Genomic DNA, 70662 nt, shown 5'->3' with positions numbered 1-70662 from the left:
TTCCATTAACTCTGGGCTATTACCCTCTGTACTCCCAAGTGGTGACTTAGGCTTGGGGGACAGAGCCCTGCATGCACCCCAAGCCCTGCTTCTGCACAGCAAAAAGCTGTGTGAGTGTGTCTGTGCAAGCCATTGGAGTTATGGTTTTCTGTGCTGCGAAAAGGATCAGAGGAGCCTGTGAAGTGGGCTCAAGATTCCTCTTGCAATCTCTGTGGCATGTTAATTGCTGTTGATTACAAACACAGAGCAATCTTGTTAATTTGCAACACAGGACAACAGTCATTTAAGAGAGCAGTGCTGTATCCAGCTCCTCAAGCACAAAATGCTCACATTATTGAACAGCATGGTAGGAGGCTGTTTAGGAAACAAATACACACAGGTCTGGTGAGGGCCAGGAGGGATTGAGAAGCAGATAATAGCTACTTGATTACTAACAGGAGGTGTTATACTCCATCACCTCTTTTGCAGCAGCAGTTTACTCTCACAAAGACCAGGTCTCTGCTGTGCCAGTCAGGGCAGGCAGAAGAGCTGCTCTACAGTCTTATGCTTCCTTTTTACTCATGTTGGTACCTTTTGAGGAGCCCATGGGGCAGCTGAACCTCTGGGTTATCACCTCACATCTATTATGAGAGCAGTCCTGTCCCTATATGTTGGCAGGGTGGGGAGAAGGAAAGAGGCAACCTGAGAGGCAAAATGGCTTGACCAGGTCACCCAACAGACCAGCAGCAGAGCCCCCTGCCAGGCTCTGTTGAAATGTGTGACCAAGATCTGGACATGGTGCCCCAGGCTCACCATGGGGCAGGGACAGTTCATTTGTAGCTGGAGACAGAAGTTTCCAACCTTTCTGCAAAACAGCCCTTTAGGTGACAACCTTCGAAATTCTGGCAGAACAACAGAAAGAGCTGCAACCCCTTACTCCTCTGACAGCTCTGTAATAAAGAGACAAAAGGGGAATGGGATGAGACCAAGCTCCACCAAAGAAAAAGGCAGGAGACATACACTGTCTGTGTTTTGATCCCCTGGCATATGTTCAGGCAAGATCTCATGCTTTGACCTCACCTTGTGGACAAAGATGTTTCCTATTGAGAAGAACCATCACACCTGTACATGATGCTTGACTTTTTTATACTAACACCGCAGTAAACAGTTGCTTTATATAACACATACTCAAAGGTGGAGTTTGTAGCAAATCTGAGTTTTACGTTATTTTCTTCCATTCAAATGTCATAATGTTGCATATGCAACTCTGCAGCATCTTACATTGCCCCCTCCCAGAAGAATGGGAGCAAGAGCAGCTCTACTGAGCTGCAGATTTCTTTGTGGCTGTCCCTGATGGATGACGGTGACATAAGCAGGCTGTCTTGGGGATTTCACATAAGCTGAAGCTTGGAAGGCTGAGCTACACAGAAGCAGCGTCAAAGCACCCAGGAGCCCAAAATAGGAAGGAGAAGGAGACAAATGGACTGAAGTGGCTCAGAAGCACTAGATCTGGACAGCAGATTAAATATAAATTGCTGTGAATGTAGCATTGGTCTAAGCCAGCCCAGCAAGACAGGAATGAGATCCTGCAGAGTACTGCAAGTGTAGAGAGCAGAGTGCTCATAAGTAAAAGAAGGCCTGTGAATACATCCCCACTTCTCCCTGCAACCAAAACAAGAGTCAAATCAAAGCCTCATTCAGTTAAAAGCTCTTAGTACCAAAAACATTTTTGGGCAATTGTAAAAGGTAAGTTTTGAAGCAGTAAAACACAGGTGACAGTTATCAGAAAGGAAAGAAGCCAAGTGAGTACCGAGGGTCCTCACGTAGTCTGAAAGCACTGGCTGTTAACTTCTACACCATCAGAGAGATCTGGATTGACACTCAGACCCAACCAAGGCTTGCACAGATCATATGGGAATTAAAGTACATTTTCAATCTCAGTTACAGTCATGCTAACGTTACTGAAACTGGGAGCACAGGTGTGCAGCTGCAAAACCCCCTTTAGGGACAGACCATCAACCTGTGCAGGCTGACATTCAGGTGACAGTCAGAGAAAAAGCAGAAATATAAGAACATCTAGGTATGAAAATTGAAGCTTTGACTTGCTCATGTATCCTCACATAGAGTGAAGCTGGGGCAACAGCATGCAGGTGTGTCTTATGGATGTGTGTGAAGAGGGCAGGGATGAAGTCACTGAACTGCTGTTGTGATATTCAGGGATGACTGGCAGAGTTCAGGAAGAGGAAGTGTTCATCACCCTTGGCGAGCTGTATGCGAACAGCAATGAGAAATGCTGTCACTTCATTGCTAAATCCAAAACAACACATTCACCTTTAATCTACTGCATTTTAAAAAGCATTAGTCAGACTAGGCACATGACGCTGGTTACCCCAGAAGGAACGATAAGTAAAGCTTAGAGGCTCCTAAGCAGTTTATAGGCTATGTGTTATGCTCGAGAGCCTCCTCTTAGTAAAAACCCATGAAATCCTTCATCTCCAATACCTTCAGGAGCAGCAGAACTGACAGTCAGCCACGCAAGAAGCTGATGCAGTCACAAGGTCAGCACCCAGCACAGAGGTACCACCTTGCAACACAGCAGATGTCCCTGCAGGACAGTCCCACCATCAGCACAGGCACAGAGGCACTTTAACATCTTCCTTGCTGCCTCTATTTCTGCATCAGCACGTGATACTTCTCAGACCTCCAGGACAGGACGTATAGTCTGTCCCTATTGTACATACCACAGTCACTCTGGACTCTGTGGTTCACTGCCCCTGAGATCAAGGGAATTTATATCTGACTGAGATCCTCTGTAAGTAAGTAGAAATGCATGGTCACGAAAGCATGGTAGAGAAAATAATCCTAGTAGGAACTGGGGGAGAACTCCCAGCAAGGAACTGGTTCCTGCCTGGAGCCTCTGCTGGGGATGGCTGGACACAATTCCCTTTGCAGATCAGCGTTATTTATATGTAAATCAAAAGCTGGTTCAAAGGCTTCTGTTGAATTCTTGATTCCCCCTGACTCTGGCTTTCAGTTTTTCCTCTTTATGCCAAGAGCTTAGTCAGAAGTCTTTTAAATCACTGGAAACATCTCAATTATAACATTAACCAGAATGTGAATATCTGCAAACTGTGACAAGGGGAGTCTTCGGCTGTCCAAATCTGAGGTTATGGAGGAAGCTGGTATGCTATTAATTTTTAGCTAAAGCTGACAGAGAAGTTATAAACAGCTGTGATCCTCTCTGCCAGTTCCTCCAAGGGCACAGCAGCCATGAATGTTGCACTGTGCCCACACAATCACATGCACCCTATGGCTGTGTGGGGAGGTTTGAATCCCCTCTGTTAAGGGAAGGAATTGCACAGGAGGTGGTTTTTGCATCCTAAGAGGCAACTTGGCAAGTCCCAAAAATGCTTTGTTCCCCAGGCAAGGCTTTGCAGGAGTGCCCCATCACCTGATCCGCATGAATAAGCCTTTTCCTATTTAAGCTTCACTCTCAGCTGATGGACCATGAACTGCTGAGCCCTAACTGAAAGGGCAGGGCCGAGGGAGGCAGGAGAGCAAAAGAGTTAAGCTCTCAAGGGCAGGAGAGCAGAGGTTTATCTGCCTGGGAAGCAGAGACAAAGGTGAGGACAGTTACACAGGCAGGGTGAAGGGAGTGCATAGAGGCACAGAGACAGGAGACTCTGGTGCCACAAGATGTCCCTTCAGAGGGACACATGGTGATGGGTGCTCCAGCATATAGTGACAGAGCTTGTGAACAGGGAATGGATAAGAATAAATTATTATCCATTGAACACATACTAAATTACAACAAACCTCTAAGAAACATACATCTGATCCCGAATTTCCAATTCCAAAAGGCAATTTGATCAGCTCTAGGAAATGAGAAATCAGCTGGGCTGGGGAATTCAAGACAAAAAGCGGAAGAAAAGCTCCTAAACTACTCTGGGACTTGTATCTCGTGCAAAAGTGGTCTGGAGCAGTACTGCCAGCCAAAGCCTCCATGTAACCACCCTAAAAGAGTAGTTGGAGCACAGTAGAGTCTTCCAGTGGAATGGATTAGGGAATAAAAGCAAAGGTACCAATACACAAAAGGTCAAAAGCATCTGGTTATCACCTCTGGCAATCCTCAGACCAAATGTCACCTCACAGGAGGTATTAAACAGACAAGTTTAGTCAGCTACGTGAGAAAAAGGAGATCAAAGAAGGAAGAAGGGAGGGTCTTTCTACAGAGAAAACAGGGCAAATGCTAATCTCAGGATGGCCCCAAGCCAAGTTAACTCTTTGCCTTACTTTACAATAGAAAAACAATAATGTTGCATATGATTTAAAAGGCAAGAGGAATAAAATGATAAATAAATATTGTAAATCACCATTTTTTTCAGCCCAGAGATGGAGAAAAAGCATAGTTTTGCACACTGGAGTGGACTGACATATGAAGCTGCAGAAATAGCAGTATTTGAGTACATCTGGCAGATTAGCATATGATTTGGGAAATACAAAACAATATCTGTTCTTAAGAAGGGAGGATTGATGAGGAAAAGTTCAGGCCTGCTAGTTTAACTGCAGTAGAAAGCCAGATCTTAAAACAAATTTTGAAATAGTACAAGATAATGAAGGATACAATAACAATAAACTGTGGAGTTTGCAAAGAGGAATTTTGTCAGACTTTGTTCTTTCTTCTTTTGAAAGTCAAATGAAGACTTAGAGCTCATCCCTTTGGACTTCAGAGAAGCAGCTGCCATCAAAGGGGGACTGAAGATGCTTCAGCTAAAAGACAAGACACTGAAACAAAGTAGAAAGGAACTGGCTATAAAGGAGGCAACAGAAAACCTTGTTGAGAGAGACAGGATGAGCCTGAAGTGGAATCAGTACCACAGGTCCATAAGGGTCTGCCATCAGGTTTCATATTTTGTGTCTCTGGCACAAGAAGAGAAGTTTGTGCTTGCTGCCTACAATTAAGAGCTGGATTAATTTCAAGAGACATGAAAGAGCACAGCACTGGTAAAGCAGCCTGCTTTAGCAAGGGCTGAATGGCTGGGTAGTTCAGGCTGCAAAAACACAACAGAGGAAACCTCATTCCTGTCTAGAACACACCAGAGAACAGGCACAAGAAACAAAACAGTTATTTCAGCCGCCAAGAGCAGCAGTGGCCAGGCTGGTTGGGGTATGCCTCGTGTGTATCAGCAGCCCTTCCACCACTGGGACAGCAGGGCAAGGAGCCAAACTCATTTCCAGATCAAGAGGGATTTATTTGTGAAGAGCAGCAGACAGGGCAGGGTAGCAGGTACAGTTACACAGAGACACCCACACCAGCGAAGTCATCCCATTCCCTAGAAACACACCACTCCTCTCTCCTTGCCTGCTTCTCTCCACCCTCATCTGGGCAGAGTTTCACTTCAGGCTGTACCAAAGTTCTTGTATGGCCACAGGACCTGCAGCACCGCCAGAAAGAGCTGGGAGCTGGCAGAGGTGCTCTGCCAGAGGTGTTGCCAGGACAGACCCCTTGGTGACAGCAGGTGCTCCAGGAACAGCAGCTCATAAGTAATTCAGGAGCATTTCTGGCAGCTTTAGTCATCACCCTTGTCCTGACATATTCTAGGCTGTCTAGCCAAGTTAATGACACAGACATTGCTTCACAGTGGTCAAATCTCTTGGCTCATAAAATAGTAGCTGGAAAGTTGGAGTTTCCTGCCTTTCATAAAAGCCAGGAGCTCTTCACTCCCCAGCTCATTCATGGAAGATAAAAATCTCTTGGCACAAACTCTTGCCTCACTTGTAGGGTAATTACATTGTTCAGGCTCTGCAGAGCACTTAATACATCCCTCCCCTGTTAATCTCCAGCAAAGATTGTGACTGATGCGGCTGAGTATCAGCCAGGCACCTTCAGTTAAGGCGTAGAGGAAGTTCTTCACCAGTATGTTCCTTTTCTCTCCCATCTCCACAACCAGCAACATGGTGTAGGATTGCACAGACCCAGCCTGTCATTCTGCCCCTTCCATCTCTGACCTGTCTCTTCCACCACTGCAGACATGTCCAGAGTCTTGCAGCACTGAACAAGTCAGAAACTTATTCAGCAAGGGTGGGAACAACAACGGGACCCAAAGGTGTCATGGCTGGGTGCAGGAGGTGGAAACAAACACACGTCAGGGAAATGCTCCCAGAACCACCATGTGCCTGCAAGTACTAAAAGTGCCTGCGCCTTCTTGTTTTCCTTAGGGACTACACACAACAATGGTGAGAGCCAGCCAGCATCAGGTGTGTCCTTCTGTTCTGCAAGATAATGGCAACCGCTTCACTGAAGTCAGTAAAGTTCAAAGAAATTAAGAAGCACAATTTTAATTAAAGTTATAGACTAACGAACCAGGTTCCCAAGGGACATGGGAAAATACCCATTGCTGAGCCTTCACAGCTGGGCTAATTGCAGAGCCAGGAAATTAACAATCTCTAGTTTGAAACAAAAGTGGGAACAGTGCAGAGATCTCTGCATCTCCTTCAGAGATCAGACTTCCAACACACTTGCCCATCTAGTCCTCCCCTCATAGCTTGCTGTAGATATTTACCAGCTGTTCCTCATCACTATTTTATTAACATGGTTGTACAGAGTATCCAGTCCTCATCCTAAAGCTGTATCCCCTCTGTAGCCAGGATCTTGTCCTTGTGAGCCTGCAGAGCTCATTTAAAGCTTCTGCTGCCTGCTAGTGGTGCAGTGCTTTGTGCCAGGCCAATAGTTGAAAAGCCTTTTACTATCATAATTTACCCTCACATAGAAGTGTAGTCAGTCATGGCTGTGCCTTTGCAATTCAGAATTACAGAACTGGAGCTAAAAAGCAGCCCTACAAAGGACGTTAATATTCAGAAAGGGGTTTGATCTAAGTGGGACCACTCCGTGTGTCCTCACATGGTCCTGCACCGATCCCAGCAGCACCACAGTGAGAGCAGGAGCACTAATGTCTTGGGTTTTTGCTCCACCAACACTAGTAATTTTAGAGGCTGAACATGATAATGCACTGCCAAATAATAACAATAATGAAAAAATCAGCACCTCTGCTCTATTATGTAGCTACAGGGACACCTGGTACTGCTCAACCAGTTTGTGTTTTTTTCCAGGCAGCAAAGAGCTCTTGCACTGCTCCTACAGCTCACAGCGCCCAGAACTCAGCAACCTCTCAGCAAACCTGGTTAGCAACACTAACCAGGCACCACCATCATGCTCAGGAAGGAGAAATGAGCTTTCTCCAGCCTTTCCTGGTGCTGCCCACACCAGGTCTCTTCAGTTGGTACAGGACATAAATGGAGAGGCTGCATTCTGTTTATGAAGCTGATTTATCTGCAGGGTCTGAACAGCAGAACATTGTGCTGTTGCAGTGGGGCAGCTCACTGGAGGAAGCTCTGGTTACCAGCTGTATGGACCTGTAGGACTTGACCCTCAGTTATTCTATGCCTTCAAGCCCTTTAATTCAAGCATCAGTCCCAAGCTGTGCCCCCTGGAGCCCCCCACATCTGCCAGAGCTGGCTGTGCCTGTGTACCAGACATAGCTTCAGCTCTCCCAGGCAAAAGAATGAAGTCACACTGAAATACATAGATTAAATCTGTTCCTAATCTATAAACCCAGCAATCTGGGACAAGTTTTCTAACTTCTGAGTCCTATCCCTTGGTAATGTTCCAGTTCCTGCTGGTTAACAGTTCCCATTCCTCATGGTCACAATGAAACTGCTAAACAGCTGGAGAAACAAATTCTGGAAAGGATGCAGCAGTGATTAGAAGAACATGAGCTTCCACTGTGACACAACCAGTGCTGATAACGTGCTAGCTGCACAGCCAGAGACATAACAGAGCAGAGACACCCCTGTCCCATCCATTATTGCAGAGCAGCACCCACCCTTCAGGAGGAGTCCTTAGATGCAAAGGCAGACAGAAGTTCAAGAATGCCCAAAGGCTTCCACAGGGAAAAATAAAAAAAAAGCACAAGGCAACACAGCAGATATCACCTTTCTGCACTTCTGTAATATACTTGTTGCAACGTGCCATGAATAGGGAATGGAGGGTCCCACCTACTCCATCTGAGGCTCCCTGGGGACAGGACTGGGGGAAAGGAGGAAGGGAAGATGAGCATTATTGCAGCAACAGTCAGAAATCAAAGCAAGCTGGCCTCCTGCTCCCTAAACAGGCCTGAACCTTTCTCTCAGAATGCTGGGACAGGGGGAAACTGGAAATCACAATTTTGTTTCTAAATCCATGCTGATCTTTCTTTCACTTGGAGCAGCAATTACATAAATGCTTCTTGGAAGAGAAACATGCTGTTCTTTCAGGAGTCAGTAGGCAGATACACGTGCAGCATTTGGGGCAGAGCAAGGGTTTGTCCTGGGTAATCATTTTCCCCTACATGTACCATAACATTTCTCTGTTCTGCTGCCCATTAATTCCTTGCATCACTTGCCTTGCACTCAGCAGGAATGACCTTAACAGAGACCTCTGGAAACGTCTGGGTACCAAACTGATATGTGTTTGTTCTTTTTGGTAAAAGAACAATCTTGAAAAATAATAAACCCCCACTTTAATGGAGAAGTTCAGTTTTATATTCACGTCTCCTCTAGTAACTCTTCACAGAATTGCGTATTTCAAAACATCTTTGTTCTTCTATTTCTCTTCTTGTGCGCCTACTCCAACAGTAGTTATAACTCATTGCAATGCCAGCTGAATTAACATCCAAATATCTGTATGGTGTCAAACTACCACATCTCCTGGAGAACCAGAAAGATATTCAAATAGGTGATTTTGTCAAGTGACATATTTCTTCTGTGAGAAATTCTTGGTGTGGAAAGTTATTAAAAATGGTTTTTCATATGTAAATCCACATTAATAAATTCAAGTCCTAGCCCCAATTCTCCTTTTAATTTTAAGCAGCAATTCCTTGGCATAATCAGTGTGACTTGATTCTGGTCTGTAGTAGGGAATGAGAAGGGAACAGGTAGAGAAACAGATTTCACGTTGAGTCATCAAAAGATTCCTGATTTACTTCCTACCAGAAACACAAAAACGAGGACCTCATGAGTGCATTCAATAGCTTTTCTATTAGCTGACTTTAAAAAACACAACAGGATAATATTGGTTCACAGTGGGACAAATATTAAGAGTAGCACCTAGAAAATACACCTTAAGAAGTATGTGGTAATAATGCTTGAAACATGACTCAGTGTCCCAGACAGTTAGAAAAAAAAAAAAACAAACAAAAAACAACAAAACCCAAAACAACCACACAGCCACTAAAGCCAACAGGAGCTGAGGGTTAATCACCTCTGAAGATGGATGCTTTTAGAGACCACCTAGTGGGTATATGAAGCCAGCTGGGGACCCAGGTCAGGAGACTGTACAGTTTCAAAACAGACAAATTTGAGTCAAGACCTTGCATCACCCCATAGTCAGCCTGGATTAGTCTTTTTTTTCCACACCAAAACATTTCCCCCATCCAGCCATGGCTCTCTGGGGCCCGCAGCAGCAGCACAGATTGTACACTTACATTTCTACAGCACTATCTTTTGTTGCCTGTCTGCTTCCCACTTCAGACCCCTTTTCATCTGATTTTCAGGTTAGAGGGGATTCTTCTAAAGTCACACCATCTGTGAACAACAGTGCCCTTTAGTGCAAATCCATGAGTATCACATCTCTTCTCTAGAAGGAAAGAGTTGGAGACAGCTCTTCCAACAAAATGTCCTTGTACAAGACCATCAGCATTCCTGCTCCTGGCCCTTGGCCTGACCATGTCTTAAAATTGTTTTCCAGATGACACACATTTGCAGGACTGCTGTACTTTGTAGATAAAAAAGGTTTACTCAGCTGTTCTGAGCACAGAAAGTAGCTGCATAATTATCTTTCAGAAATCTTCTGACATGGCTTTCTCATGGAAAATGTCTTTACATAATCAACAGTAAGGGCTTTTTCTGGCTTGCCTAAACTATAGCCTATAGTATACCCCTGTGGCTGAACAATAAGGTCAGCAAGAATTCACATATACAAAAGTATATTCATCTTATTCATATTGAAATGTTTGCTGCTGTACCTGCAGGTACCAAAACAGAGGAACAATGCACTGAGGTGTTTTAAAGAAAGAATGTTCATAAAAATAAGCCTTTCCTGGAGTCAGAAGTGTTGTCCAGGATTAACTTTGAACACAATACGCAAGATAAGGCTTTCTTCTGGACTGCTTGTCAATTAGCTTTATTTCTGCCTGCCTGCAGCCATACAGCTGTGCTACCTGCAGAACACTCAGCAATGCCCTGGGCACAGCAGCAATTGCTGTGCTGGTGGAAGGACAAATCTCACTGGTCATCAATGCCTGTGGCCATACAGCAGGTCAGGACAGCTGCTGGCTTATGGGCTGCTGTGCTTAGGTGCCCAACAGGACAGGTCTGCCCCCATCAGCCATGGCAGCAGGCTGGTGTCAGGGTATTTTGAGCCTGGCACCATGAATGGAGGTAATAACTGGTATCATCACGCAGGAGCCAGAAGTAGGTAGAAAGAGAAGCTTTGTGTGGGTGGTGAGAGAGAAAAGAAGCAGATTAAGGAGACAAGGATCAGAATCTGCAAATCACGCAAAACCAGTTCTGTGTCAAGCAGGGAATAATTAACTTACTCTTTTTTTTTTTTCTAGACAAGCAGCACTGGTGTTGATTTAGAAACTTCTTTTCCAACACTAGGTGAAACTGGGCACTCTTCAGGATGTTTTGCCATGAATTTTCAGTGGGTTTAGTGCATAGTTTTGCCATTCACTATGTTGATATGGTGCTGCAAAGGGATCGTAAATGCTGCCTCTGTTGCATATTCAAACCTGCTGGCAAACATAGAGGGAGGGTCAGTGGGAGGGTCAGTGCCTGGGGACATGGTTCAAGACAGTTCTAGTGACATACCCTAGGCCCACTGACATCCAGGGGAGTTCTGTGAGTTTAAGAATGTAAGGGAGTTATTCTCAAGAAAATTTTTAACACAAAGATTTAGTGGAATTCCTGTTACCCTATTCATTCCTTGGATTTTTTTTTTCCACACAAGGCTTTTGTACTATTATATCTGTACAACTTTGAGGTGGGATCCAGGAACCAGACATGAGGGAAGGAAATATCAAGAGCAAATCCTTACCATAGCAAAGCACAAACTAAAACCAACCTGCTGGCAGACAAGCTCCACTTTCATGGATCAATATAGGCCTGTTATTTCTGCATCACTGCCTAGGGCTCTTTCTTGTTAGGATGAGACATTTTCTGAAGCTGCAGTTACACCCCACAAGAAAGTTGTCAGTACAGGCTGTGTCACAAACCATACCTGCTCTTTATGGGCTTGGCCACCACCAGGCCATGACCAGGCTGCATCAGTCTGTGTTCTGCAGGCTACAGCACCAAGTGTAGTTAGTTCTGTTCATCAAGTTGTAAAGTAAAATCTCAATTAAGAACCAGGAGTCCCAAACTAAACACAGTACACACTGCCAGTATCAGATCTGAACACACACCACTTGGTTGCTGGGAGCAGACCCATCCTGCCCAGGCACTGTGCCTGTTCCCACACCACCACGACAGGAAAGCAGCAGAAGTTTGCTCTTTGTACCTGCAACACAAGAATCCCAGTTTCTGCAGTGCTTATTTTCAGGACATGTGGGAAGTAGATAAAAGTGTCCCAAGCATAATTAGACACAAAAGGGATTAGAGGGCTTAACTACCTGAACCTCTGCAGAAGTAAACTGAAAAAAAAAATGCAGGAGCATTTCCACTTTGCTCTGCATGCTAAGAGTGGAAGTGGAGAGACTCACTGAATGTTCTTACACATCAGAGAGGACGAAATCATCCCGTGTTTAGAAAAGCCAAAGTCACTCAGAGCTGTTTTGAGAAAGAAATTGCTCCAACTCAGGGAAGGGGGGGGGGGAAGGAAAGACACAAGCAGCCATTATTCTGTCTGCACAGGACTTATTTAATAATTCAGTGTCTGCAAACCATAACTTGAATTTTTTCCCCTGTCATACAGCATGCCAGACCACAGCTGCATAAAATAGAGAAAACCTGTTATAAGTGACCAGACTCATTGGAAAACTGTGGAAATATTGCCTCAGGCTGCAAGGCCCTTTCCTGTGGAAAGAATATTTTGCAATTGTCTGTTCCTTGCTGACAACCAGCACTCCTACTTTCTGAGTTTCATCAAAAAGGCTTACGTATAGGCTGTTCAAAACTCTAAATGCAAATAGAGAGAATTTTCTTGCTCATTATTCTGATTTATTCATCTCTCCCCCTTCTCTTCTACCTCACACGTCAGACACTGAAGAGAATGAAAACTCAAAAGCATGGAAATAATGAATGTGCAGAAATAGGATGTGCCATATGTCACAGAGGCACCATCACTGGATTCTCCATGTAACAGGGACATTTTTCACTAGCATATGTAAGATGATGCTAGAGGAATGCTTTAGAACAATTTTGTCATTGTTACATCAATACTTATTATTATTCTTTAAGCAAAGCACCACTCTGTATAAGCCATTATTTTTCTCAATACCTTGTAAGACATCAAGTGAACGAGCAGATATCTGTGACTGAATATCAGAGCTGCAAAATCTTACAAAAACCTGTTAAGTTTAAGCCTCCATGCAGTGCTCCACTGAGCCCTCCCTCCCTCCCCAGGCTGCTCCCTTCAGGGCTGTAACCCAGTACCCCTGTAGTGAAACTGCCCCTCTCCTGCCCTGCAGCCCCATCTGTACTGAACTGCCACCCCACAGGGCACTGCTCTGCTGCTGAGCTGATCTTGGTCAGCACACATCACTTCTGAGTGGGAAGGAGCCAAGACTTTTGAGCTGCCAGCAAGTGTGCTGAGGAGCTCATGGTCGTACACTGCACACAATTGCCTTATGGTGCAGAATTCCCCTGCATCTTGACTGCAGTAAAAATAGACATAGTTTTCCCACTGCATTCCTAAGTCACACAGCATGGAGGATGTAAGCACTGATGGTTTTCATGAGGAGGTTTCTGGCAGCAGATTACAGTTGTCAATATAGGAAAATTTTGGCCTCAGAACTGAAATTTTGGGACATGACCAAAGAGAAGAAAACTACCAAAGATTTTAAAGGGCAACATTATTTCCAGAGCATATCCTAGCCACTGTTTTCAAGTGCTTTGCTTGTCAGATCAGAGCAGGATTAAAGCAGCAGAGTGGGAAAAAGCAGCAGGGGACCGGAGCTAATAAGAGTCTGATTAACTGAGCTGGCAGGTGATGGCTAACCTGGAAGAAACAGAGCACTTTAAAGTGTGAGAGGGGTAGCTAAGCCAAAATAGTGTAGGGAAACATGGGGGTCTTCCCCAGGGCAGGAAAAAGAGCAAAACCAAAAACTGTGCAGAAGGTAATACCCGTGACATTTCGTGGTGGTTGCACAACAATCCACCCACTACAATATATCCTTGAGAAAGTTATTATGCTGCCACTGGGGACAGGCTCTCCCACCTGCAGGACAGCATCTACAGCAATTCAGGGAGGCAAAGGTGAGAACATATTTGATAGCTACTTATGTCAGCAATATCTGAGTAAAGTTTCTGTTTTCACAAGGCTATTGCTATATAGTGTAGATTTGCAGATTTCTTCAATTTGTTGAACCCCATTTATTTTGAACCCCAGTTCTGTCCTCCAGCCTGGCATGCTCCACACTGTCTCCCATGAGCCAGACTTCTGATGGATCCTCAGTGGAGACCCAGACCTGGGCCAGTGCTCCCCATCGCTGGTACAAAGCAGTACTTCACACCTGGGCAAGAGCATTAGAAATATCTCAAAGCTTTCAAACACTTCAGAAAAAACTGCTTTATACCCCTCATCAGAAATTGAAGCACAAGTCCACATAGTGCAGAGAAATTACAGGGAAGACCTAGAGATCTGGATTGAGAAGGTTAAAAAAGGGAACACTCACAGGTGTGGGCTGCTAAAGGAGACAGCTCCTGCCTCCGTTCAGGAGCTGCCAGGACCAGCTTGGCTATTACCCAGCACTAACCATATCACAACCCAGGCCTCTTCCAACAGCTCCTCACTTACTCCCTCCCAGCAAACATCCACCTACAGACCTGCCCATATCCATTCACAGGTCACAGGCAGCTCCAGCACAGAGCTGGGCCCCTGATGTCCTGCTTCCCGGGACAAGAGGGAAACCTCCTGCTTTCTCAGGCAAGGCAGACTCTCAGCAAAGCAATAGGAGCAGGGGAGATTCAGAGTAACACAGATGTGAGAAAACCTCTTACACAGCAGAATTTCAGGCAGTTCCAGACCACAGGGGCAGTTTGCAGCACCACCAGCAGCCAAACAGCCCAGTGCTGCACAGCCCAGGGAAAGCTGAACCCAAATACAGAGAAAAAACAGACTTGCTGGTAGCACAAGAAAATCCTTACAGCCACTTCCAGCTCATGGGGGAGGGAGCCTTGCAAAGCTGCACAGCCCAGGGCCAGATGGAGAGGTGGAGCAGTGGGAAGTGACAGTTAATCAGTAAATAACACTGGGATTTTTGGCTATGCAAATGAATGAGAGCATGGAAAGAAGTGAGGCTGTGCCACACTGATGCTGGGGTAGAAACAGAAGTCATCCAAATCCACAAGAAGGAAGCAGTTTTAATTACTTTTCTCTAAAACAACAGTGATAGGTGTAGGAAAAGGCACAGGCTGCTGGGAATAAACACTTAAGCAAGGAAATAATCACATTGGAGGCAAAAGGAAAACCCAGTAGTTCAATATGTTAGACCAGGGGAGGCCAGATCAGGGGAGGCAGCTGTCCTGGAGAACAAAAAGCCAGTGCATTGAATCACAAGTCTGACAGGAAAGACTTCCAGCAGAGCCACAAACTCACATCACCTCAGAGGCCTGGGAGAACAGCATTCCAGGACAAATGTGTGGATTCAGCTTGAAAGCCGAGGTTATGGTGGATAAGTGTCTTCCAACAAAAAGTTTGCATTATCTTGAAGTTTCAAGGATTTGAGACTATGTGGCTGTGGATTAGGGTCTTGTTTTCCACCTTGTTAACCCCTCTGCTCCCCCAACAGGTGTGGAGGCAGCCCCCAGTGCAAACCATCTCCAGAGTCATGGCTTGGTCCAGGAGACCCTGAGGAAGCAGATAACACCCACAGCACAGAACAGAGTCAAACCCAGCCCCAGAGAGGGAGAAGGGAAGATACTTCCTAAAGAGACATACTTATTTCAGAGCTTCTTATAGCATCTGAGGACAAACCAAAATCTGCTGAAGCAGAAAGCAAGACTAGAATTAAATGCCTTCTACCACCCTCCAGAACACACCAAGAAGAGATTAATCAAATAGCAAGGTCTAAAACTAACCTATTTGTGCAGGAGATCCGTATTTACACTGTCCAAAGGGCAACCTTACTCAGATTACAGCAAAACACTGATTTAGGAGTCAGAAACTTTTTGCCACATTTCCACTACAAAAAGATGGATCAGTTCCACCTCCAGCTGTTGCAGAGCCCTCTTTCTCATAGTACTTACAGCAGTGCATAGTGCTGCTGTCAATGCCACTATGTGGTCACACAAACAACTGTGTTGTCCAGATAAAATCCCACCAGTCTTATACCTTCACATACAGAAAGACAGTTGAGAGCAGAAGTGATTATATACTAATGGAGACCTAAGCAGCTGAGATTGAGAGCAGCTGTCTAGGATGCTGTTGCCACAGGAACAAATTGATATCATCTGGCCACAATCAAAGTTTGGGCTGTGATACTTTTTTGTCTAAAACAAGGTGTCTATCCATCAGAACCATAGGTATCTGCAGCAGCTTCAATGCAGGAAAAGCACAGTCCAAGTCCTGCTGTTTGTGAAGGTGATTATATCACCTGGTTGCTTGAGATAATAAGCGATCAGATTTGAGGATCCATGAATTTCCTCATGACCCATTTTCTGTGATCCAAGGAGAGGGTGTTTTTGCCTTCCCATTCAGAGCTGGCTAATTCAGAGAACACCTGCTAAGAGACTAAAGCAACCTCCACAGCCACAAAGGCACTTATGCAGGCTCCTGGACTGTAACAAGGCTGTCATGCAAAAATGGTGCAGAAAGTCCTGAGCAGCACCTGGCAGGTGCCAAGCACGTAGGAAGGGAGAGCTCCTTCCTTCCTATGGTTTCTGCACATGGAAAGCATAAAACCCCCATGCTCAGCGTGAGTCATTTATTACTAGTGCTGCAAAGCCCTAGACAAAGCAGATGGAATCAGCTGGTAGTGGACAAGGCGACCAAACATCTGCTTGTACCCATGTGGCGTACGAAAACAGTGCTGTAATATCCTAATGGCATGAAATTAGAGCAAAACCACATGGAGAACAGTTAAACGGTGCTTTTATCTTGTGGAGAAGTTAAAACATATCCATGGTTCTTGTTGTGTACATGAGGAATCAGTCACTAGCAATTAAGGGAAAAAAATTATTAATTATAGAGACATTATGGTTTTCATTTTTAGATTGCAGGTTTAATTGAGAGATAAGTTTCGGCCTTCTGTGCCCTCTGCATCTTGCTGTGCCTGTTGGATCTGAGAATGAGCCTGATGCTTTATTTTACACTTACACAAAGTCATGGCCAAGGCAAACTTGGACTTAGGGGTGCTGCTGTCACTAGGCTGAACCAGATGGTCAGGAGGGGAGAAGGTTCCCTGGTGGGATCTCAGCATTGCGCAAACTAGCCCACCTCTCCTCCCTGCCCGGGCAGACCCAGGGACTGCCTTCCTCATGGTTGTTTTGATATGATCAGGCTACAAATAATTTTTATTCTATCAAAATAGAGCTTGTTCCTCAAAGCTGTTACAAGGGTGGCTGTGATTGAAGGTGGCTGAGAATGCTGCTGGTGGAAACAGCCGTCAGCAGTTTGCATGACCCAGGGATGGTGTAGATTGGGGAGAGCATGAAGAAGGTCCCATAGCACCTCCTGTGGTCTATTGTTCAGGACTTCAAAGAGCCCAGGGATCTGTAGCCACTGGTAATGGCTGTTGTCTTTAGGCAACAGTAATTATGAACTGAAGGAGACTCAGAGTCAGTGACTGTAAAAGGCCAATAAAGCTACACCTTTTCTGCTTCATTTACTTGATTGCCCCTGTTTTCATTATATCCACCCCTCTAGGATTTGGCTTTTAATCCTCCAAGCTGATCTATCCCTATGAATATTCACTGTTAATAATACACTTATTGTAGCTGCCTGAATATCCTGAAGCTGCTATCAATCATGCATTAATCTTACATGCAGGTCCTAGGGCTTCATCTAAAATGCGAGTGCAAAATACGCAAAATGTAAAGAACTGGGAGAAGAAAATGCTCAAGTCAGTAAAAGATGATTTACAGTTTGCCGGTTCAGCTTCGTATTAATTTTGCTGTGCTGAATTTCAGAGTAGTAATTCATCAGGCAGCATTTTTTTGAAAGTCCCCATATTACTTATGCAAGAACCTATAAATTTCACATGTATGTTAAGCAAAGGGGTGTGGAAGCAGTGGCAGTGAGTTGGACCAGTGGTGCATCTTCCCAGTGTGTGCCAAGGGGAGGATAAATGTCCAAGGGAGCTTGCAAGGATGATTCCTGCAGGTCCTCCCCACATCTGCTGACATTTTATCCAGGAACTTCCTTGAATAAGGAAGGATTGTATTTGAATTAGTGACCAACAGGTATTTTCTTCCATTAACCCATTGAATCATTTTTTGAATCCTTGTAAAATTTTACTAGTCTCTATGCCATGTAGCAAAGAGTTTCACAGCTTAGCTAAGAATTTTCTAAACAAGTTTTTCCTCATTTGTTGTGGTGAACAGGTTTCTGTTTCACCTGGTGAAATTTCACCTGGTGCCCCATCGCCTCATTTGACAAGAGGCAGAGGATAAGCATTCCCTATTTGTCACAGCACGCAGGATTTAGTAGACTTCTATATTTCTACCAGATCATTTATTTCTGCAGTCTGTAGAACTGTCCATCCCTCGTGGGGGAGTCGTTCAAACCCCAGATCTCATTTGTAGTGTGTGGCTGTGCCAAGCCCCTGACAAACCACTGCACGTAGGGACTGACGGTGAGTATCTCCAGGGCGGCTGGTGACACGCGGCTGCAGGAACTTGCTGATGGCACTCCCAGGCTGCCTCTGCAGAGCGCTCCTCCGTCTGCACGCACCGCCCGAGCCAGCTCCCGTCCCTTCTGTGTGCTGGGCCAGCTCCAGCCCCTGTGTGCCCTGAGCTGCTCCTGGAACTGGCAGTGCAGCAACAGCGTTCCTGGGCAAGACAGGGGCTGGCCGTGGGCACAGCGAGCTGCCCTGCGTTCAGGGCAGGCCGAGAACCAGAGGGTGTTTCCTGGAGCAGGGACATCACTCATCACTATTTTACACATCACTGTGTTCATATTTCTTCTACAATGAAATGTCATAAGAGGGGCAAGAAGGCTTTTGTCATCAGCTGATGGGGAGAAACAATAGCTCTGCTCAAGCTGTCACCACCCCGCAGAGGCTGAATCACCGTCACAAGGCAAATTAGCTTCTCGCCTGTTGCTCAGCTCCTTCATCACGGTGACTCATTCAGGAAGAAGGACGAGAGTGAAAGCTGGATGCTACAACCTCCTCTCCCTCTACCAAACCGTGAACCAAATAGTAATCTGTGGCTAGGATCGTCTCAGGGCAGAGCTGGTGAGGACAATCCGGGAGGTAGCGGCGGGGCTCGGGACCCGGTGGCAGAGCTGGCACAGAGAAGGGGAGCGCAGGCAGCTCAGCCCCGGTTCCAGGCACGCAGCCGATCTGCTGGTTCTGCAGCCTCTCGGGGGTTGGCTTCCTCCTTGCTAAACCCATCGGACCATACAGTGCATTGAAGCTGGTCTTCCCTTGCCCAGCAAAGGTTGCCCATAAGCATTTCCTCTGCATTCCTTTGGTGAAGAAATGGGGATTTTTTGGTTTCCTATACACGAGACCAACAGAGCACCCACAGCTTTGCAGGTAGCCTGGAGGGATGCTCCTCTCCACAGACTGCTTCAAATAGATTTATAGGTGCCCACAAGGAGAAATGACCCCTGTCCTGGTCAAACACAGCTCTCATAGCTCATTCTGGAGGACAGATGGGTCCATGAGTCTCTGACCACAGGCTGAAGGATTTCCTGAAGGGATGTAAGCCCCGTGTGTACCCCCAGATTGTGGGCACCCAGGCTAGACCCCAGGCTCAGTCTTGCACGTCATCCCTGGGGCACATCCACCCACCCACAGAGCCAGAGAGGTAGCATCTCACTTGTCGCGTGATGCCTTGTAAAATGAGTGCCGATGATTTCAAGGAAGCTCAAAACAGCCTGACGGGGGAAACATGTCTCCAGAAAAAGGGTACCATATGTGCCTGCCAAGCAGGGCTGCTCTCGCTGCCGCAGTGAGGCTTCTCTCGTTACTCATCGGCAGTGAAACACGCTGCCAGGCTGGTGGCGAAGAGACGTGTTACCAAGATTAGACACAAATTGCATTTTACAGGAGGGCTAAAACTAGTCTGAGTGTAATGAATTTTACAGCATGCTGCCTTTTGGAGAATGCTAGAGGGCAATTCCTCCTTCCTCTGGCTTTGCCATTACCACGGGGGCCCAGAGATAGAGTTGCTGCAGGGGCTGTGTGAGCACCTGGTCACTCCGAGGGGTCAGGTGAGCAAGAACATCTCTTGCAACAAGGTGAGGAGAGTCCTTGCTGCCCTGTGTTGAGAGGCAGCAGCACTTCCGCTCCCTTCCACCCCAGTGGCACTCCGCCAGAAAACCCCTGAAAACCAGCCCCTGGGCACTTCTTCACTCACTGAGTGGACTGCTCTGGCAGAAGGATTCCTGCTGGCTTAACTTTTCATATTTGTGTTTCTCCTGTGTTGCCACTTGCCTCCCTGGTCCCCACAGCCACTCTTCCCATGGGTTTCCTCACCTCCATCCCCACCCACACCACAGCTCTGCAGTATGTGCCTTGTGGAGGCTCCCAGGAGCACAGCACAGCCAGCAAAAGGCCTTTCCTGACACACGGAGCTCAAGGAGGAGGCAACAGGGGCCATAAGCTGCTATGGGATAATTAATTGTTGAGACAAGAATTATCTCATTGTTAACAAAAAAGTTTGGGCAATTAGGGTATAAGACACCTTGGAGATACTAGCAGTGATTACAATTGTCAGTGCCAGGCCAGCTGGTGCAGGACCCGACTGCCACAGCCAGGACAGCCCATGGGTGCAAGGACAGAGAGAAGCATCCCCAACTGGCCCAGCTGTTCCCCCCAGCAAAGCCCAGGAGCTGGCATAGGGGCTGCAACGCAGACAGTGCTGCTGTGAGAGAAGGTGCTTCATCCATGAAGGCTAGCTGGGGAACCAGAGAGGGTTTAGGAGCTTCCTGAACACCTAATACGTGAGTGACTATGATGAGCTTCTCACTTGAGTCTATACAGCACAGCTGTTCCTACAGGGAAAAGCTCTACAGCAAAGACCCTGCCAGGTAAGCAAAGATTCCCACTGCAAGACAGCAGGTATCACAGGAAAAGCCCACAGCATGGTCCAGCTAATGTGCCAGCCTGCCATGAGCTGTAGAGCAGTCCTGTATCCTCTCAGAGCATCCTCTAAGAGTATTTTCTGAGGCACCCAGAGCAGGGAGAATCTCTCTGTGGCATTGCCAGCATCACCGCCAGGCTCAATCAGACAAGAGTGTGTTAGAGGCCACCTGCCCCAGCTCCCTTGGGGATTAATGGCACCCACATGTGCTGATGAATCACGAAGCCCAGCAGACATGGTTCTCCCTCAGTAATTGTCTTCCTTTTGTGCAGTGATGTCTGTTAATAGCACTGACAGCCTTCCCCTTGGGGAACCTCAGAGTGTCAGAGTTAGAAAATGGTGTTCTTGTTCCTCCTGACCCTGGGCAGGCTTCAGCCAATTTTATCTTAAATAATGGGATTGATTAGAGATATTATAAATCATCTGAAAAGGAACACGAATGACAGTGTTGCTATTATACCACAGGGTTATGTCAGCATTACAAATCCATGATGAAGCTGGGGACACAGTGCAGGGGTCAGTGGGTTCCATTGCAGAGGTACACCCTGAGACACCTCATATTGGTTTGGAATGTGTTACCAAAGCTATTCATTGACAGCATTTCGAAGTTACTTTTAGTACAAAGTACAATGTGTTTTACACAAGAGGCGGCTCTCACAGTTTACGGTTGCTGCAAGGTTCTGTAAGCCTTGGAGTACTCAGGGGCATTATCAGTGCTTTTGAGGGCTGGGGACAGCCTTGGTGAAGGTGGCACAAGTGTGAGCAGGGAGCTCAGAAGAGCCTGAAATGTCCATTCTTGCTGGGCTCCAGGCTGGGGAGGAGCCCCACAGCAGCGTGATGGGCAGAGGAAAGACAGGAGTGTTACAAACAGAGGATGGGGGATGTCTGGGGTCCGGCACAGTCACTGCCTGTTGTGGAGCTGGAAGATGCTGCAAACAGTGTGGGGCCCAGACACAGTGGTACCTGAGCAAACCACATGTGAGAGCCCATCCGGAGCAGCTCTCTGTGGAAGCACCAGGATCCATCACAGCCCTGAGAGACGCTTGGTGCTCAAACATGCGTCTGACAGGGATTAGAAGACCGGGGAGCAGAGAACACCTTTGATGGCAGTGCCTGTGCCTGGGAGGCTGAGCTCTGGGTCACCACCTTGCACTGGGTTCTCCCCAAACACAGAACATGCAATAAAAAGTAGAAGTTTATGTCTCACAGATAAGACGTTCCCCCTCCAAAGTGCTTTATGACTGCAGCCCAGTCAGGCTTCCCCTCACCTCACAGATGTTACAGGACCTCCAGGACAACACTCTGCACACCAAAACTGCTGCTTCTGTCTCCAGCTGTGTTGGGACAATGCTTTCAGGGAGAGCTGAGGTCCTCTGCTGAGCTGACAGACACAAGGAAGGGTTCACCTACCTGGCACTTGTCCGTGTCCCCCAGATGTAACAGTCAATTTAATTAAAAACCCGCCTCTCCTTGCAAACCAGGCTCATCAGGAACTCCTGCTGGCAGAGAGGAGCAAGTCTGGCAGGTCTCTGTGCTTCCCAGGAGAGACAAGTAGCTCTGCTTGGAGCAGCTCTGCTTGCCTCAGGGACGGGAGAGGGAGCAAGGCACCAAGTCTGGGCCCCAGGGGTAGACCCCCCCATACGTGGGTTCCCTGGGAAGCCCAGCCTCCCCACCACCCACCTCTGGGGCCACTTTTCCTCAAAAAGACAAAAGATCTCCAGAATAATACTTGGGACTTTAACTTGCTCCCGCTGAGTCTGCTCAGGACACATACAAACTTCTTTCCACGAGCACAGGCTGCCAGCTGCCACCTAACCACTCTGACCAGAGAGCCTGGAGCTGCAAAGAGGGAAAAGCTACCAAACCTCCTGTGACTCACACCGAAACCATGCTGTCTGCATTTCCAGCCAGGCCTATAATCAGTCTGGAAAAGGGCTGATCCTGAAAGGGTGAGAGGGTGACAGATCTACTGGTCAGAGAGGGCATAGCCCAAGCTGCGTGACCCACAGCATGCCCCCAAGTGTGCTGACCCCTAGGCTGGGAGGAGCATCTCCAAGCAGCCATGCCTGCATTTCCCCCTGGCTGCTCAGCAGAAGCTTCAGTAAGTGTTGCCACTGACAGCACTCACACCTCCTCCTAAATTAGGTCTTTTGAGGAATGTGATGTTTTAAAAATTCTGCCGTGGGGGTGCGGTGTGCTGGTGCAATTACAACTAAAGATACATCCACCACCTGGTTACCAGCTGGCTAAAATCCAGCCCCGCTTGTTTGATGTCTTCACTTACAGAAACCCTCCAAAACAGTTGTGACTGAGCTAATAACAGCATTCCCAAAGCAAAATCCCCTGTCTGCCCGCTGCTCTCCACCGCAGTACTACAGGAGCTCCCGCGAGCTCTCCAACCGCACACGGGATCAGAGCTGCCAGCTCAGCTCAAAGTGCTGCCGAGAGTGGAGCCTAAAGAGTGTCTCAGCCAAGCCCTAAAAAAAGCTCATCTGCTTTCATCCTCACTGTGGTCTAACAGACATCCACAGGGCCCTGGGTAATTCCTTGTGGATTCCCTTTCTCTCTGCTGTATCAAACCAGGATGAATCCTGTCAAAAAGCACATTTCAAAGAACTCTGTGATCCTGGCAGTCCCATCTCCACTGGCTGGTATCTGGATGGCTGGGAAAGAGGCAGCACTGGAGCAGTGCTTTCCAGGAGCAGGAGCTCAGCTTGATGGGCATCCCCTGGAGATGCCAGGCTGTATCATGTGTCCTGCCTCCTCAGAGACCTGGCTATCAGGTGGGCTGGGAAACTCCATCCATTTCTGGGATGGCGTTAGCATGCCTGGATGTTTTTTTCTAAAGAATTACAAAAGAAGGGAAACAGCAGTCAGAAGATGCAGTCCTCCAGGCCCCAACATTTCCTTAGAATGGGAAAGAAAAATGCCCGGTGTTATTCTCAGACACCAGGACATCTGCCTGCTTCTGCCTCCCTGGTGTGACCCCCTGCACGTGTCAGGCCACACCACTGAGCCCAGCCCAGGGCCAACTACAGCCCTCTTTGATCACAAGAAGCAGCACTAGCAGTAAACCCATCATCCCATGGAGGGACAAACAGAGCAGCAAAACAAACCCCCAGTGCTGCTGGGCACCCAGGGCCAGATCAGCTCCTGGACATAGACCTCGGGGCAGTAGGAGAAGCTTTGGCACAGGCCTTTGGAGGGAATGGAGCTGGTGACCCTCAGTGCCATGTGGGACATGTGGCATTCAGATGGATTGCACGTCCTGGGAGGGCATCATACCCCAGACCAGCACGAGCCTTTCTGCTCAGCACAGCTCCAGAGTGGCCACATCTAGAGGAAATCCCCCCAAAAATCATGTTGCTGCTGCTTTATGCTCCACTTTGAGGAACTTCTGAAGGATTTCGGCACAGATTTCAGTTATGGTACAGACCAGAGCACGGCTGCAGAGGGTCAGAAAGTCACAAATGTATTTGTACGCAGAATCCTGCCACGATTGGGTAGCCAGGAGCAGAGATGTGTGGCCACAGCAGCCAGGGCCACAAAGAGCCTTTCAGGGTGGCCCTGGGCTCAGCCCTGTGGCGTGGTACCAGCCTGTGCATGGCCAGCAGCACCAGTGCAGAGCTCGGCTCTGTCTGCGCTTTGTGCCAGCACTGAATCGTCTCTGGCAGATGTGTTGCCCCTTGTTCTCATCTGCCAGGGCTGAAAGGGGTTCTTCAGGGTTTGGGGATGATTGCTCATCTCCAGCCAGCACTCAGGACACCCCGCTGGGCAGCTGGAAGGACTCTGGGGGGGGGTTCAATTCAGGGCAGGCATTTTGAAGACGGCCACCACCCCCTGGCCCTCCTGTGGCAACCAGAGCAGGACACACACCCATGCCCATCCTACAGCAGGCTGCCCTGCAGCCTCCTCAAGCTGCCACAGTGCCCCTCATTGGCACCCCTACCACATCCCTGTGTGCCCATCTCACCCCACAGCACCCCTGTGCTGTGCTGCCCCACCACACACCCTCCTATCCCTCCTGTCAGCACCATGGTCTCAGTCAGCTGAGTCCAAGAGGGAAACCTGCTTCTAGAAACAACTGGGGAAAATAAAAGCCTACCAACCTCTTGAGAGCCTGGGAGCCACTTGCTGAATCCACCCCTCCTGCCACCAGCAATTCACCCCACTAAGCCCCTCACTCATTAGTGCTGGAAGTGCATTGATCTGGCCAGAATTAGCCCAAGGGCTCTCTCAGGACCTGAGAAATAAGGGAAGGGTTCAGAAGGACTTGAGGGATGACAAGAAGAAAGGGTTACACCCCTGGGGGTACTGCCCAGGCATCATTCCAAGCAGGGCTGGGCTGGGTTGTGATGGGGTTTGGCCCCCTCTCTGCTGTGCAGAACCCAGCTTTTTCCAGGTGAGCTGGTGGTGTTGCTGGTGGGAAGTGCTGCTCCACAGCAGGTGAGCTCCTTGTTGAGGGATTCAGTGCTAGAGAAAACTCCCGAATAACAACCCAGAGAGGCAGAGCTATCCCACAGCATGGGCAAAGGGAGCACAAATCCCAGTCTCCGTGGGGTGGAAGGTGATTCCCTCATCTGCAAAGGTCTCTGCCAAGCATAGCTATTCCCATGGAGTAGGATAGTGTCCAGAGGAGCTTCAGGGAAAGTGGTGGAGATCCAGAGGAAAGCAGCTCCCTCCACTCCTGCTGATCCAGCAGCCTCTGCCGTGTGCCAGCACCGAGCCAGGGGCACATCCCCGGACACAGGGGACACAGAGCACCTCTCGGCAGGGACAAGCTCAGCAGGGTCAAGAAGCAGAGGCAGGACAAGGAGGGAGGTGGTGACCTCCTGGTGCCACTGGGACCATTCCCAAGCGCAGCAGGTTGAGCGCAAGCAGTGTCAGGGCTGCCAGGAGCATCCCCATTGGAGCAGATCATCCCTTGCCCCTGAGTGCTGCTCTTGCCCTGAGCAGGATCATGGACGCAGTCCACTGGAGAGAGAGGAACAGGCAGGGGTTGTAGGAGTGAATCCATCCCAGTGAGGCTGAATACCAGTATCCTCACCCTCACTCTGGGGATGGACAGCTGTGCTGGGGCTGAAATGGAATCCTGGGCCATGGGTAAGGCAGGGAACCCCACTTGGGGCTGACCAGGTCCTGATGAATCATCAGGGAGTAAGATCTTTCTCTGGTTTTAAACTCATTGCAGATTCAGAGGTGACACATGAAGAATAACTCAAAGCTTCTGCTGAACCAAACTGTAGCTTTTCTGGTCTCTCCTTCAGACCAGTTATAGTTTCAGTCTCATGACAAGAAGTCTCAGTTTCACTCTGTGGTGGATTGGATCCTGCTAAAGTTTCCCACAATATCTCCAAGATCCCTTGATAGGGGAAGCAGTGAATACTCACCCTGTGTTCATGGATACAACAGAAACCTGCTGCTTTTTGTGCTAGTAATGCCCAGCCCTGGCTAGTAATCCCATCCCTGTCTGGGATGCACCAGCAGCATTCAGACTCCTAAGGCCTGAAAAACTGGATGGGAGTCTCTGTGGCAACATGTTATCTCACAGGATTTATGGTCCATCCTGCTCCAGGCAAAGTCAGAAATACCACCACAGTGATCACTCCGGATATTACTGCATTTTTATGCAACTGCTCTGACATTCACAGCAAAGGGAGAAATGGGGATGGGAACATTTATCCTTTCACCTCCATCAAGGAGCTTTCCAGGGGTTTGGTGTGTGGGTATTCAGGGAGGGAGAGAACAGGCTCCTGTTACTTCCCAACATGCAATTCTGACTGGAAAATACAAAAACATTGTGCTCAAGGATGAATACCTGCACAAGACCAGGAGGGGGATTTTAAACTCATGGGACTAAGACTCTTGGGAAAGGCAAGACCTCTCCTTGGTCTTGACCGGCCCCATATGCTGATGTGTTACCCCAGGGACCAGCACATTGAAGCTTGTCAGAAATGCTAAGGGAGGATGGGATGAAGCCCCTGCCAAGGACTGCACCTGTCTGGGGTGGCTGCAGTGAGGCTGTGCTTCCCAGGGCACACTCCTCAGCACCATAGATACAAACTGGTTTGTGGGCGGGATGATCCGCTTGCTGCATGGCTGTGGAACCAGGGCACCCCCATTGTGGGAGAGCTCTGTCTCCTCAGGATTCATGTGGGAGGTGAGGACAGGTCTCCCAAGCTTTTCTGCTAAAGATGTCTCACATCACACAAATAATTGCACAACCTTGTGCTAGGGAAGGGAGGGAAGAGGACGACTGGAGGAGGCTGCAGCCAGGTCCAGTCCCTCTTCCAGTTCCTTATGGTAGTAGAGCCCCAGGAAGACAGGACTCATATCTGATAGGGACAGATGCTGACAAAAAGGTATCTTCAAATAACCACAGACAAAACACTGTGTTAGCAAAAATTATTTTAAGATAGCAACGTATATCTTAGCCAGACTCCTCATCCCTATGCTTCCCACAGACCACAGTGAGTTGCCTGCTGGCTATGGAAGCAGAGCAGCCTGCTTTGTGGTTTTCCAGGCAGTCCTGAAGTCCTGGAACCCTTTGAAGGCAGAACATGGTAGGCAACTACCTCCACCTCTCCCTCACTGGTTGCAGGGGGGCTGCAAGATGACATTGTGTGTCCCTCTCTGCCTGGTGGGGGGTGGAAGTCCCCGGGAACACGGGCCAAGCTGGCATCCTATGTCTGCCATCACTGCCCTCAGGGCTGACAGGGGTGATGCTGAGCCTGCTCCAGGTAGTCAGTCTCTCTGGCTGACAGGGTGGCACGTGTGCTGCCCCCTCTGACTGCCCAAACTGGGGCATATTCACAGCATCCCTTCCACCCATCACCCAGTGAGGGTTGCAATGCTCAGGTGACAGGTGGTGATGAGCAGGGGTGGCACTGCCAGCACTGCCTGCCATCCCTATGACAGGTGCACAGGCTGATCTTGGCCTTGGCATCTCCTGCTTCGTGCACTCATGCAGTGAGGAGTTCACTGTTTGCTGCTCTAGTGGTACCAGGCCAGCACTTATCTCACACAGCAAAGTAACAGTTTAACTCTGCAGCACCCCACGGCTGCACAGCAAGCCCTACATAGCTGTTGGGAAAGAGGGAAGAGAAACCAGTGCAGTGCTCCTGAGTGGTATCTCCCTGGGTACATGTCATCAGATCTGTGAGTTAAGCTTATGATTCCCTTCTTGTTTTCTGAGAAGAAACTTTCTTTTCAGAGCCATAGTCCCCCAAGTGCCAGCAGCTGCACATACACTTTGCAGCAAGGCCCCTTGGCTTCAGTCCAATCTCAGAATTGACAGGGATTTGACTTGTAGCTCAGCAACTGAGGCACTCATATGTTTAATTGTTATATTTAATTCAATTGGAGAAGATACCCTGTGCTCAGCTGTTTAAAACTGCCTGAACAGGAGTGGTCCTTTCCTCTTTTCTGTTTCCGGAGCAGTCCTGGATCCAAACTACCAGCCCAAGGCCTTAAGTCCCAGCCAGATTCACAGGGCTGACACTCAGGAGGGAGCCTGGGCCAGACCTCTGCCATGATGTGGGAGACGATACATGACCTTGGGACCAGCTGTCCCAAAGGTGTGTGAATTCCTGGCTCTGACATGATCTTCTGTTTAACTGGGAATCCCTGCACTTCATCCAGATAATGTGGCAGTAAAGGGTCACAAAATGTTGGTCTCAAACACAGCACTCATCACTAGGAGCAAAAAGTTCTGAAGTGGGTTTCCACATTAAGGCTCAGAACAAGATGTAACAGCTGTAGTTAAAATTACCCCATCTCTGCTGCCTCCCACCATCCAAGGGAAAGTTATTTTTAACTCCAGGTTGCCCAAGGGCTGCTGCACAATAAGATCTGTTGCGTGGTTGCCAAGGGTCTTTGCCTGGCAAGAAATTTGGGAAGAGAGAGCCCTTCCTTCAACCAGCTGAGATCAGTCTAGAGCCCAAGGGTGGGCACCCTGCAAACTGACCCCTCCAGGCTCCCCAGCTCCTCCTGAGGGAGCAGAAGCTCCCACTGAGGCAGCTCTGAAAGTGTAGAGGACCAAGTGCCTGGCCAAGTCCTCTTTTGCTATGCTTTTGTTCTTTTCAGTTTTCAAATAAGCTTGGGCTGAAGCTATTCCAGAAGCCACAGTGCCACCGTGCAGGCAGGACCTCGAGTGCACCGAGTCAAAAGGACAGTCATGCAAAACCAGAGGGGATTAGCTTTTAATGCGCTTCTCAGGGCAAACCCTGAAAGCGTGGGATTGCGAAGATCCCAGCAGAAAAACTAGCCAGCTTGCTGCTCTCCTGACAACAAATCTGCTACCAAACTCTCCCAGTGGCAGGCAAACTCACACAGAAACACTGGAAGAGCCGTGGATGCACAGGAGCACCCCAGTGCTTCCCCATCGTATGTGACCATACGGTACCGTCACATCTCCTCCGGCTCTGGCACAGTGGCACAGCTCCAGAGCTCCCTGGGGGCACCTCATGCAAGAGTTCAGGAGCCTCCAGAAGAGATGCCGTGTGCATGTGAGCACAGTTATCCCTGCTCAGCTTTGTCTTTGGGAATGAATGTGGTACTGTTCAGTGCCTGCTACGTTTGCTCTCAGGGGTCTCTGAGCTAAACTGAGATAACCTGGCTGTGCACTCATTTTTTTCCATGTCTAACTTCATAGATGTCTCTATTAAAAGCCAGTAGTAAAACTGGGAGCTAGCGTGCCAGGTGGAATTACATGATTTTTTTATGTTACTTAGCAATTTAGGGCTGAATTTTTAGACTACCAGAACTTTTCTTAAAGGCTTTTCTCTCTCTGCTGCATCATGTGCAACAGACATTGTTATCCAGGTGTTTTGCTCTGCCTTGCAAGTAGTCCTTGTGCCTGCTGGGTCTCTTGTGGATCATATTCTTATGTTTTGCCCCAGAGAAAATTCTGTGTATTGATAAAAAAGGCAATACACCCTGCACCACAAGATGCAGCAACCACTGCTGAGACTCTGGAGAAAATCAGAAAGGTCTGGAAACTGTCAAGTCTCTCCCAGGGTTTTATTTGGGATCTGTCAGTGACCTGTTCTGTGCCTGCCCTGCTGAATCACCACCACAACCCTCCCCTCTTCAGAGCTCAGTTTCCCTTCCTGATCCCTTAGGAATAATCCATAATAATGCTTTGTAATCTGCAAGAGTCTGCTACAAATGCAGGTTTAAGAGCTGCGAATACGCAGAGTCCAGGGGTTGGGCATGTCTGTCACGAGAGGCAGGACACATCTGGTACTCCTGCAGAAGTCTTGCACTATCCAGCACAGACATGCAAGACCCAAAACTGCAAATGAACCTCTGAATGCTGTGTAGGAGGAACAGGTGTGAACCTCACCACTAAAGAACATGAGCTTTCACCTTAAATATTTAAAAAATAAAGAGAGGAAGGCTCTGAATTTTGTTACCATTCATGTATACATTTATTAAGCCAAAGGAGTTTGATCATGTCATTGTATGTTACTAGAGCATGTGAGATCTTCTCTTTTTAACTTCACTAACAATGGCTTATTTAAATTACTTTTTATTTTTGACTTTCAAGCTTAAAAAAAATTTACTCTTTCTGCATTCTCCATGGAAGGCTCTTAGTTGGTTTTTTTTTTCCTTTTCTTTTCTAAAAGTACAAAACAAATATTTCTCAGACATGTAAACAACCATAATGGAAATGAAACTGCTTCTAAAGTTAACTTCACTGTTATGGACGTTCTGATAGATTTATGCCATGTTGGATGTATTTCAGCTCAGTGACTCCTTCAGTGGAAGTTATCATCACCTGCACTGCCCAGAGGTCCTGGTCGGGGTTAAGGCCCTTCTGTGCAAGGTGCTGTACAAATACTTCAGTGTAACTCTGAGGTCCCTGGTAGAAGGGCATTCACTCATGTGACTATAACCCTCTCTGATCCCCCCTGCTCCACCCTGTTCCTCACAAATTACAGGAGCTTGAATGAAACTTCTCCAGGCTAACTCTGGAGCTGATGTTCAGCTACTGTTGAAGAGAAATGTTACTGCAGGCCACTCCTGACACCTGCAGTCCTGTGTGTAAAGCTGCTTACACTCATGGGAATGCTATGAGTAAGAAACTCCTGTGGGGAAGGTCTACAGGATTGAGTCCCTGGATCATTGAACTCCTTTGCAAGAAAGTATGCAAGAAAAGCAGACTTGTTCCTTTTCTCTAATGTTTCATCAGTATAGTTCTAAGAGAGAAAGGGACGGGGTCAGTTGCTCAGTTTCAGCACCTTGAGCATTCTGAGTTCTGATCCTCAAATTAAAGAAGTCTCTGCTATGCCTTGGGCTACTGTGACCAGGCCTGGAAAAGTCAGTTGGACATTCTTTGTCATGAGGAAGCAGTGGTTTGCCATTACAGCATGGAAGGACTCTGTTTTATGGTATGAAGGCTACACCCTAGGCAGGAATTGTGAAGATTGTGTTTGGCCATCAGCAGAAATTATTCTGAAAACACTTCAGAGCAATTGCAGTTTAAATAATGATTATAACTTCATATTTGAGGTGAAAAAAGAAAGGATTATGTGAAATAAATAGCAAAGAATCATTGCCTCTGCACAAACATAACATATTCCTGCCTATGAGGCATTTCCTGCAAATTATTGCCCTTTAGGTCATGTCTGATATTTAAATGAACCCTTTAGAGCTAAAATACAGTACTCTGAAATGAGGTTAGAAAAATTTAAAAAGGACTAATGGGAAGTGTGTACAAAGCTCTCTTTAAAACCAGTTTCCCACCTGGGTAGCTTACGAGTGTGAGGCCTCAGTAGACATAGAGCCGATCTGCGATGGCAGCGGGCATGTGTGTCATGATCTGCATGCGCAGCCACCAGTAGTAATCCATGGGGTGGTAGCGGGTGTAGGGGGCGGTGGCGGTGAGGGCGTGGGCGACGCTCTCGATGACGGGCGAGGTGTCCCTGGAGCCGCTGTTGCAGTAGCTCTCCATCTTGCTGACCTGCTCATCAAAGTACTTCCTGCCATAGTCCTTGCGCACGATCTCCGGGAGCTCGTCCCACATTTTGTCGGCGATGGCTTTGATCCGCTCGGGGCTGTACAGGTTGGTGCCAGCGATGAAGTTGCCGGGCTCCACGATGCTGACCATCACTCCCTGGGGCTGCATCTCGTACCGCAGGCAGTCGGAGAAGGCTTCCACGCCGAACTTGGTGATGCAGTACGGGGAGCGGGCAGGGCTGCCCATCCGACCCATCATGCTGCTGATGTTCACCACACGACCTAGGCAGAGGTCAGGCAGAGCACAGCTGAGCTGTGGCACCTGACCCAGGGCAGACACCTGGCACACACCATCCAGCAGATTCCTGAACGTGCATCCCCCTCCTGCCCACTGCACAGCTGTGAGGGCTGCCTGGCAGACCTGCTCACGTCTCTACCTGAGCAGAGCTGTGCTATGCAATAGCCTTCAGGCAGCAGAACAAGCCCAGTGCTCGTGCTCCTTGGCTCATTATACCTGAGGGAACACATGGTGACACACAAAGCTCAGTGCTGTGGGGAACACAGAGAGGACTGGACAGAGCCAGCACGGTGGGAAACAGGATTGCTCAGCAGCAATTTGGACTAAGCCCAGACAAGAGGAAGCAGAAGCAAGGAAAGTCTCTGGCACCAAAACTGAGCTTGTTTATTTGCAAATCAAAGGCACAAAATCCAGGAGCCTGATGGTGGCTCACAGGAATGGATTGCTCCTGCACCACAAACAGGTAGAGCAGTTTAAGTCCACTGCACCTTTTTCTGTGTGAGCTTATGGCTCCAGGCACAGAGCTGGGGCTTTCTCCTTTCTAGAAGCCATCCATTTTGGCTGAGGAGAATGCTGGTAGGAAGCTGTAGTCTAGGCAGAGGTTGCAGTTCTCTGCACTTTTTGTCAGTGCTCGTTGCTAAGTTGTGTTAGAAAGACAAACCTTGCCCACAGAAGTGGGTACTCTTCCATGGAAGAAATGCTGCCCAGGCCACATCCAGCCCAGGTCTGCAGCAACATCCACAGCATTGTCAATGCCTGTGGATGCCTCCAGTGAAAAATATTCTCATTTAGTTGGGTAGTTTGCCCTAGTACAGGAAAGGTTTTGCTCCTTTATAACGAGACCCATGCAAGCTCCAGGTCTGTGTGCCTTTGCTGTACAAATCCCACCTCTCCTACATTACAGACTCCCAGAGCCAACAACTTCCCTGCAAGAAGCTTTTTATACTGCTGCTGCCCACTCTGCCAGCACTGGTACAGTTGTTTTTTATATGGTACGGAGGATTGCTCCTGGCATTTAGTACAGTTTATCACATTATGGTGAGCTGCAGCTTCTGAAGAGGTAAAAGAAGGTATGATGGATTAGATCTTGTGTGGGATGTTGCAGGAGAAGGTAGCACAGATGAGAAAGAGAAATAACTGGTTTTCAGGCCTGCTGCCTTGCTGTGTAACTCAGAGAGGTCAGGCAGTCCCTGTATATGCTGGGGGCCATGTTCTGTCTGTAAAGGTAGGGAGGTGGCCACTGGTGCAGAGAGCAGTGCAATAGCCCCTTCGGCCTCTAACACAGCAAGATGTGGCTGGATGAGGGACCTGCTACAGGGGGAGCCAGTCAGGAGGGGATCACTCACCCTTTGACCTCCGGATGAGCGGGAGGAAAGCCTTGGTGGTTCTCACAGTGCCCCACAGGTTCACTTCAGCTACCTCCATGTAGGTGTCCATGCTGGTGAACTCAACTTCCCCGAATGTGGAAATCCCAGCATTGTTAACCAGACCCCAGAGCCCTACAAGACAAAATCAAGCACCTCTGTGAGACTAATGAGAACAGGTTGGTAAAAGCTTTGCTGATAGATTATTGAATCACACAACAGAGATTTTCATTATGTCTTGTACTGATGGAAACCAGATAGAAGACAGTCCAGAGCACACTTCATTCTCCTGAGCAAATATAACCACAGCTGAGATCTGACTGTACCACCCAACACTGCAGCCACAAATACTGTGAACAAGGTTTCCTGGGAAGTTCTGAGCCAGCAAACAGAGAACCTCAGCCTTGTCTGAGCTGTTTCTTTGCCATATATTTTTCCATGGTGATTATTTAAAAGAAGCAAAATAACAGTCTCTAAAGGCAAATAATAAGAATAGGAATGACCTTGTAAGAAACAAAAGAGTAATTCTTTCAAAGTGAAATCCCTTCTGTCACCACAAGAACTAGAATGTCTGCAGTGCTGGAAAGGAGAATGTAGGCATGGGTGGGCATGGATGCCATGGCCTATCCCGTTTATTCTGCTGCAACCAAGATGGCAACAACTGAAGCTACCTACTCATTTGGCATTAAAAAGAAAGAATGAAAAGGAATTTTGAATAAAATCAACTCATTTCATAAAATATTCTAATTGTACAGGAAACATACTGAGAAAGGTCTAAGAAAGGCTTCTGTCTGCTGCCCTCAGAAGCAGCAACTTCATCCTGGCCTGGGCTTGAGAACATAGGGCTAGAAAACTTAACTTTTAAAGAAGATCCACACATAAAAATTAAATATAAAGAAAGGCAAAAGAAATAGGTTAATGCAAAATCCAAAAGTAAACATTATTGGTTGTTCTGCTTTTAAACAACCTTGTGTTGAATGTGGATTTTCTTTAGGCGAAAAATGTACTTCATCAAAGGGTGGAAAGCTTTCAGAAATGTATGAGCAATGGGGATTTTTACAGTACTGGAGCAGAATTTGTTGTTATCACCTCAGTAGAATGAAGTAGGCAGGCTAAGAAAGTCTGTTACAGCTACCCCCTGAACTCAAAATGTTTGTATCTCCAATAACATTAATGATTAGCTCAGTTGGTTAAAGAATGGTGCTAATAAAGCCAAGGCTGTGGGTTCAATCCCTGTATGGGTCATTCACTTAGGAGCTGGACTTGATGGTCCTTGTGGGTCCCTTCCAACTCAGAATATTCTGTGAACTCTATAGTGATACTCAGCTGGCTTCATGGGAAATTCTTTGGAAAACCTCTCCATTTCCTTTGCCTTTTGAAAGAGTGGGGGAGACATTTCTATTGTTAATCCCCAATCCTTGGGCACTGGGCAGGTTTTACAACATAAAGGGAGTCACAATAAACTTTAGTTCACAGGAACAAAGCACTAATCCCAGAGCCTTGAATACCACTCTGGTTTCTGCTAATGTCCCCACAGGAGCTAGTGGAGAACAAAGCAGTTTCATTTGCAGACGCTGTCTGAAGGGGGAAGCTGCTTTCTGATATAGCACAATATTCAAACAGGCCATTTGCTCTGCACGGCTGCTCCTCAAAGCTCTGTGCTCTTCAATCATGTGATCAGCTTTTGAAATATACCCTGACAATGTTCTTGGAGCCCAGGCGAGGGAGCTCCTGCCACCTCTGTGACCTCAGTGCCCATGCCACACACTCACCTTTCTCTGGGTCCTGCAGGCTGCTGTTCACGTGCTCCACTGCTCGGTCCACTTCTTTGCTGTCACAGACATTGAGCTGGACCGTTCTCATCCGATCACTCTTCATGTCGTCCAGTTCCTTGGAGCCACCCTCTCCCTTGTCCTAGAGGGGAAGAAAGTGCTGGTTTGAATCTGGCTAAAGAGCCTGTGTAGAATATCAAATGCATGGCAATCATCAAATCAAGCCAAAGACTGAGCAGGGCAGCCACAGAGTAACGAGGACAGTCCTGAGGCCCTAAGAGGAAGGGGAACAGACAGGGCTGGTCCTGCAGAACACCATTCCTCAAGCACCGTGAGCCTTCACCAAGTCAGCTGGTAGAAACTGCTTCAACCACCAAGCAGCCAGAGCTGGATCTGCCCCAGCAAGGCACCCAGCATGCACCCCCTGTCCAATACAAGCTCCTGAGGTCAGGCTATGTCCCACTGCTGCAGCAGTGGGAAAGTGGTGCCATCCTCACTTTGGCTTGGCACTGGGTAGAGCAGTTCCCCTGGTGGGGTATGGTATAAAATAGCCGGTGAGGGGCTGCACACGCACTGACAGCTCTGGAAGTGACCATCTGTGAACAGGGACTGCCTGCCCACTCTGTCCCTTCAGCTGATCTACACACATGGCTCCCACTGCCTGGAAACCTAACCTAAGCCTCCAAAGGACCACTACACTGAGAGCCTGGCCAGCCTGCCTGGTAGCAATTCCCCCTGGCATCTCATCCAGTATCTTCCTTTCTTCTCTGCCTCTCACCATGAGATTTTTCTCACTCCTATTTCCTATCTCCACTCCTTTTTTCTCCGTTCAAAACACCAGTATCACCCAGTATACACATATTCCCTCACAGCCCAGCAAGTTAACTCTAGCCAACTCCTGAGATATGTTCACACAGGCCAGAAGCTGCAGGCAACAAGGCTGCCATGCCCAGAGCTCGTCCCTTCACAGTGGTGAAGCCTGGCTGTCATGCTTCCAGGACACAGATACGGGACATTAATGAGTTTGGGACTATACCTGAATTGTTCCCATGGTTATAAGCTACTGGACTGTGCTGACCACTCCAGAGTACTTTTGTAGAGGGTGGTGAGATCTAGCTCTGAAAAAAATCAGCTTTTGGGAACATCCCTCTCTTTACTCTAAGAAGCTCCCTCAATATCATCGCTCACTAGAAATCTTTTACTCCCCAGTAACAGGCTAGACATGGAGTATTTCCCACAGGATCATCCTACCCCACTGCTCAACCCTCCAGGGAGCCTCACTGCTGCTCGCTGTGTCAGCATCGTCAGGCAAGCGTCGGAACGCTCTTCAGTCCTGACAGATAAGGAGTTTTGGATAGATAGCTTTTTGCCTCTGGCCTGGAACAGGCCAGTTCTCCATAGCAGGCCCGTTTCTTGATTACTGAATGACATCAGAGTGCTCCAAACACCTCAAGCTCAGTGCTCCCTGTCAGATGCCAGAGGCCGTTGTCTGCAGTCTGAGCCCAGGCTGCCCACACATCCCTCGAGCAAGAGTTCCCTTCAGATATCACAGGAGGATGGCCATACGTCCCTATCTCTGTGCCACCTGTCTTCCAAAAATCCTTCTCCTCGTTCCTCTCATTCCTGGGCTTATGCACTGTGCTCACAGACAGTTAACCAATGTAACTACCTGATATCTCTTCTGCCTTCTCCTCCACTCTTCCTTATTCCATTGCATACTGTTAATACCAGTTAGTGTTTATCCTTAAGAGAGGGCATCTACTGCACTCTTCCTATGGAAGTACACTGCATACAGAAAGGAGAGGCTGGAAGTCCCACGCAAAGCTTAGTGGTGATGTTATAGTGACCAAAAAGGGAGTTTTGTTCTAAGTTTGCTGCTCACTCAAAAGCACTGTGGTGCCAAAACCAGTCTATATGGAAAAGCACTGGAAAGCATACAAGTGGCATATGTGGGAATGCCAAAAGGCAATTAGCAAATGTAAGCATGCAAGTGTTTTGAAAGCAGCAGATATGGCTAAGGGGAAAAAGGAAAATAAGGCCAAGGTCCTTCTTTCCCCAGTCTCAGTTCTGTGATGTGCTACAAAATCTCTGCCTTAGAGGTCTCATAAGCTTTGCTGAGGCCTTCACAGCATCCTCTTCCTCCTCCCTTACAGGGTTGCCTCTGCAAGCCAACATCCCTCCTGCCCTCCCACCCACACATAGCTGGGTGCTTGGACAGGGACTCCTGGGGCTGGGACCCTGACCAAGAGTTGTGGGTCTGGGTTAACGCCCAGAGTCCAAGGCCATTCCCTTGGCTCTTCAGAAAGGGCAGATGGGGGGTATTAAGTCAGGTACCTGGTGACTGCCAGTCCCACAACCCCTGGGCCCATATGCAGCAATGAAAGGACCTTCTCATACTACAGCAGCAGACCAACACATCTCTGCTGTCAGCCCCAGGGCAAGAGGGCCCAGCTCTTGCTTACTGAAAAAGCACATTGCTGCCTCGTCTTCCTCCTTCCATGGCTGCTCTCTGGTGCTCATGGGCTTCAGCAGTTTGTATCTCTATCAGAGTGTCCCATGGTCTGCAACACCCTGTGGCCCTGAGCACTCCTTTGAGCCTGCAGTGGCAGGCCTGCTTCCTGCCCTGCTCAGAGAACATCTGCCTTCTCACTGCCCTGCAAGCTGCAACAAGCCTGAGCACACAAAGCAAACAGGGGCTCCACCACTCCTGACAGCTGAGACAAACACCACATATGTCCACTGGTAACAGATACTGATGGAAAAATACCTTCTTCATCTCCTGTCAGCTGGCTTCTCCAACACATTAACCAAAGAGGAAAAAATAAGACAGCTGCAGCATGGCCGCTCACTGGATCCAGTCTACCACTGTCTTTTGCCAATGAAGCATCAACACAACTCTCACATGAGTACAATTGCCACTGCAAATGTTTGGAAGTAACTGTGTGTGAAATAGCACACTATTAGCACAGATCCATCCTTGGGGTCCCCTCAGTTACGACTATAAATTCCTCTCTCATTGTTCTTTCAGTAAAATTAGTCAGGTACCCAAGATCTGACCACTCTAAGAAACCTTTCCTGATGAAGAGTCAGCACTGTACATACTTAAGGACATGATGTTCCTAAGAGCAGTGCATACCCTGAGGACACGACGGCTCCCCAAGCTGCACTATGCTTCTGATGGGCAGGTGTGCTGACAAAAACAAACCCATGAAAATAACACTGAAGTTTCACAGTCATTTCCTCTATGTCAGGGCTAGGTCAAATATACCCAAGCAAAAGATGATGCTTCTTACTTCTACCTCCACTTCCATCTAGCATCTAAAAACACACTAAGCTTTTTCTGCCACGAAAATCAGCACCAGCAATTATCACTCTCTGATGAGAATTCTGCTTATGGTTTTGCTAGTGAAACCTGTGGCACAATGAGAAATCAGTTCAATCTTCTGAGTTGTTTTTGTTCTACAGAAAGTGTATGGCCTAAAGACATGCAGGAGGCCGAGCAGTTAGCTAAAGAGCTTTGGTATTTTCCAGTGTTTGTCTGATGACAGCTGCTGTTACCAGTCTTGCCACAGCCACGAAGATTTTGAAACATGGGATGGAAATCCAGCTAAAGAAGCAAGATTTAATTAGAGTGAACCTGCAGAGCTTTCTGCTGATTTTTTTTTGGAGGAAGTAAATATTGATCAAAGCCTAAAAGACTTAAGGCATGCTGCTGCATGTCAGTTTATGGTAAAATTGTGAGAGGTCAAGATTTTCCACTAACATGCATTCAATAGAGTACTGAAGACAGCAAAACGGAAGGGAAATTTCAGCGACAGACGGACATGCCCACTGAAAACTGGGTCTTTCTATCAGTTCAGACAGAGGAAGTGAAACTCAGAAGTAACTTTGCAACTCTGAAACTTTTGGCTCCTGCCAATGTACTGAACTGTGTTTTTAAAGTATGCTGTGTTCTTATATTCTCTAATGTTGATCTTCAGTTACAAAATAGCTATCAAAAAAGTACTCATCTAACCTTTCTCTTGATCCCTTTTGAAAGGCAGTTTGTAACAGTGTCTGTTCTGCTGTAACGCCTGCAGAGGGAGCCCAGCTAACAAAGAAATCCTTGACCCAACGCTGAGACACCACAAGGCACGGAGCTATGGAGACAAACGCTTCTCTTTTGAAAAAATGCAGTAGAAATAAACTACTAATTTAAGCAAAACTTAGGAATAATGGAAAAAAATTAATAGTAGAAATAATACTGATAACATCAAAGAATACCTGGCAAATTCTCTTTAAATAATATCACTACTGAAGATACATTTATGGTGATGAGTGAGCTAAAAGATTAGATCAAAATAACTGACCCACCCCAGGATATCCTGAGGAGTAAGTTTGTTTCTGTTGGGAAATAGCCATGCAGCTAAAGAAAGCACAGTGCTTCACAAGGAGAGAGAGGCTAAAGCTCTCTCCTGTTCTCTATGACCAGGTATCTCTGATGGCCACACAGAGCAGAGCATATCACTCCTGCAGAGCATATCAAGGCTACATCACTAATCTGTTTGAAGCCAGATTCTGCTCTCATTTGCACTAGTGGGACTGACCTACACAATGATTTCAGAGACCCTCAAGACACACCAAGGCATGGCTGTACTCACGAATGTAGAAAAATACGCTCATACCACATGCCATAAAATCACTGGTGGCTTGGTGTACGTCACAATTATTCAAAATAAACCCTGCATAACTATGTATGGTCTGAGAGCAGGGTCAGTGATCCAGACTCAACCTGACCCCCAAATTTGCTTATGGATAAGCCTACAAAGTTAGATTTGGGGTTCCAGTTCATCTGACATGGAATAGACCACAATGTTGTGATTTAAATAAGAACCTCCCTAGATACTGTTCAGTCCTGGTTCTGGTCTAGGCCAGGTTTTGCTCTCTGAAATTCAAGCAGTCGTGTCTTTTTGGCTATCACCCATCCTCCCTCTCCTAGGTAGAAAGCTGTGCAGAGAGGAGAAGGAAGACTGGGTTTGCTATGTGTTGGTGCACGTGCCACAGGTGAAGAACACAGTTTTTGTTTTCCCTACCTTTTGCAGGCAGCCAGCGTAAATAATAAAGCCTTTTTCATGGAGGTGCTTGGCCAAGGCAAATCCAAATCCTGAGTCACAGCCTGTTATAAGCACAGCTCTGCTGCCAATCTGCAAAGCAAAACAGAACAAAACACACTGGAATTATCTGAAATCGGTGATTTGCAGTTCACAGAACAAATCATGTCCTTGGCCAGGAGCAGCCTGTTCCAGGGATGTTCTCTACACTCTTTGCCAGCTACTGCCACCCAGTGCCTCCTGAAGACAAGAAACGAAGGTTTCATACTGAGTTCACTCCAGTGAGGCAGGATCACTGTCCTCCCAACACAAAGAGGAGTTTGGCACCTCTGGCAAGAGGCTCCCAAAGCAAACAGATCAAGCAAACCGCCATTCTCTGGCAGTTCACATCCATCTTGAAATCTGAAAGTAAACCAAAGAGTTCCCAAGACATGTTTTTCCTTCTTCAGGACTTGTTTCTGTATGTTTAAAGTATCCCATGCAGGCCACAGGAAATGGAGAAAATTTGACTGAAGAAAGGATATGGATTAATCTTACTGACTGCTCACTCATCTTTCTCTCTGTAGCACATGAACCCTCTAGTGCTGGGTTTTAAAAGCTAAGCAGAATCAAGTGGGGTTAATATTTAAAATTAAGACCAGTTGGTCATCAGTCTTTTTGTTTGGTTGGGGGTTTTTTGCCTTCTTATTTTTCCAACTTACAATTTAAATAGAAGTATACCTCATTCCTTCTCCAAACTCCTTCTTCTAACCCAAAGAGAGGCAGCAGTTAAGTGACATGCTAAAAATTGCATGGTGAATCAGACAGTCCAACAGCAACATTTGCACATCCAACAAAGTGGATGGGATTAGGTGATAATTACTTGAAATTCATTCCAACTCATCTCTTTTAACAAACTATAAATTTGGCTTTCCCCAGCATACACAAGGACCAATCAGGGTCACACTGGAAGCCCAGTAGTGATGCAAGGATCATATCTGAGTTCCTCTGAGACTCTGTTCCAGAGTTATGGAGCAAGTTGTGCATGTTCTAGCACCGCTACAGTGCTGAGTTCTGTGCCACAAGACAGGCAAGAGAGCAAAACACTCCCTTTCCTTTTGTCTGGCACTGTTCCTGGCAAGTCAGCACCTTCAGGGAGAGGGCTGTTAAAGGGGGCCACTCTCCAGATCAAGTGGTGAGGACACACCAATTTATTTACATCTCTTTAGACAACCATACCCCAGAAAGAGTGCTTTATTAAGAACCTGTCATGCAAATTCCCTCCACTCTAAGGTGGAAGATTTCATCTGCTGAGTGAGTTCCAAAAATAGAAAAAGCCCACTCGTATGATTGTTTATTTCCATCCTTAGCAGCATGTACCGTGCTACGTCAATGGAAGCTGTGATAGGAAAGAATGTGGAGTATGTTGGAGGTCCAGCTTGGAGTGTCTCTGGCAAATCAGAAAGACAGATTTGGTCACTAGGCTTCAGGGATTTTAAAATCTCAGCTCAGCAGAACAAATTCTTGGAAGTCAAACTCACACTCACCTGATCGACTTCACTTGCATAAGAGCGGCTGCCACATGGGGACAAGAGAGGGAGGAAAAATTTCTGCACAGGCCTGTTAAAAAAACCCAAACCAACAGAACAATCAGGCATGGGATATCTTGTTCATACCTTGCTGCTGTAACATACACACGAAAAGGAATGTATGCTGCCTACACACATGATGTTGGCAGTCCTTTGAGAAGACAGAATCCAGTTCTCTTTAGTCTGAGCCTGTGTGTTTCCTACAGTATGAAACATTTGTTTCTCCAAAGACCTTGATGCTATTTCCAGCTGCAAGAGCTGTCTGGGTATTATGAAGAATTCTAAAATAGCTCCTGGTCTGAAGGCACAGAGTTGCTTCCACCCACAAAATGGGCAGTGCAATGTTTGCATTTTCAACAGCAGCAACACTCTCACTTAAGGGTTGCGTGAAGTTGGGATGTGAGAAGTCTTTCACTTGTTTGATGAAAGTATTCTGCTGTGGTTTTGTCTCTGATACCCAGCCTGAGGTTGAATTTCCTTGGATATATCTCACTGCTTTTACACACAGTTCCACCATTCTGTCATCCTGGATGACACTTCTGCAGTGTCTACCCATTAGATACTCTTAGATTTTATATCCCCTCTTCGCAAGTGTTTAAGCTAAGAGACATCTCTGAGCAATACCTGCCACGCAGATGTGAAGCTCCTCCGCACAGTACGTCTGACTCCCAGGAAGATAAAACGTGTTCACAAAGACAGACCAGAGCAAAGCAACAATGCCTTCCAAGGAGTGAGATTCTATTTAGAAAAGCTATGTTACCAGTAGCATCACTCTGTCTTAGGTCTTGCCATCATTCATCAAAACTGGGCTTGGACAACACACCAGAGTGACTCCAAGCTCTGTCTTTGCCAGCCACCTCTCTGGACTTTATCAGCTGTTTCATTTCTGCTTCAGGCACTGACGTTGCCCTCCTGGAGCCTTCTGGCCTTCCCTTAAACTTGCTGTACTTCATCTACCCCCAGCTCCTCTAACAGCATCTATCCTTCAGCAGAGCTTATCCTGCAGGCTGCTTTTCTGTCTTCTAAGTGAATTTGCATAATCATTCACAATTATCTCCAGCTCAGACATCACAGGTGCTCCCAGGGTGACCTGTGCTACGCTGCACAGCAGCTTGCAGACACACTGGCTTCTGAGCCACATCTTGGGAAAACAAGGCTAGAAAAAGGATCTGTGATGGCAGCAGCCTTGAACCAGATGGAAAAGGAGCTGGTTTACATTCAGGCAATGATGTCCACTCCTGTTCCCTCCTGGAACAGTTTAGCCCGTTTTCTAACTTAGTGTCACAAGCCAAATCTTGAAATAGTTACAGCCAATTTAATTGCTGCAAATGTCAGTCCCCAGGCAAAGTATGTGCTAACATCACTGACCTGCAATCCTGGACTGGAACTTTTACCTCAACAATAAGCTTCTTAGTGTGTCCTAAAGTGCCCAGGAATGTTCATAACATTTCTTTTAGTTGTGTGAACTTGTTTATTATTTTTCAGAGTCAGGTCTGGTCTTGTTATTTCACTGCAGAGCACTGATTTTCTGCACTCAATTCACAATAATCTGTAGAGAATGACTACTACATTTATTGACATTCTGCCTACCTTGAACCTGAAGGCAAGGGTAAAAAGTGGATGTTGGCTGCTGATCAACAGGAACGTCATCAGCAGGAACGTCATCAGCAGAAACAGCCACGAAGCATGTGAGCCCCCACACTGTACAGGAACGTACCAGGAGCCATTTTTGTCACTCTGCATAACTGAGTTCTAGAGATCACAACTGAGACTTTCAGAATACACAGGTGGTCCTCAGATTGAATCTGTGCTTGTAACCATGCACTGGCTTTTGTTCAGTTCCACCAAAAAAAGGGAGCTTGAAGAGTCAGGTATATAAATCCTGCCTCAATGCATTAAGACACTGGTTTAGTGACAGCACTGCCTTTCAGATGAACAGCTGGATTTTCATTTCAGGTTTAGCAGCTTGTGGGGACTTGCAAATGCAACACATTTTTGCCCTGAGTACAAGACGCACAAAGCACAAATACACAATACGCAAAACAGAAGGAAGAAAAAAAAATATGCTGAAAATTCTTTTCTCAAGTTAATAAAACATTAATTCGTATTTTAAAGGCCACAGCAGATTCTTGCTGGTGAGCTTTGGCGTGTGTGGAGCAAATAGGAGATAAAAGTCTGTTTGCATAGGAAATCTCTAACAGCTTAGCTATTTACAACACCCTGTTACCAGAGCCACCCTTGACCCTGATGGTGCTGGACAACCCTATCAATAGCAGTAGAACAACACTGGAGGTGGCAGTTCCTGTTTAGCAGGCCATAAGCCACTTTTAAATGGCTTATGTACAATTAGTGGTACACACACCACTGTTTGGGAATTCCGCTCTAAAACAAAGCCAGGGAAAGCACTGAACTTCCCCTGGATTTGGACTAGTAGGGTTCCAATCATATAGCAATTTAAACACTGGGGTTTTCTTTCAGAACCAGAAATTACAATTAGATAGCCAATTTTCTGCATATTCAGAAAAAAACAGCTTCATTACTCAGCCCACCTCAATTTCTCACTAAAACCTCCCCTCTTAACTTTCTCATTTAATGTGATTCACTGCCTCTTTAATGAAGTCACAGAAACATATGGCAGTTTCTTGCACTGCAGCAAGGCCTACTTGCTGATATTCAAGAATAAATCCTTGCTGGATACTTAATTAATACTCTACTTCACACCTTTTTCACTGCAGTGTGGGAAAAAAAACACATGTTGTCAAACCCTCCTTGCATATCGAGTCCATCTCCTCTGTGCTCAGATCGGTGACTGAGCACTGGCACAGGTTGCCTGGGCAGGTTGTGGAATATCCACTCCTGCAGATACTCAAAAGCCAACTGGACACAATTCTGGGCAACCAGCTCTAAGAGGCCCTGCTTGAGCAGGGGGGTTGGACCACGTGACCTTCAGAGTTCCTTTCCAACCTCAATTACCTTGTGGCTCTGAAAATAAACTGCCCCACTGAAAACAAATGAGTCTTTAGTGTGTGCTTTACTCAAGATCTCATGGATGCTTGTCCACCAAGTTACTTACCTAAAGCCACTCCCTGGGTCCTTGAAATTAAGGGCTTTCCCAGAAAAGTTTAGGAGAGGCCGGGACAGCTTGGTAGCCAACATCCTTTCAATTAATGCACTCTACCAACAGCAAGACTGTTCTTCCTTAGCTCTGCAACAGAAGATAGCACCTCTGTTTTAGTTGCTCAATTATTTTGTAAGACATGCTGACTCCATGTACTTCAACAAGAAAATAAAGTCCAAAGGAACTCATCTTTTCCCCTTGCAGTTCCTCATGCTGAGATAAACAGCTCAACCTTGAACCACTTCAAGATGCTTTTAAATAAGGAAAAGCATTATAAGTAAAGTAGCAAGCAGGGAGGCATCTAAACAAAATGTGAATTTCTCCTTTAATGCATCTTTAACTGTATTCTCTGAAATACGTAAAAATTAAGGTACTTACATGGAATGTATTATTCAAGTGAGCTATATGAACTAATTTTAAACTAAAATATAGCTTCAAGTCACAGGTGATGTCATGTTACATATTTCCAAAGGAATCCTTGGGCTTTACAGTTAAAAATATGTTTCTTTGCAATTAAGTAGCTGGTGACACTGGACTAAGCACAGGGAACCACCATTAAACTCATTACAGGGTGAAAACAGCGAAAGAACAAGACTTAGTTATGGAAAGTCAATTTCAATCACATTTGTCTTGGATGACACTGATCCAGGGCACAAAAAAAAACCCAAACCAAAACAAAAACATTTCCCCAGCTTAACGCACAGCCTCCTTTATTGAAGCTGAGAAACGGGATCTAATTGTTAGGGCTTGTTTGCATCTCTGCCGAAGGCTGGGCCGCCGCCGCGGCAGCTCCGGGGCCTGCTGGGAGCCAGGCCCGGGCTGATAAACAGCGGGATTACCGCAAAAACAGCAGCGGTGGGCACCGAGCTGCACAGGGAGGGAGCGGTGCGGGCTCAGGAGGACACGCTGGCTCGGTTAATCCTCAGAAATCCCGGTGGTTCGATCAAATTCTGGAGCTCGGCTGGTGCCCCGCGGCTTTTTGCGAGGAGGTTTGCAGGGAGCGGGCGAGGCGCGGGGTCCCCGCGGGCCCCCCAGCCCGGCCCAGCCCCTCTCCGGGGCGCGGCTGCCGCGGCCCCGAAGGCGGCCGAGGGACCGAGGGGGCGCGGCCCGGCCCGCGTGGGGCGCTGCGGGCGGGGGCCGCGCTGGGGAGATGCTGGAGCCCCCTGTCCGCCGCGGGCAAGGTCGCCGTGCGGACCGGCTGTCAGGGCTCCACCAGGGTACCGCGACCCATCCCCCGCCCGCGCGTTACCTGGACCGGCGGGTGCCGGACGCTGCTGCCGTTTGAATGAGGCTGGGCCGGGGCCGCGGTGCCGGGCGCGGCGGGGGGCGGGCCGGGGGCAGGGCCGGGCCGGCGGCGGCGATAGGCTGCGGCCATGGGGAGCTCGGCGGGACTGCTGCTGGCGCTGGGCGCTGCCGGGCTGCTGGTCCTCCGCCTCCTCCTGCCGCGGCGGGCCCGCCGCGCCCTGCCCGTGAGTACCGCGGAGAGGGGCCGGGGCCCGCCGGGCACAGCCCGCCCGAGAGCCCCCGGGCCCAAAATGGCGCCGGGCCGTGTAGCCGGGCCGGGGATGGTGTCGCAGCCGGAGCGGCGGGGCCAGGCTGGTGGAGCCGGGCACACAGAGCGAGGGGGCCGAAGCCCCGAGCTGGGCACGGCCCGGGGCAGTGCAGACCCGCCGCGGGGCTCGGCCGGGCGGCTGCTCCGCTGCGCACCCCGGTGTGCCTCACTTGGAGGGGAGTGTGTTGATAGAATCATAGAGTTGGGTTGGAAGGGACCGTAAAGATCATCCAGTTCCACCCCCCTACCGTGGGCAGGGACACCCTTCACTAGACCAGGTTACTCCAAGCCCCGTCCAACCTGGCCTTGAACACTTCCAGGGATGGGGCACCCACAGCTTCTCTGGACAACCTGTGCTAGTGCCTCACCTCTCTCAAGTAAAATTTTTTTCCTAATGTCTGATCTGAACCTACTCTTACTTCAATTTGAGCCCCTTCTCCCTTGTCCTGTTACTATATGCTCTTGTAAACAGTCTTGGCCCATCTTTCCTTTAAATTCCCTTCAGGTACTGGAAGGCCGCAATTAAGTCACCCCAAAGCCTTCTCTTTTCCAGGCTGAACAGTCCCAATTCTCTCAGCCTTCCCTTATAGGAGAGGTGCTCCATCCCTCTGATCAATTTGGTGGCCTCCTCTGGACTTGCTCCAACAGGTCCATGTCCTTCCTGTGCTGAGGACCACAGATCTGGATGCAGCACTGCAGGTGGGGTCACACCAGAGTGGAGTAGAGGGGCAGAATCATCTCCCTTGACCTACTGGCCACGCTGCTTTTGATGTGCCCAAGGATAAAATTGGCTTTCTGGGTCAATGTTTTTGCTTCAGGGCCTCCAGCTCAGTCCTACCCCCCTGAAATAACAGATAACAGCTGTAGCCTGCTTGCAGTGTCCCACTTCATTCTTCCGTCCACTCTGCTCCTCTGACCTTCCGCATCCCTGTCCCACCTGGAAAAATACCTTCACTTTACGTGAATGTTTTCAGTTCTTTTTCCTGGAATTGAAAACCTCAACTTTCCAACCCTGGAAAAAGGAAAAAAGCCAAGTTTGCTGTGTAGCTGCACCCATCTTTCAAATCAATTTGTTTGATAATGTCAGGGTAGAGCATAAAAGGGAACCGAATCAAAAAAACAAGTGGTACAACAGAAGATAAAGTCTAGGCAAGCATGGTGGGTTCCCACATTGTCTACGGAGACAGGCTGAAAAAGTAAAATCAGTTTCTCCAGCCTGTTCTGCAATAAACGTATAATTTTGATAGATCATCTGCATTAGTAAAATTAATTCTACAACGTAATAAAGCAGTCTTTCCCAGTAGAAAAAGCTGGTGAGGTGTGTGCATCTGAGCTGGCTGCAGGTTAAAATCAGGCTGCCCTGCTGGGGCTGTTCGAACTGTGAGGATTGTATATTACAGTGTCATGGATCACACAGTGAGGACACAGGCAGTGTTACTCTGCCCACGTGCCATAGCAGCACCTCTGGTACCACAAGTTATTCTGTGCTTGTAGCAGGTCCCAGGTGCCCTGTCAGCACTGTGTGTGAGAGCTGTCCCCTGTACAGTGTTTCCTGAGCTCTGCATGAACGTGAGTGAAGGAGGCAGCTAAAGTTCCTCAGAAAGCTCATTAAGGTCACTGTGCTGATAGCTGGTCCTCTCTGCCTGTCCCAGCACTGAGCCAGACTGTAAGCTGCAGACTGACCTTATCAAACTCCAGGAACAGACCCATTAGGCCTTATCTTGGGACCTCATCCTTTCAAAAGATAAGGATAACTGAGCTTGTCTGTGGTTGGAAGTTTTTCTGGGATAGGGTCTTTTTTGCTGGTAATGGGGTTGATCCTAGCTCTCATCCCTTGGACCTCTTTGTCCATCAGGCACGGCACAAACAGGTGCAGGTACAGATGTGAGATCCAGTACATCCCCTGGGTTTTTGCATGCTTGTGGGTGCTGCTGAGACCTCAGGCTGTTAGGAGCCATGCTGCTGTAGTCGTGTTTTATTACCAGCAATTAGGATCATGGCAAATAATTAACAAATAATCACAGGAACCTTCTCATACTGTAAGTTGTTCCTCGCTTTTCTTGCTCTTATAGGCAGCCGAGAGGATTTTTAAATCTCCTCCTTTCTGTCTACATTTTGGTGGTTTGTTTGGGGATTTTTTTTTTTTTAACTAGGGAAAGCAAACCAGCTGCTGAGAGCTAAAACTAGATGCACAGGGGAGCACACCCCAGCCATCTGCTTTTATCTCCTGCAGCTGAGCTGTCCTGATCACACCAGCTGCGAAGGAACTAATGATGGTCAAAGATTGGGTATCTTCTTTGTTTGCTTGTCCTGGGTTCTGGAAGTGATTGTACTTCTTTATTTCCTTCACAGTTCTTGCTTTTTTGTGAAGTTCTCTGTATGCAGGATTCAGAGGCAAAGGGGCTAGGGAGGTGAGGCAGGGGAAGAAAACAGTCAAATCCTTTCTTTTTCCATGGGCCAGCTTGTTGAGTTATTGCTGGAGGTGACTGACAAATTCTGTGGTCTGGTTCATGCTTGATTCTCATCTCTCTTGGAGCTGTGTCACTGTCAATTAAATTAAGACTGAGCACTGTATGTTTAATTCTCACTTATCTTTTGTCCTTTAGCTATAGTTACCTTCAGAGCTTTAGTAGAGCTAGTCCGTAGCTGGGTACTCTTTGTCTGAAACAGGAGTTGGTGTCAATGTGGGTGTTTGTATGATACATGCAGGATAGACTTTTGATCAGTTCTTGTTTCAACTTCAGCTCATGACTCCCCTTTGAGAGCAATAACTTTAACATGAGTTATAGGACTGGGTGTAGCTCATTTGCTTATTGCTCTCTGCTTAGGCTCACCTGAGTTTGCGCAGTAATGCTCTGATCACTATCACCCTCCAATTATCCCTTATTGCTGCTTCACTGCACTGAGTGCCAGCAAAGCAAGAGATGAGAGCAATGGTGATTGAGCCATTTCTGTCTGAAAAAGAGGCTGGACAAGCCAGTGCACTTAATGCAAAGTATGTTCATATTCCAGCCGTTGTGAATACAGTAACAGGGAATATTAGTTGCAGATATCTCCATAGAGATGGAACTGACCTCACTTCCTTATTGCATCCTCTAGACTTTTATTGCTATATCACATTATTGCCTCATTGATATGGTTCCAGCTTGGAGCGTTGTGCAGCACAGCAGCTGGCAGCCTGCCAGTTGGGTTAAGCGTTAGGAGTTCGTTGCTTCACAGCTGTGGTGAGAAGATGACTTTCAAGCAAAGACAGAGGGTGAATGGGCTTCTCTTCAGGATTTGGGATTCTGGATTTGGGATTTCTCAAGCCTGTTGTGTCATACCAGATGGAACATCAAATCTTCTCTCTCAATTTATCTGTCAGTCAAAAAGATAATAATGATGTAGGAGAGAACTGTAGGATTTGAGAAGTTGTTCCTCTTAAGACTGACGAGTTTCAGAAGGAAAATCTAACCTGCAGTCACATTCCTTCGTGCTAAAATACAGCAAGGAAAGTGCCGCATAGAGTGGGAGTAGGTGGGGAACAGACAGTCGTCACTGGCAGCTAAAAGAGCTGCTGTACTGTTCAAGCCAGTGACATCCTGCCATTTGGATGTTTTCTGTGCTGCTTTTTCTTATAATGTCTATGAGCTGGTAGATCATTAACTTCTTTTTAAAAGTTTTTGTTCTCCTTTGGCCACTGACACTTGAAAGAAAGAGTTCCTGTTCTAGCTCAGGTATCAAGGGAACACAAATTGTTACAGGCCAGCAACTGAATAAATTTAGGATTTCACAGTAGCTGGGAACTGGCTGTGTTTCTACACTACAATCTTGTCACCTCATTTACGCTGGTTGACCCACTGAAATTACTGGGATTGGGCTGCAGTCAGGTTCGTGTGCAGACAGGTGCCACTGTGACTTGCATCTGGAATTGTACCTCCTAGATGGTGTCTGGCCCTGACTGCAGGGGGCTCCTACGGTGTGGGGCAGGGTGCTAGTGGTGCCTGCATTGCAGTGTCTCATGATATTGTATGACTGTCTTTCCCACACAGGCTGAAGGGAAGGCGGTGCTAATAACAGGCTGTGACAAAGGTTTTGGACATGCCTTGGCAAAACACCTTCATGCAAAGGGATTTACTGTTTTCGCTGGATGCTTGCTCATGGTGAGTAGTGATATTGATCAAAATTCTTCTCTGATTAGAGAAAAGTGCTTCTCAAGTCAAAGCATTTTCATCAGCAGTCTCCTTTTACCCCAATCCAAGACCTGAGAGAGGTGCAGTGGGCACGGATCGTTACATGTTCCACTGTTTCATGTACCTGTTGCATCTTGTCATTCCCATAATTCTGAGCTCTTTACGGCAGGGTTTGTCTGTCAACTGCATGTCTGTACAGTTGCTTGCACAGTAGGGCACTGTTCACTGCTAGAAGCCTCTCAGCAATACCACAGCACACTCAATAAATCTGACAGGCCAGGACTGCTGTGGGACTATGGCTTTCTGACTTCCCTGGCATCCTCGTTGCTGTCCTTCACACTGTCACTTTTGTGGACTCACTCCTCAAACTCATTTTTAAGCTGCCTCTCCTGCATTATTCAGGCTGTTTCCAAAATGTCTTCTAATTGTGCTTCTGCAGCTTCTGTAGAAGCTATTTGGTTTCTGGATAGCTGAATAAACAAATTTACCTTTCTGACATCTGTAGGTCTCTGTGTTTGTTTGTAGGTCTCTGTGTTTGTTTGTAGGTCTCTGTGTTTGATGGGAGGCATCACTTGTAAGAGATAGGTTTAGACACACTGAATCAAAAAGAGTTGCAGACCCGTCATCCCACAGTCCCTACTCTTGCATGACACTTACAACTTAGTGTTATGAAATCTTCTTTATAAACTGGGTCAGCTTCACTTCCATCTCAGGTGGGATTTTACCCCTGCTTTGTTTTTTTGCTATTTTGATAGTCAAAACTCATGTAATTTCTGACCTGAATTGTTCAAGATCAGTTCATAGCCACTCATTTCTCCATTTGAAGATGGCCATTTCAGCACAGGTGCTCAGGGAGTGATGACCACAGATTTTTGAGTACTGTAGAGAGTGAGAATGAACAAAAGTGCTCCTCTTTGCCTTGTGTGATCGTGGCAGAGGTTACATTCTTCCCCCACACCAGAAGGGAAAGTTATTATCAGCTGACATATTGTGTAACTTGAGAGCAAGAGAGTCCTGTTGGAAAATTGCCACTGTTTGGAAATTTCCATATGGAGGTTTTGTGTAATTCCTTCAGTAATCGTGTCATACGCTGCTTTGGGATGCCTGTCTGTGCTGATAGCAATTCAGGCACTCACTTTGCAGAGCAGCAGATATAGGGAACAGAAAGGAGAGAGGAGATAGGGCAGGTTGAGGGGGCTGTTCGGGAGGCAGTGTGTGGAGCAGAGAGGGAAAGGCTTTGCTGGAAGCCACATAAAGAAATTAAATGCTCCTGAAGTGAGCCTTGCTTGCTTGCTTTATTGACTGTGAGCTGCTGTAGCTTCCCTGCAGGGTCAGAGCAGGTGTGGGGGCTGTTGTCATAAAGCTGGTGCCATACTCTTAGTCCACACCTAGTTAGTCCATCATCACTTACTTACATGCTTTTATACAGAGACTTAAAGGATCCCTAATGTACTAACCATTACAGAAAGCTCTTGTATTAAATACAAGGTAATAGACTGTCAGGTGCATCAGGGGCTCCTTACTGATCAGACAGTCAAATACAAAGTTACAAGAATAACAAGAATACTTCAAGCAGGCTGGGATAGAACTGGAGAGGATCAAATGCAAAAGGGATTACGTTTAGCAAGCGCAGGTAAGCCCACAGACAAAGTTTCTGTTAATATATTAGGATTAAGATGAAAAAGCACACAGAAACAGATTATAAAGTAACCCGAAATGTAGAAAGTACAGCAAAAGTTGAAATAATCGTCTTCTGTTCTCTGATCCTACTGAGAAAAGAATAAATTGTTTTCAGATGCCTACTGCCAGCAGTTGTCATGAGGACATGCAGGCAAGAAAAGGTAAAGAGTAGGGAGTGTTTACATAAATAGAACGTGTTCAAGTTCATCAGGCCTGATGAAATGTACTGATGGGCATTTAAAGGATGAGCCGTTGTGATTTCTGCCCCATGGGTGATACTTTCCAGAGCACCTGGAGGCCAGGAGATTTCCAAAAGGCTGGAAGAGGGCAGATATTGTACTTCCCTTCCCAAAGGAGATAGACCTCTGAAATTGCCAACCAGGCAGCTCACCTTCAGTGCACTAGATGCAATTGCCACACACTGCTCTGTCAGTTTTACAAATGACAGGATCACAGTGTGATGGACACTGTGTAAGTTTACTGGGAACAGACTGTGCCCTGCCAGTCTAATCCTATTCTGGCTAAGCAGCAAGGTAGTTAAAGAGGAAGGAATAAATGTATCCTGAATCACATTTTGTTACAGTCCCTCACGATAGTCTCATGAGCAAACATGTGCTCTAAGTGACTTGTGCTCTAAGTTCAGTCCCAGGACCATTTTCTTGGAAGTACCCTCTGGAAGAGAATTTTCACTTGGAAAAAAATATGCCCAGAACCAGGCAGAGAAGACTGTAGGCCCTTTGGGGGATAGGGTTCAAAATGATCCTGACAGATTGGATGGAGTCTCAAATCAATTACGTGAAATCCAGTAAGGACAAGCAGGAGGTATTCCGCTCAGGAAATGCAGGAAGGGAGCGGGTGGATGGGCAGCAGCAGGGTGGGGAGGAACTGGCGCAGATAGAGCAGACTGGCTGGATCCACGGGTGTTCAGCATTGTGTTTGTGGCTTCCTGATTCCCCCTGACATCTACTGCAGGTGCCTGAGTGCTTGCCAGAACTTAATCCTGAATCCCATGAGCTTCCCTGGGAAAAAGCCATGGCTGTGTCTGTTACAGGAGGGCTCTCTGCTGACAAATCCCTGCGTGATCGGCCTGTTCCTCAGCACCACTGCGTTGGGGTCCTCCAAACCAGATCGGGCCAGAGGAACGAGCAAGGGGAAGGGGAAGCAGCCAAAAGCTGGAGCAACATTCCTCAGCTGGGTAGAGAGGGATTGTGGGGCTGTTGGGTTTCCCGGCCTGGAGCAGCCCCTGCTGAGCACAGGGTGGTGTGGGCAGGCAGAGCCGTGCAGGGCTGTGAGGGCAGGATAACCAGGGGAAAGGAGAAAGCTGGGAGGAAACAGCAAAGTCTAGCTGAAGGCCTCTGGAGAGTACTTAGGCAGCAGGCTGGGCTGGAGCAGGATGGCTTTCAACTCTGAAGGAACTGGGAAGGGGAAACTGGGAGATTGAGAGGACAAAAATCAGACAAAGTGACAGCAAAGGTAGAGGGGCTTTGCAGGAGCAGTTGGGCCATTGCTACCAAGACCTCGCTTGATTCATGGCTCCTACTGGTGAATCCCAAGGTCAGGAAGGTCATCCCTGGGAGGACAGCCTGGCTGGTCCAATGGGAACTTCTCCAGGTGTTTTCCCAGCCTGCAAATCTACCATTAAAAAACAAGGAGGATGTACCATGTGGGTGTCTCAACAGGAAATGTGCTTACAGCCTCTGAAGACCACAGAACATATGATGGTGTTCAGTTGCTTCCATACAAATACATGGCTGCTTCATTTGTGAAGAGGTTTTCTGGACAAAGGAGTTGAGCACTTTGTTTCACAGTTAAATAGTGGCTGAAGTGGTATCTACAACTATGAAAAGTGGTTCCAATTGATATTGCATACTGAAGTCAGTCTTCCAAAATCAATATGTTTTGTCAACAATGAATAAATTGTAGCTGGGAAAGTAACTTTGCAGATAGAGTTGCATCGGTGATAGGGGAAAATTCATCTCAATATGAACAATACAAACCATTTATGTTAGATTTTTAAGTTGCTGTCCTATGACTCTGTTTCTAAAAAAACAATGGAGATATTTCTTGTTTAGTTTATAGGTATTGTGAAAGATTAAAAAATATGTAGGGAAAGGTGTTGTCAGTGCTGAAATGACAACTAGCACTTGAATACAGATATACTTACATTTTCATTTTTATGTAGATACCATAAAGCTTTCTATGTACAAGCTGAATTAGCTCCACTTTTTTCACTGTTAAGTAGCCAAAAGTTGCTTTGTATAACTCAGTGGAGATGCAAGAGCATCTTCCAGAAATACAGTCATGCATCATACAACCCTCATCTGTTTCAAAGGGAATAAAATGTTTTGGTGACTATGTTATTGGCTACTTGTAATGCCACTTTCAGAGACTGTTTTTTTGGCCAGATAAGAAGCCAACGCAACACCACGTCACGTTCGATGTGCACGAGAAAAGCTTCAAGCTGTATTTGCTGTTCTAGTGATACTGGGAAATAAGTGAGTTGTGAAATAACATGCAGCCATGGGGCCAGGAATTCATTCCTACTATTGTCATAATGCCAGTGTAACTATATATTGATTAAGAGAGCTGCCCTGTTTTGCTCAAAGCTTTGATGGACATTTCGTCTCTTTTCCTTCATTACATGTCATTGTTCACTGGACTGAAGGTGGACATGAGATGTTGTATACTGTATTAATTAAATAGCCTGAGATACTTATAAAAAGCTAAGCAGTTACATATTTTTTATATCTTCCTGTCTGCAGAGGCAGCTGAGCAGGTGACTGTGGGAGGGTCGCTCGCCTTGTTTGCCCTTGTGCTGTGGGAGTTGATAACGAGTGCTAAAGGAAGAGTGGCAGCCAGGCACGGTGACTCACCAATTCATAACTTCTTCCTCCCTAAAGAGACAGAGCCTGTGACACAGGGAATAGTTTTGTGAATTGAATCTTAAGCCTGCTTTGAAACTGAATGGCTAATCTGTTCTCTTTTCACTTTTATTTGTTATTTACCACCTGAGCAAGGCTGTAAGGCTTAGGCAGCAATCCTGCCTGGAAGTGAGCAGGTAAAGTTTGGAATTTTAACTGTGTTTATGTTTGAATAAACAAAAAACCACCACAACAGTAACAGAATCTCTAATGATAGCAGTGGAGTGGGGAGGAAAGAAAGGAAAGCAAAGCCATCATGTTCTTATTGCCTATAGTGTGAAAAAAAAAAATCTGTTCTTTCTTCCTTAGCCAGAATCTCCTTTCATGCCTCATGTCTGTAATCGTGCTGTTGTGTAGCAGATCTCCACTGAGCATGTATTCCTGTGCATCTGTGCTGCTGTGCAGTAAGAGCACAATATTGTATAGGTTGAGCTGTGAATGTTTCCTGCTGTATCCTGTACATCAGACTGTTTGCTGTTGGCCATGCTGAGGGGGAGCCTGCTGTCTTGTTTTCAAAGTGGTCTGACAATACTATTCCATTAGAACCCAGGCAGTATTTTGAGATGACGTGAGTACAGTGCCTAATTAGGTGTTTGCTTTTAAGCCTGGAGTATCTGACTCCAATCTCCTTATAAGTGTTTGCTCTGTCACCTGTAGAGTGTGAAGACTGAGGCAGTGGAGTCACCCACAGTTCTCCCAGGCTGGCACAGTATTTCACCATTTTACAGGTGTGAAACCCATCATGTGAGGAGCCAGCAGCAGGGGGGCTTCATGGCCCCTCACAGCAGTGGGTCATCAATGCAGTTATAGAAGTGGTGCTGGAGGAAACAGATAGAAGGCACGTGGGTTTGTGTGGATCCTGTGCTTATTTGTGCACCAGGTTTACATGTGGGTTTGTGTGGATCCTGTGCTTATTTGTGCACCAGGTTTACACCTCTGTGTGCAATGTCAATAGCTTCTATTTCCTGACCATGTGAACATGCCTGGCCCCAAACTGCATTACTGTTCTTGGTCCACCTTAGTGGGACACCTTTCTGTTCTACTGAGCAGGATGAGAATGGAGATGGAGCCAGGGAGCTGAAGAACATGAAGTCAGAACGCATGAAAGTGCTACAGATGGATGTGTGCAGTGATCAGGAGGTGGCTCAGGCTGTGGATTTTGTGAAGATGACCCTGAAGGAGCCAGAGAAAGGTATGTGGGGATCTCTTGTTCACAGAATCCTTTCTACAGAGCAGGCCATGCACTGACCAGGTCATTCTCTCTCTGTACTGCCAAAAGAGGGTTAATAAGCCTGAAGACCTGTGACAGTGTGTGGCTGGCAGTCAGGCAGTGCTGTCCCCAGGTCAGTGAGGACAATTGTCTTGCTGTTGATGTGGCAGCCACATGGAAAGAGACCAAGACTGGCTGGAGGATTAGGCTTTAACTCTGCATCCCATAAAAAGCAAGGAGTGGCAGCAAGTGTCTGTGTCTTTGTCCTTGAATGTCTGTGAAGGGCATGGAACGGCCAGAGCTTGATCCCTTCGATGTGCTCCTGCCACAGCCTGGCTCGTGCAGACCTTGCTAGTGACCCTGCTAATGAAGAGGTGACAGGCCCTGGCTGCTTAGTGCAGTCCCCTCTGCTGTGCAGGTACAACTGAGTGCTGCTGGAGCACAAATCTGACCTGCTGCAAAACCTGCATTAATCTTCAGCTGGGTCAGTCCATGTCTCCAGTTTGCCATGCAACATCCCAGAGGTGATATGAAGTGGGATCCAGGGTGGGCTTGGTATAGATGACCTTAATCCACGTGTCACCTTAAGCATGAGTCCAACTCATGGATCCTGAAAGCATGTTAAAGATTAGGAGTACCTTCTTTCCTTTGGGAGTGGTTTGGCAGAGGGATGTGAGTCAGAGCCTGATGTGACACCACCTAACCTTTCCCATGTAGTGAGGTTGTGAGGCTTCTTGCCCTGCATAGGTTTCTCTGCAGCCTCTGTGCCAGTAGCAGGCTGGACAGCAGCTGTAGACACAGGCTGAGAATGAACTGAAGTTTGGAGTCTGTGGCTCCAGGACTTCAGGGTTGTGTGACTTGAACGTGGTTGTTCCTCTTGAAGCTTGGAGGAGACTGCCATGGCCCTGTCTTTGTTCACAGCAAGTATAAAGCTAATAAATAACAATAGCTCTAATCTTCACATGAATAATGTGAGCACACCTTTCCTCCTAAAACAAGCATATGAAATGTAACTGAGTAATGCACAAGCTCTGATCCCACACACGTTCTCTCTGCATGGCTTTTCTTCCTACACAATCACCCAGCCCTCATCACATATTTCACAGCTTCTCAGGCTTTTCCTGAGGAGCCCAGCAACAGCAGTGGTGACACAGAGCCATTTCCCACTGAGTGAAAGCTTGGAAAGGAGCAGCTCTGTTGCTTCCATTAATGCAGCAGTGTTTGCAAAACTGTGTGTGTAGCAGGGACAGAGAAGCAAGTTGGACCGGTTCCTCCTGCTATTGAGAGCCTTATCCTGTAGCTGTTTGCTCCAGCACGGTGTGCAAAGCAACAAAGGCTTCTTTTTAGGCCCATCAGTGTGACTGAGATTGGAGGCTTGCCAATAAAATAGTGCTCAGTAAATAGGTGCTGGCATATAGAGACTATTGAGGTGCCTTGCACAGAGGTGGTTGTTGCACACTGAATGTTGCCCCAAAGGAGCTACTGCAGAACAGTTCTTGTGCTGTACAGTTTTTTGTACCTCTTCTCCCTGAGCTGTGTACATAAGGCTGAAGTAATTTTGATAGGAGTGCCCGTTTGTTTTCAGTCTTATGCAGTTCCCACTGTATTGTTGACACTACAGACGTAATAGTGATAAGGCTCTGCTCAATAAACACACCACTGTCCAGCAAACAGCCCCGTGCCTGGGCACCCCTCAGCACTTTGTTCTATATGTAACGTGCCCTGATGGGTGAGCAATGGAATTCCAACAACAAAGTATTGTAAAGAATGGTTCAGGGACATTCGTGAAAACTAACCTCATAACCCAGGAAATGGAAATTGTTGTAGAGAAATTTACAGGAATTTGTCAGGAATACTCTGCAAACGTCAGTTTCTGACTAACAGTTGATAAGTCTTTGGTAAATCCCTGCCAAATTTGCTCTGCATAGTTTCTTGTTACTGGTGAAATTACCCCATCAGGTGCTCTGTTTCCATGGTCCTCCTGCTAGCAATTAGAGTTTGCTTTGCAGCAGCAGAGGGGTCCCCATTCAAGCTGAGATGCTGTGCTGGCTGCAGATGAGTATGAATTTCAGAGTCATCTTGACCCACTGAAGCTGGCAGCTACAGTAAGTGAAGCAGTGACAGACTGTTATATACAGCTGGTCAACAGCCTCCAGGGAGAACAACCTCAGCTGGGAACAGGACAAGGTTACTGGGACCCGTGTGAGAACAGGGTGTCAGGCTAGCAAGGGCACATTGGTGTTTTCAAATGCACCAGGAGGATACATTCCATTGCACAATGGTAGAGTATTGCAATTTGCTTGGAGGACTGTGTTTGGTACAATACATGGTTACTATCTGACCGTGAATAAATACAGGCTAGAAGTTATTCAAATACTTTCATACATTAGGGCAGGGAAACTGTGAAGTAGAGGCAGGGCAAACAGCCAAAAAACTTCTGAGAGAGAGCTTGATAACTTTTATCAAGAGGGTGGCATGACATTGGTGCTTTTGATAGCAGTGTCGGAGTTCCCTGGACATGAAGGATCTTCCTTAGCCCTGTGCTTGTTCTTGGTGGTAAGAGGAAGGTCAGGGAGTGGAAAGGGGCCCTGAGTCCAATGCACCCCAACAGTTCAGCCTTCACTCCAACACAGTGCAAAATAACCATGGTGTATGGCAGGACATCTAATAAAGAGCAGCTCTGTTATCTTGTTCTGGCTCTTCTGTTTGCTCCTCATGCAGTTTATGGCTGCATAGTCCAATATTTCAATAAATCCATGAAGTGTGGATTCAGTCATGCAGTTGTTTGCCACTGGGACTCCAGCAGTAATTGCTTTGAAGGGTCAAGTCCTTGGTGACCTGATAAGTCCTGACGTGTAAGGGGCTCAGTGCAGAAGCTTTTGGTAAGTGCAGTCAACTTAATTTTGACAGTCTTTGCATGCACAAGAGACGTTCATTTTTAAATTCTAGTAGTTGTAAGGGTTCATTGTAAGTTTGCTAACCCTTAGTTAGAGTTGAGGGAAACAGATACTTGGACTAAAACACAACAGCTGTTAATTAGGCCATGAACTTGCAGATCATTACCATGCACTCTCCAAAAGAGTGAGTCAGAGTTGTGAACAGGATTTAGAAAGCCATGATATTTGTTTTCCTTGCCTTTTTTTTTTAATTGTGGGGAAATTGAGCCCCCTCCAAAAATGCATAACATCACTGAACGAAGACAAACCTGGGGCCAACAGGAGGCATAGAAAGATCCAGCCATGAGAAGCCCCAGAACAGCATGTGACCTTACAGGAGGCGTTCAGGGAGGCAAAGCTTGTGTGGCCCCATCACTCTCCTTATGTTCCAAACAAGCCCCTAGTATACCAAGAGTGTATTTCATCTCCTTGCTGGGTTTTTCTCTACAACCTTTTTTTCTAGAAGTCCCCAGTTCTTTATCAAGATTTTAGGTTACTGTGAACAACAAGGAAGGTGACTTTTCTGTGACACTCTTCCTTGTTCCACTCTTCAACCATGTGTTTTTTGGCAGGTTTGTGGGGCCTGGTGAACAATGCTGGCGTCTCAACCTTCGGAGAGGTGGAATTTGCAAGTTTAGACAACTACAAGAAGGTGGCAGAGGTCAACCTGTGGGGCACTGTGAGGGTGACAAAGGCTTTCCTGCCCCTCATTCGAAGAGCTAAAGGTACATACTGGGTAGTGTGGCAAGGCTCAGAGCTATTGTAGCACAGCAAAGAGATGTAGATAAAAATCCAGGGTTGAAGGAATACCTGTGCAGTCCAAGGAGGCTCTCTGAGGCATGCAGTGTAAGCATTTGGTAGTACAGGGCACTCTTGGGGCAGTCCAGGCACCTACACTGCAGGTATTATCTTAAACATCCAGGATGTCAAAGACCTTTGTGTAGTGCTGCCAGATATCACACAGACAAGATAATCCAGAGTCCACTGAGTGCTTGTGTTTGGATAACTGAATCTTCTCCCTTCATGTTATTCAGTTCACAGATGACTTCAGGTAGTGATGGAATAAATGAGTCAATAGCAGCTAATTTAGATATCTTACAAGACAATGGTATTATCAAAACTCTTTGTTTTATATTAAAAAAGGTATGTATGAGCAGAACTCTGAAGAGCTTCTTTATTTAGTATGTGTGGGAATGCTGGCACAGGTGTGTGTTCTGTGAGGACAGAAGGGGGGTATATTGAGAAGATTGCTTAGATACCATTTCCAGAAAGCAAGTAACCACTAAACAAGCTCCATCTCACTGTAGAAGGGATCTTACCCATCAGGTCAGCAGGTGGTTCCCACAGTCTCTCTTAAGTTACACTTAGGTCTGGAATGAGACAGCAGAGCTATTCTCTTGTTTCTCAGCTAAAATTTCGAGCTGCAGAAGGATGCTGGGCTCTGTGGATGTGAAAATCCTCTCTGTAAAGATAGCTGGTGTGATTTCAAGGGCTTGTGTGTAAGTGCATCTGAAACCGTAGTTGCACACGGCATGTCTTGGGTAAGGGCAGAGACACCCACAGAGGAGTGACCACTGCTGGCACCATCCCGAGACGGTGCCTGATCTAACACAAGCTGCCAGAGCTCTGGAGTTGGGCTGTCATGGGCTGCTGGCAGGAGTTAGGACAATTGGTCTCCACTGCCCCATGGACAGCGGCACAGCAAGTCTGCCCTTGTTTGTCTCAGGCATGGACACTGTAGGCCCTCGTGGCCAACTAGCTGGGTGAACAGGTTGTGCTGCTCATGTTGCAGGTTCAGAGAACTCTCTACTCATTCTCTGCCATCCAGCTCGTGTCTAGAAGCGTGTAGCTGAGTTGGGCAGAGGGACTGCAGTTGAGCTGTCATGCTTACAGAAAGAACCAGAATGCTTGTATGGCATCACACAGAGTTGTGAGCTTTGCAGCTCATAACACTGCGAGCTGGAACCTTGAACCCTTCTCTAGCACGACAAGGAGTGGGGCGCACTGATGTGAGAACACACAGCTAGCAGGCTCAGAAGATCTGGGTACTTCCATACTTGGAAATTCAGAGGGAAATGTATGATTTGTAAATTCTTTTTGATACTGTGGCAGGCATGTACACCATCCATGGAGGACGTCAGAGCAGGGGTTAGCCTTGCTTGAATCAGGAGAGAAAGGCTCCCTGACAGGGGATTTGTATGCCTCTTCAAGATTCTGATCTTAGAAATCAGCATCATCCAACTAAGCACCCTTTTACTGGGATGTTCTTGCTGCTGCCTCTGCAGCCCATCATCTCTCCCTGCTCTTTTCTCTCTAGGCCGTGTGGTGAATATCACGAGCATGTTGGGACGGATGGTGAGTCCATCTCGCTCCTGCTATTGCGTGTCCAAGTTTGGGGTGGCAGCCTTCTCCGACTGCCTGAGGCAGGAGATGTACCGCTGGGGTGTCAGAGTCATCCTTGTGGAGCCCAGTAACTTCGTGGCAGCGACCGGCATCCTGACGGCAGAGGGCATCGACAAACAGGCCGAGGCTCTGTGGGCCGGGGCCAGTGACACCGTGCGGGAGGACTATGGGGGGGAGTATTTCACTCGCCACGTGGCCATGATGAAGTCCTTTGTTAACAGTGGCCTGAAGGACATGTCTCTGGTTGTGAATGACATCACTGACGCGCTCACTTCCCCGTGCCCCAACAACCGCTACAATCCCATGGAGACCTACTGGTGGGTGAGGCTGCAGGTCATGACCCACCTGCCCACGGCCATTGCCGACTGGCTTTACATCCCTGGAGCCACCCTGTAAATGGCCGTCCTTCTGGCATCCTTCCCGGGCTCGTACTCACGCACAGGTTACAGCTCACCTCTGCACTCCTTGCTGATGTGTCTCCCCTGTAGATGCAGGATTATGGCTTCAAGTTGTGTCTTGTGGAATGCTAGAACAGCATAGCTTTTTTGTTTGTTTTTTTTTTCCTAATTCTTGTTTGTATTCCCTGCTGTCCTGATTAAAGTTGAAAGGTATTTTCCTTTTAACTAGGAGGCAGAGGAAGGTTAACATAATGGATCAAATATGTGGCTAGTGTAAGTGGGTCAGCAGAATTCCCCCAGCGATAAATTTGGCTCATTAATGGGCTCTTGCTTTTCCTTACAAGGATGACCTGCTAATAGCAGAGCAAAGCTGTTGCTATGAGATGGCTCAAAGGGAAAACTAAAATGGGAAACCAAAGCAAAGTTTTCCTTTTGATTGAAAATGGGTCAGTCACAGCCTTCCATTGTTTTTATGATACTGCTAGGAAGCTCTACTGCACTGTGACTGTCTGCTCTTTCCAGGGAAACAGCCACACTGCCTCTAAATAGCCTTATTACCTAGCTGCAAAGAAGGGTTCTTCCCTCCCTGCACTGTGGCCAGGAGATGCCAGAGCAAACAACTGGGGATAGGCTGGCCTGGTAAAAGTGCTTCTAATAATGAGTGAGGTCTGAGCCATCCCTCAGTCAGTCCCTGTGGGTGCTGGGGCTTGCAGCCTCTCTCCACCTGCTGCTGCAGAGCTTTGCAGAACAGGGTTAAGCTGATGTAGCAGACAAATTTGGCTCCTCTGACTGCTACCTTAGGTGCCTAAACTACTCAGCTGTGGTACAGACACTCCCCCTGCTTCCCTCATGTCACTGTCCCATCCAGACTCCCTCTTGCTGGTGAGGGAGCTGCTGTTGGCTTTCCCAAATCAGTTTTTTGGTTTAATCCTCTGTGCTTGAAAAGTGAGAGGGCAGTGTGCAAGCAGCATGGCCTGACTATGAGCTCTGGAAAGGTCCTTTAGGAGGCACATTTCTTATCTTTAATATTGCACAGTGAAATCTGCATGTCACACAATCATCTTCTCTGAGAACATCCTGATAACTGTTATGGGCTACTCTTGCCCAGTATCTCCAAGGGTCTCTCCTGTTGGCCGTATATAGGATTTCAATAATTTTTCCAAATGCTGGGGCTGCCTGGCTTCATGCCCCATTCCCTCTGTTCCAGTGGTAACCACTGGTGGAGCAGCCAGCAGGCTGCGGGTGCTGGTGGCCAAGCTGGTACCCCACCCTCTTACTCTAGGGACCAGCTTTTCCTTCCACTGTTTTGCCTTATGTGAGATTCAGTGGCTGTGAAAAGAGCTTATTGATTGCTCTTTCTTCATCTGTCTCTGCTAGCTCTGACGTGGAAACTGTGCCTTAAACTTTTTTATTGCCACTGGCTGTAAATTCTTGAAGTCTGCATGCAGCCATGAATGCTGTGATGCCTTGAGGAGGAAAGCAGACTTCCCTTGGAGATGCTGTCAAAGCAGCTTGTATTACAAGTAACAACTCCTGGAAATACTGCTGTGCAGTTCTTTTTTATTCCAGATCATCGGCACATGGAGATTGCCTGGGATCCAGGACCTAGAAGGATCCCACTGAACTGCAGCTTAAACAGTGTTTTAATCACTTCTTCCCCCTCCACTGTGAAACATGATTACTGCTAAGTAGCTCTGATTTGCACAGAGAGAAAAATAAACTGTGAGATTTGTAAAGCATATATCTCTGGCTCCAGTGCTCATTTCTACATTGGTTTTCTCGCCCCTTTAGAATCTGAGGCTGGTATTTCATTAAGTTCAGTAATTAAGGTGGTGGTGATCCTTCAGCAGGTAGTGGGACTGTAGAAGCTCAGTGAGAACTTCCTGGAGCAGAACAGACAGCATGGTCTGTTTCCTCAGCAGAAGACAGCTAGAGAGGCCTCTCTGCACAGGTACACATCATGAGTGTTTGTGTTTTATGTGATTTCCCTCCAAGGACAGCACTGAGAGCAGTGCTGTGCATTATTCATTGCCTCAGTGCTCTGTGTGTAACTAATCCAAGTGCTACGGCTGCCTGGTAATAAGGATTAGCTCTTCTCACAGACATGATGGAGACTGGCAAGCCAAGAAGGGTTCCGAGGCCATGCAGGACCTTATGGTTGAGTCAGGGTTAGGATTTCACAGCATGTGAGCCCCAGTCCCTTCCTCTGCCCCCTGAGAAGTGCTCAGCCAGTGCCTGATCTGTTTTCTGCCTGGATGGAGAGCTCTGGGTGGGTGACTGGGGGTGAGAGGAGCAGAGTGCTGGTGCAGGAAGAGCAAGTGTCCAGTATTTCTGTATGGTACAGATGATCATGTGAACTCTGAAGCAGAGGAGTAAAGCCAAGGACCTCCAAGCAGGTCCTTTCCAATCTTGAGCTTCCAGCAGCCATTCAGTGTCCAGTGAAAACTTGGTTCTGAAATCTGCTCCCTGAGGCAGCCAGACCCTTGTTTCACACCATAATGTTGCATTAATACACTCATTGAGGGTAGATTGTTGTTTTTCTGGTGAGTAACAGAGAGAAGAAATCTCAATTCCATTTGACAGCCAGAGGACAGAGGAGACAAAGGAAGTTCAGTGAAATCCGCAGGTTCTCTGTGATGGCACTTGGAACCAAGAAGGGGGTCCTCTTCATATCATGTTTGCTCTGGTTCAGCTTAACACAGCAAGGGGCCTCCTGGGGTTTCCCAAGCAATCACAGTGAGTTTGGATTCTCCAGATCACTTCAGGTTCTTTGTGTCTTGACCAAAACTTAAGTCTCAAACCAGTGGCAAGTCCCAGTATGTGTTGCAGACCTCATGGCACCTGTGGTTCCTGATTTAGTTCCAATGTGGAATGTCCACCAGCAGCAATGACAAAGATCTTATTGCCGCGGTCCATGGGGGAGGAGCGAAGGGCCATGGCACTGCACAAAGGGGTTCAAGCGAGGCTTGAGATTGCAATGCTGGTTTAATGAGGGTATGCAAGGGTTTTATGAGCTCTGGTGTGGAATGCACCTGAAAATGGGGTGGAGCATGAGGAGGGGATGCTGGAGTGTTAGCAAAGGTGCTGCTCTCCTTTGTCTAGTGAGCCCAAGCTAATGAATACTCCTGTTTCTGGCCACATGATGCCTGTGACTGACTTGTGGCACACTGGCATTGTCTGGTATATAACCTGTTGCTTTGACACCTGGGATGGAGTCGATAGGTTCTAGGGTAAATTTTAGGATTTGAGAAGCACTCCTTGCACATCTGGCTTTGAACCTGCAGCTGAGGAACTGCCCACTGGTAGAAATGTTGTTGGGAAAAGGCCAGTGATGGCAGTGCTTTCACAAACAGCAATGGCCCTGAAACCAGGATGGGAGATTCCCCAGTGCAGCTCTCCTCTGCCTCAAGTCAGGGCCTTCCTTCTGCTTCCCTACCCCAAATGTCTCCTTGTGGGGTTACTGTGTCTCCCAGGCAAACTGCTTCCCCCAGGGCTCCTCACCTTCCTTGAGAAAAAAAAAAGACAGACATCAACACTACCAGTTGGAAAAACTTAAGTGTTAAACACTCAAATGGAGATTAGGGAGCTGTGATAAAGGTCTCTACAACAGCCTCAACCGGTGTGAAAGGCCACCGAGGTCCTGCCTTGCACAGAGAGATACTGGCCCAGTCCTCTGCCAGTGGCCAGGGCAGTGCATGGGTGGGACCTTCACAGGCCTGAGGCTTCTTCAGGGAGGTCTACTTGGCAGCACCCAGCTCTGCAACAGTGCCACCCAGTGCACCCACAAACAGGAGGCTTGCTCAGCTTTTTGGAAACTTGAAGACCTAAGAAACCCAGGATAGATTTACCTTTCTAGCTCGGAGAGCCCCCTGAACGTGATGGTGCTATGGCAGTATATAGCAACAGCACCTGCGCTTCTGGCTGGGGTTTTGAAACACGAATTTTCAGCTTCTTGTGCAACCACAATGCTGAGAAATGTCTTAGAAATAAACTCAAACCAATACCAGCAGGTTTCTCAGCCAGCAGCCTGAGTCCTCGGGATTGGAGAGATGCTACAAATAGCATGAGAATTTGTAAGAGAGCCAGCTCCACCTCCAGGGCCTGGCCTGGAGCCAAACACAGTTAATTCATTCTCAGCAGTGTTAGAAGGGCCACAGGGATGCTACTGATACAGCCCTATTATCCTCTCCCCTGGTGCTCTCTGAGGAAGGGACCAGACCTGTGTTTTCACCTCAAAACACTGATGTGAAATAATACCTTTGCCCTGACAGAAGCTTATTAGGAGGCAGAAAGCGGCCATGCACACAGGTCTCCTGCAGCATCCAGTGCCTTCTCCTGTGGTGTCTTGACAGTGAAGAGCTCTCCAGAGCACTTGGCAGATGTGGGGCTGGATCAGCCCGCTGGTGCAGAAGGCAGCTCTGGGCACAGCACTTGGCTGAGCCAGTTTTCAGGTGAATTATCTTGCACATGGTGCAGTGAACATGCAGGAATTCATGCTCCCAGGTTTAATTTGGTTCCCTGAGGGGGGTTTGCCTCACAGTACTTTTTGCCAACAGAGCAGTAATGGAGGGATTCTCTGCCCACCCCCTTGCCTGTGGGTGTGCAGAATTGCTTTTCTCTGCCCTTAACAGTGTTTTGGTCGCAGAGGTATGGTCAGGGTGGCATTTTTCTGGTATCTTCTGATTAAGCACATCATTATCAGGTTATCCTCAATGAAGGAACCTCCTCCATCCGACATCTTCAAGCCCAATGGAATCAATATGGAGAATGAGTCTGAAGTTTTCTGGCTTTATGGAAGAGTAACTGCATTTTTAAGAGTGAGGATTTCTAATACTCAGTGGTACTGCTATACTATTGCCAGCTTTGCAATTTCATTACTCTAGTGTCATGAAACTGGCCCCAATACTATGAGTTTTATGGGTTTGCTTTGAAGAGCACATGGTGACATTTGGTCTGTCTACCAGTTCCTTGCTCTTGCCTTCCCCTGTGCCTGCCTGTTCCTATCCAGCATGGCACGAGGCTGTCCACCCCCTGAGCACAGCCCCTGGTGTGAAAGTTCTTTCTCATGAAGGACCTGGCAGACGATGTGAAAAGCAGTGGTGTTTCCCAGCTGTTGCCAGCTCCAGCACACAGCCAGAGCAGATCTGGTTACCTCAAGGTCTAGCAGATCTTCCTTCACTGTATTTGCCAAGTAAAAACAGGAAAACTGAAACAAAGAATTCCTGCTTTGATTGTAGTAAGAACATTCAGCAGAGGAACCAGGCTAGAGCTGGTCTGTTTTAATGGTGTAATGGAAAGGACTGAGATACAGCACTTCTGGTCCTGGCACTGCCACTGGCTCACCAAGTGCCCTGAATAAATCAGTCTGCCTGCACCAAGCTCCGTTACTGTCCCAGACTTCTCTGCCACCACCCTGCCCATGCAGGAAAGCAAAAAAGTGCCACAATGCAATACATGCTGTTTGACTCATTTTGTTGTCATAACTGATGCCAGAGCAGGTGTTATCCCCCTTCCCACAGGCTAAATTATTTTTTGTAGCAGAATATAAATGTAGCATCTCCTGTCTTCTGCGTGAAAGCCGCTACAAGTCTTAAAAAGTCTTCTGAACTTCTACAGCTGCACAGACGAATGTGCCAGGACTGAGGACAGGCATTAACACCACTGTGCTGCTTTTAAATGGGCACCAAGGTTAACCATCACCTCACAGGCACATTGCCCAGGGACCTTGAGCTGCAAGTCAAGAGAGAGCTCTGCACTGTGTTTTACTGCATAGTGCCAGGGCCTCTCTGCCAGAGCAATTTTGCTCCCAGGGGTGCAGGTAGCACCTGTCACCTTGTGGGGTCAAGCGCTTCAGAGAAGTCATTTTCCTGGTGGGACTTTAACCAGGGTTACTATGACAATCAGTCAGCAGGCTGTCCTCATGTTTCCTTCCTGGTTTCTGCCTGCTCAGAGGTGTTGAAGCATTTGGAGCACAGCAAAGCACTTTCCCTTTCCAGCCCTAATGAGAGGCAACCATTGCTCCTGGAAGCGTGACTAAGGAGGGAGCTGTTGGGAGAGGGAATGCTCCCTGACAAGGCCCCTCAGCTCCATCACTTACTGCAGGGAGGGGTGTCAGTCCCTGCGTCCCACCAGAGCTATCCAGTGGGTGTCTGGAGTATGGCTATGCAGCTTCTCTTCCTGGGGGAAGCAGAGCACAAGTGCTTGTGCAGGTACTTATCCTGGCAGCCCTCCAGAAAAGAAGATGGGGATCAAGTGCTCCAATACTTTGGTAATAGGTAAGTGCCTGCAGAAAATCTGCCTGGGGACTCAGGAAAGGCTTCAAGGTGACAGTGTGGTGGCTTGGCTCTTGGCATGAGGTGCCCTAGAGGAGGTGGAGGACACAGTCACTCAGTGGGTTCAGTGGTCTGTCCATCCCAGTAAGGGACTCCAACACCGAGTTTTCCCAGGGTCAGCACTGGTGTGGGGATGTTGCCAGTGCTTTTACTGGCTTTTGCTGCCACACTACGTGCATATGCAGGAAATACCTCTCCTCTCCATCTTCCTCACATACTCTTGGCCCCCACATTATGTAAGTCCCAACCTCATCCCCTCCCTGCACGTGTTCTTTTGCTGCACACCTGCTTGACAAGCGAGTCCCTACAACTCTGTAGCCCAAGAGCACATCTGGACCTTGTTTTTGCACCACTGTCTCTTTTCCACCCGTGAGTCACACATGAGCTGCCTGGTTCCCTCGGGCTTTGGGGATGGACACCTGTACCAGGTGGCTGCTCCCCTCCTGCAGCACTAACAGGAGCAGGAAGCTCCCAGCTCACTGGGGGCAGGCATGGCACTTGGCACAGCCAGTCCAGCTCCTGGCTCAGGCAGCTTTCCCTCCTGCAGGCACGAGCCAGGAGCTGGCTTCCAGCCCTGTCTGTGAGTGAGCACTTACAGACTCAAAATCAGCCCCAGGTTGATCTGTTGCATCCCAAGGAAGTTCCTATACTACTCTACATCTGTCCTGGTGTGAGAAGCTTTTGTTCTCAAGAATTTTTCAAGAATAATTATGTTGGGGAATGGAAGAAATAACATGTGTTGTCATAAAAATTCAAGATAATTTGATAATTCGTATGTGTTCTCACCCCAGGTGTCTTTAGACTAAAATACATGCCTGACTAGTATTCCTGGGGTACAGCACAGCATTTTTACTACTGTCTAAACTAATCATTCCTAAAATCTCCCAACTTGTTTGAATGAAACTCACCATGAATGGTATCTCTGTGCTGTTTCATACTGTAACTACATATTGCATCAAAATTACTGACCACTGAATTTATGTTATTTATTTTCTGTACAGCATAAACCCCAGTCTAGCAAACACTTAGGCCTGTGTTTCAATGCAAGCTGTGTGTGCTCAGGCCCAGCCTCAATGCAGCTATTCATGGGCAAAGCCAAACACATATGCCAGTGTCTTTGTGCTCCACAGCCTGTGCAGAGGGATATGACTTGCTCTTTGAGAAAGGGCATTCTTAAAATTCTCCTCTGATCTGTGGTGTGGGATTGGGGGACTCAGAGATATGGGGTGGAAACGCTGTGCTGGCTGGTGGAGAAGTCCATCAGGGCCAAAGTGCTGCCCCTGGGTCTTCCTGGTGCATATATAAAACAAATATAAAACAGCCTTGAGTCCTATGAGCGGGGGATATCTGAGGGTCTGAGGCCATCCTTGAACTTTGTGTGTGATTCCTGCACTTCTAGTAGATGATGCTCTGCAGTGTTCCCACAGCAGGGGATCCTGTGTCCCTGCTGAAGGGCTTCTCACTTGGCTGGCAGGAAGCATAATCTACAGGAGATTCCCTAATTGCATTTCTTAATGCAGTAGAGGCCGTTCTCTCTCTCCGTGAGCAGAGCTGCAATTACCCACACACTATAAATCTGTGTCATGAGGAAGATGTAGGTTGTATATAGGTCATAGAAAATATAATTGTGTAACTGCATTAACGCATCCCTGAGCTAAGGGCTGAAATATGGCTTAACTGCAGAAAATAGGGCTGTGGGCTTTAAATAGCCTTACTTGAGCATCTCTTGGACAGAGCTGGTGATTCTGTGAACAGATCACTGTGCCTCCTCCAGGAGAACAGAAAATCCCTTGGCAGAAGGCACTCTCTAAGCATGTTTAATGACTTTTTTAGACCATTTAAAATATATTTCAGTATGCTGGAGGTTGCTGGTCCAGAGAAAAACATCATGAATCCGCTGGGGAATGTGTGAGATCTTCTCTGAGAAGGGGATGCAGAGCAGGGCAGCTGGAGTGTTCTTTGGGCTGGGCTCACCAGGGCACAAGGATCAGTCTGAGGGGAGAGCAGCACCTTAAGCCGAGGTGAACCACAGAGCCAGGGCCCTGCAGTGCCCATGAGATTTAAATCTGAGCAGGCTTTCACAGGCAGGGCCCATGGGAGTCTGGTAAATGCCCATGGGATCTGCTCCCACATCCACTGGAGAAGTCCTATTCTGCCCCCTTCTGCTGTGCACTCCTCACTGCCCTCGTGAGGACAAGACCTGGCTGAACACCTGCCCTGCCAGTACCCGGTGTCTGCTGTGAGAACGCAGCAGCAAATGCATCAACAAAACCTTTTTTACCTTATTTAGCAGCATTAGGCTGCCCTCGGTGTGGGGCACTGGGACATGCCGGATGTCCAGGATTATGGGCACTGCTGGAACTCTGGTTTTTATGGTGAGCCCATCCACAGGGGTGAGA

General features: G+C 47.4%; 2 protein-coding genes across 4 annotated transcripts; one reads left to right on the top strand and one right to left on the bottom strand.

Annotated features, from left to right (window-relative positions):
• Nucleotides 1-29894: 29894 nt before the first annotated feature.
• Nucleotides 29895-45995, bottom strand: BDH1 (3-hydroxybutyrate dehydrogenase 1). Of its 2 annotated transcripts, none has more exons than XM_027650551.1 (7): nt 45909-45995; nt 44615-44746; nt 41500-41572; nt 39956-40066; nt 34884-35025; nt 33094-33246; nt 29895-31731 (listed from the first exon to the last, which is right to left on the bottom strand). In XM_027650551.1, the coding sequence occupies exons 2-7, from the start codon at nt 44695-44697 to the stop codon at nt 31262-31264; spliced, it is 1032 nt and encodes a 343-aa protein (XP_027506352.1). In that variant the 5' UTR covers nt 44698-44746; nt 45909-45995; the 3' UTR covers nt 29895-31261. The 2 variants fall into 2 exon arrangements, with proteins under 2 accessions (XP_027506352.1, XP_027506353.1); XM_027650552.1 differs by lacking the exon at nt 45909-45995 and adding an exon at nt 45499-45520.
• LOC113950587 (D-beta-hydroxybutyrate dehydrogenase, mitochondrial-like) lies at nt 45990-63672 on the top strand. 2 transcript variants are annotated; one of them, XM_027650553.1, is made up of 5 exons: nt 45990-46128; nt 50243-50353; nt 56035-56176; nt 59703-59855; nt 61448-63672. In XM_027650553.1, exons 1-5 carry the CDS (start codon nt 46033-46035, stop codon nt 61927-61929), a joined length of 984 nt encoding a protein of 327 aa, XP_027506354.1. In that variant the 5' UTR covers nt 45990-46032; the 3' UTR covers nt 61930-63672. The 2 variants fall into 2 exon arrangements, with proteins under 2 accessions (XP_027506354.1, XP_027506355.1); XM_027650554.1 differs by lacking the exon at nt 45990-46128 and adding an exon at nt 47219-49467.
• The last annotated feature ends 6990 nt before the right edge of the window (nt 63673-70662 follow it).

This window comes from Corapipo altera, unplaced genomic scaffold (genome assembly GCF_003945725.1).
Source record: "Corapipo altera isolate COAL_440 unplaced genomic scaffold, ASM394572v1 54, whole genome shotgun sequence".
Lineage (NCBI taxonomy): Eukaryota > Metazoa > Chordata > Aves > Passeriformes > Pipridae > Corapipo > Corapipo altera.
The sequence above is the reverse complement of the archived record's forward strand: the minus strand, read 5'-3'. Positions and strand labels throughout refer to the sequence as shown.

Coding starts and splice junctions, on each gene's coding strand:
- BDH1 (XM_027650551.1), bottom strand. CDS start 44,697: ATGTTGGCTACCAAGCTGTCCCGGCCTCTCCTAAACTTTTCTGGGAAA. Junction 41,573..44,614: donor GACCCAGGGAGTGGCTTTAG/GTAAGTAACTTG, acceptor TTTTTTTAACAG/GCCTGTGCAGAAATTTTTCC. Junction 33,247..34,883: donor CCTGCAGGACCCAGAGAAAG/GTGAGTGTGTGG, acceptor TTTGTCTTGTAG/GGCTCTGGGGTCTGGTTAAC.
- LOC113950587 (XM_027650553.1), top strand. CDS start 46,033: ATGGGGAGCTCGGCGGGACTGCTGCTGGCGCTGGGCGCTGCCGGGCTG. Junction 46,129..50,242: donor GGGCCCGCCGCGCCCTGCCC/GTGAGTACCGCG, acceptor TTTCCCACACAG/GCTGAAGGGAAGGCGGTGCT. Junction 50,354..56,034: donor TCGCTGGATGCTTGCTCATG/GTGAGTAGTGAT, acceptor TCTACTGAGCAG/GATGAGAATGGAGATGGAGC.